This window comes from Aethalodelphis obliquidens, unplaced genomic scaffold (assembly GCF_003676395.1).
Source record: "Aethalodelphis obliquidens isolate GAN/ISIS:26980383/991018 unplaced genomic scaffold, ASM367639v1 scaffold107, whole genome shotgun sequence".
NCBI lineage: Eukaryota > Metazoa > Chordata > Mammalia > Artiodactyla > Delphinidae > Aethalodelphis > Aethalodelphis obliquidens.
Genome location: NW_020838051.1, coordinates 15892 through 87980, shown reverse-complemented (window position 1 = coordinate 87980; position 72089 = coordinate 15892).

The following is a 72089-nucleotide window of genomic DNA, read 5'->3' as shown; positions in this document are numbered from 1 at the left end:
AAATATTGTTTAAAAAATTTAAGAAGAAAGTCTCACATGCCAAATAACAGTTTGTTTCTGATTTGTATTTTTACAATTCTTTTGGATCATTTGGAAAAAACAATTGCTTTTCAGTGTTAATTATCTTGCTATTTATGGGAAGGAAACTGTGTCTTAAAATAATGAGGCCAAATGATTCTTTCATGTCAGAATTTTTTTTTTCTTTAAAAGAAGAAAGCTTCCCTTTGAAGAGCTGACTGACTGGTTACTTTATGACCTTCTTTGCAGTCTCCCGTGACTACTGATTTACATCAAAGCTTTGCTGACAATTCAGCATTTTCAGTCTGTTCTTTGGACTGAGTGGAAATGTCAGGTAGTTTAGTTTAGATTATTCACTACAAGGCATAGGAGATGACTTTTATTTAGGCTGAAAAGAGCTGCAAATTAGTACTATCCCGGAACCTTTCTGGAATGCCACTTTCATTTGAAATCCACAAGCCTAAATCATATGACACAAAATTTGAAACCTTTAAAGGAAGAGCAGACAATTTATTTTATTTGGGATATATGTATCTTCAAGTGCAGTGTTAATTACGTTGAACTTGCAAAAGGTGATTTATTGCCTTTAGTAGAATTTACCCTTTTAAAAATTAATTTTAAGATGTTTTGAAGATTTCAGCTTTATCTTTTCAGTTGGTTAGGACACTTAAATGCTCCTTAGTAAACTTTAGTCCTCTGGATGACAGGAAATATCCAGTCTAATGTAATCAAATCTATGTTTACATAGCAATAAATCTCCATTTAAAATTTTGCTAACGGCATGGTACTGTAAAGGATAACGTAATGCTGAGATGAAAAAGCTTTGATGTATTTAATATATGAAAATGAGTTTGCTATTAAGACTAAGTTATATCAAATCAACTATAGGCTTCCAATTTTTAAACATATTATTATTTTAGATAAATACACATCTTCCTTAAAATTGTGCTCAGATAATTAACTTTATTAGTATAATGCTTTTCTATATGATGAAAAGTAGGTTTTAATTTATTCTTAGCCAAAATATTTATAGATTCTAAATTTGTGGGGGGTGCCACCCATGATATTTTATTATATTTAACAAATTACTCAGAAGCCTCAATTTGCTGGAAAAATAGGAAAACAATTATAAAATTTAGAGAAGAAAATATAAATTATCCCTTATCACTACCCAGACACAATTTCTGTTAACATTTTGGTGTACCTACTGCTAGTATTTTAGTGCTAATATAGATTTATATTCACAAAATTGATGTCATGTTCCAGATATTCACAAGGAAACTATAGGCACACATACATACACAGAGAGTTTTTTAAACATTTATTTTCCTACTCGTATTAGTTTGCTAGGGCTGCCATAACTAAACACCATAGATTAGGTGGCTTAAACAACAGAAATTTATTTTCCCACAATTCTGGAGGCTATGAGTCCAAGATCAAGGCGTCAGCAGGGTTGGCCTTGTAGATAGCTGTCCTCTCCTTGCTTCTTTACATGCTCTTCCCTCTGTATGTGTCTGTGTCCAAATTTGCTCTTCTTATAAAGACATCAGTCATATTGGATTAGGACTCACCCTAAAGGCTTCATTTTAACTTTACCTGTTTAAAGATCCTATCTCAAAATATAGTCACGATCTGGGGTTCTGGGGATAAAGACTTAAGCACGTGAATTTGGAGGGAACACCATTCATCCCATAAACCTACTTAAAATTATACTATTTACATTTGCCCATGTCATTAAATATCCTAGTGTTATACAATCCAAATGTATGGAAATCCATAATAGATTCTTTATTCCCCAATTTCACATTTGAATTATCTTTAATTTCTACAAGTATAAATAAACATCTCTGTCTTAAATCTTTGCCCATATCTCTAACTATTTTCTCAGATAAATCCATACAAGTAAAATGACCAGTGGAATGGTAGCTATTGCTTCGGCTTCTGATATGTATTTCTACACTGCTCTCCAGAAGTGGCATCAAGGCATACATCAGGCAGCAGTACCTAAAAGGGCCTCTTCACCATTAACTTTGGTATCACTAAAGGACAATATCATTTTTATTTCATTCTTAACAGTTTCATCAGGGGAGAAAGGATTCTTACTGTTTTTGCTTTCATTACTTTTGTTAGTAATGTAGACTCTTCATATATTTATTGGTAGTTTGCATTTATATTTTTATAAATGCCTTGACAATGATTTTTTTGGATATGGCATCAAAAGCATAAGCAACAAAAGCAAAAATAAATAAGTGAGATTATTTCAAACTAAAAAGTTTCTGCACAGCTAAAGAAATAATCAACAAAATGAAAAGTCAACCAGCAGAATAGGAGAAAATATTTGCAACCATCTATCTGACAAAGGGTTAATATGCAAAATATAAAAAAAACTTCATAGTACTCAATAGCAAAATAAATAAACAATCCAATTTTAAAACAAATTGGCATAAAAACTGATTTGACACTTCCCAAAGTAGACATACAAATGGTCAACAGGTGCATGAAAAGATGCTCAGCATCAGGGAAACGAAGATCAAAGCAATGAGATATCTCTCACATCTGTTACAATGGCTACAGTCAAAAGGAGAAGATATAAGTGTCAGAGAGGATGTGGAGAAAAACGAACTCTTGTACACTGTTGGTAGGAATGTAAGTTGGTACAGCTATTATAGAAAAAAGTATGGAGTTTCCTCAAAAAATTAAAAATATAACTACCATATGATTCAGCAATCACACATCTGGGTATATATCCAAAATAATTGAAATCTGGTTCTCAGAGATATATTTGTGTTTCCATATCCATTGCACCATTATTCACAATAGCCAAGAAGTGGAAACTAGTTACATTTCCATTGACGGATAAATGGATAAACAAAAGGTGGTATATACATACAAAGTAATATTATTCAGCTATAAAAAAGAAGGAAATCCTTTCAGATGCTATAAAATGGATGAACCTTGAGGACAGTATGTTAATTGAAATAAGCTTATCACAGAAGGACAAATACTACATGATTCCACTTTTACAAAGTATGTAAAGTAGTCAAACTCATAGAAACAGAAAGTAGAATGGTGGTTGTCAGGGACTCAAGAAGGGAGTAAGGGGGAGTTGGTGTTCAATGGGTGCAGAGTTCCAGTCATGCAAGAGAAAAAATTCTAGAGATCTGCTGTACAACATTGTGCTTGTAGTTAACAATACTGTACTGTTATGGGTTTAGATAGTAGGTCTTATGTTATCTTCTTTACCACATTAAAAACAGAAGCAAAGGAAAAGTGTATACTTTGACAAAAACTGGGGGAATTTGTTGCCAGTGGACCAGCTTTGCAAGGAATGTTAAAAGACGTTTTTCAAAGAGACCATAAATGATATATGTCAGAAAGTCAGATCTACATAAAGAAAGAAAGAATGTTAGATAAGGAATAAATGAAGGCAAAGTAAAATGTATTGTTTTGGTTTTCTCAATTGATTTAATAGATAACAATTTGTTTAAAGTAATAATATCAACAATGTATTGGGTAATTATAACAAATGGATAAATAAAATGAATGACAGTGGTGCTATAAGAAATGGGAGGGAGGAATTGGGAATACTGTCTTATATGGTATCTGCACTACCCAAGGAGTGATATAGTATTATTTGAAAGTGGACTTAGATTAGTTTTAAATAGATGTTGCAAATTTTAGGAAAACAACTAAACAAATAAGAAAAAAGTATAATTGATATGCTGGGAGAAAAGAGAAAATGGAATCAGATAAAATGCTCAGTTAACCAGAGAAAGCAGAAAAAGAGGCGATGATAAAAGAGAAGCAAAATAAAAGTGCTGTGAATAGAAAACATTTACAAATATGGTATTAATCAAACTACATAAATAATAACTTTAGAAGTAAATGCCCTAAGTCCAGCAATTAAAATAGAGTGTCAGGGGCCTCCCTGCTGGCGCAGAGGTTAAGAATCCACCTGCCAATGCAGGGGACACGGGTTTGATCCATGGTCCAGGAAGATCCCACATGCCGTGGAGCAATTAAGCCCATGTGCCACAGCTACTGAAGCCCACGCACCTAGAGCCCGTGCTCCACAACAAAGAGAAGCCACAGCAATGAGAAGCCCGCGCACCGCAACAAAGAGTAGCCCCTACTTGCTGCAACTAGAGAAAGCCTGCGAGCAGCAATGAAGATACAATGCAGCCAAAAATTTTTAAAAATAATAATAAATAAAATAAAATTTAATAAATAAATAAATAAAAGAGAGTGTCAGAGTGGATAAAAGAAAATAAAGCTTAACTTTACGTTGTCTATAAGAGACCTACTTTAAATATAAAGACAAATAAAAATTAAAAGTATGGAGAAAGAGATATCATGCTAATACTAATCAAAAAAAGTTAGAGTGTCTGCATTAGTTTCAGACAAAGCAGACTTCAGAGCAAGAAAAATTATTACTCATAAAGAGGGGCATTATGTAATGATAAAGGGGTCAGTTTTCCAAGATGATATACAAATCCTTAACTTGTATTCACATAACAATAGAATATCAAATATGTGAGAAAAACTGCTCAAACTGCAAGGAAAAATAGCAAATCCTAACTTATTCTATAAGGCCAGCCTCACGCTAATACTAAAACCAAATAGAGACAAAACAAAAAAGGAAAATAACAGACCAACATTGCTCATGATATTAGATGCAAAAATCCTCAAAAAATATTAGCAAATTGAATCCAACAGTGTGTAAAATGAATCATATATCATGACCAAGGGTATTTATTTCAGGTTGGCAAGCCTGTTTCAACATTAGAAAATCAATTACTGAAATTCATTGCCTTAACAGGCTAAGGAAGAAAAATGTAATTATATAAGAATAGCAAACTAAGCAATAGGTGATAACTTCCTCAACTTGATAAAGAACGTCGACAAAAACCTACAGCTAATATCAGACAGAATAGTGAGAAACTAGACACTTTCCCCTAAGATCAGGAACAAGGCAAGTATATCCTTTCTTGTCACTCCTACTCAACATTGTATTGGAAGTCTTAGCTAATGTAATAAGACAATAAATGGAAACAAAATCTATGTAGATAGGGAAGGAAGAAATAAAATTGGCTTTGTTTGCACATAGCATGATTGTCTGTAGAGAAAAATCCCAAAGAATTGACCAAAAAATCTTAGAACTAATAAGTGACTATAGCAAGGTTGCAGATACAAGTTTAATATACAAAGTTCAATTACTTTCCTATGTACCAGCAATTAACAATTGAATTGGAAATTAAAAACATAATGCCATTATATTTGCACCAAAACCCTCTTAAATGCTTAAGTATACATTTATCAAAATATGTATAAGATCTGAGGAAAACTACCAAACTCTGATAGAAAAATTAAAGATCTAAATAAATGCAGAGATATTCCATGTTTATGTTTATGAAGACTCAATGTTGTTAAAATGATCAGTCCTTCCCAACTTGATCTGTAGATTTAATTCAGTCTCAGTCAAAATCCCACCAAGTTATTTTGTAGGTATCGACAAATTGATTCTAATGTTTATACAGAAATGCAAAAGACCCAGAATAGCTAACATGATACTCAAGAACAGTTGGAAGACTGACACTACCTGACTTCAAGACTTAATATAAAGCTACAATAATTATGACAGTGTGGTACTGGCAAAAGAATACACAAATAGATCAGTGGAACAGAACAGATAACCCTGAAACAGATCCCCACAAAAATAACGTACTGATTGTTAGCAAAAGAGCAAAGGCAATTCAATGGACAGAGGATAGTCTTTCAACAAATGGTACTGGAACAATTGGATATCTATATTAGAAAAACAGGATCTATACACAAACCTTACGCCTTTCACAAAAATTAACTCTAAGTGGATCATAGGCCTAAATGTTAAATGCAAACTAAAAAACTTCTATAAAAAAATATAGGAAAACATCTAGGTGACATTGTGTTTGGCTATAATTCTTTAGAAATAACATCAAAAGCATGACCCATTAAATAAATAAAATTGATAAATTGGAATTTATTGAAGTTAAAAACATCTCTGTGAAAGATACTGTTAAGACAATGAAAAGACAAGCCATAGGCTGGGGGGAAATATTTGTAAAGCTCATACCAGATAAATAATTTGTATCTAAAACATTCAAAGAACTCTTAAAACTTAACAAGAAAACAAGTAGCCCAATTTAAAACATGGGCAAAAGATCTTAACAGACATCTCACCAAGCAAGATATACAGATGGCAAATAAGCATATGAAAGGAAGCTCAATGTCATTTGTCACTAGAGAATTGCAAAATAAAACACCAATGGGATGCCAGTACGTCTATTAAAATGGCTTAGGTCTAAACAACCGACAATACCAAATGCTGGCAAGGATGTTGAGCTACAGGAATTCTCATTCGGAGCTGGTGGGAATGCAGAATGGTACAGCTGCTTTGGAAAACATTTGGGCAATTTCTTACAAGGTGAAACATGCAACAATATGATCCAGCAGTCATGTTCCTACGTATTTACCGACCTGAGATGAAAACTCATGTGCACACAAAAACCTGCATATAAATGTTTATAGTGACTTTATTCATAATTGCAAAACACTGGAAGCAACTAAGATGTCCTTCAGTAGGTGAATGAATGAACAAACTGTGGTACATCCATACTGTGGAATATTATTCAGTGCTTAAAAGAAAAACTGTCAAGCCATGAAAGATTGCTAAGTGAAAGAAGCCAATCCAAAAGGCTATATACTGTATGATTCCAACCATATGCCATTGTGGAAAAGGCAAAACTATAGAGACAGTAAAAAAAAAAAAAAAATCAGTGGTTGCCAGGCAGGGAGAGGGAAGAAAAGATGAATAGGAATAGGTAAAGAACAGGGCATTTTATTCCATATGATGTTGTAATGGTGGATACATGACATGCATTTGTCAGAAACCCACAGACCGGCACGAAACAAAGAGTGAATCTCAGTGTAAACTAAGGACTGTAGTTACTAATAACATATGAATATTGGTTCATTAATTGTAACAAATATACCACACTAATGCAAGATATTGATAATAGTTGATAGTGTCATGGGGGAAACTCTCTGTACTGTCACTCAGTTTTTTTATAACTTTAAAACAGTTCTAAGAATAAGTACGTTAATTAAAAAATCAAGAAGTCAGTGAGCTGTAAATTTACACTTACATTTGTGTGTTTTACTCTGTAATTTGTACTTCAAGCTAATGTAAAATTATTTAAAAATACACAAAAAATTTAAAAACACCAAAACACAATCAAAACATCTTGATTGAAACTCCTTTAGTAAAAGAAAAAAATTGCTTGAACCCAATATTGTAAAAAGTTGGGAATTCTAAAATATAGAGTTATCATTGGACAATAAAGCAAGGGCTGGAAAGCCCCAGGTACTGAACCAGAAGGTTTAGTATGTGCATATTGTGATATCCCTTTTTATAATTATTATTTAGGATTGTTATTCAAGAAAGACATGTACCAAATATTGCCAGACTATTCAGTGTCATCATGTAACATCAGAAATGCCCACTTCAGCTAAACTCTGTAAATTTATAGATGGTATACTTTTAGGACAATCTTCTTAAATTTTATTTGTTGTTTCCTGAAGTTTTGTTTATATAACCCTCAATTGCAAGGGGAATTAGAAACCTATATCTATTTTTTTTTCCCCCCATTTCCAAATGTCTGATGCCAAGGGCAAGACACGGTAGTAGTGGGCTTCATGGGTGTTTGCCTGAAAGCTCAAAGTGTTAGCTAATCCACTGGGTTATACTATTCCTTGGATTTCCTTTTGAAGGAAGAGATTAAACAAAACCACTGCTTTAATTAAGAGCAGACATAAAAGCAGGATTCAATGAGAATATGTGTGGTATGTATATGCACAGAATTAAGTAAAAGTTTCATCAGAAAATGCAAATAAAGGTGTTTTTAGGCATAGAAGTGGAACTAGGGAATATATCTAAACAGCAGCAGTTCTAGAAAGTGCTTTTCTAGCTCCCTTGGTACTGGACTTTATAAAACTCATATAATCATGATGCTGAGGGAATCCCCAGCTGAATCAGAGTACGTGTCTGCTTCTGCTTTTCATCTAGTCAGCCCAAATGAATGATTTTGTTCTGACAAGTGTTTTTCTCACAAGGGTCCTACAAACCTAGAATATATAAATACCAATGCTTTTAAATAGCTCCACCAGCTTACATACACAGAAAAGATGATATTATTAGAGTATTTATATAGATTAAAATGTCAACATTTTGAACTGCAATTAAGATTGTTCCAGCATTTCTTTTGTCAAGCTTTATTTTCAGGGGTTCAGAATTCAACATAATAATCATTCCCTGTATAAAACTTGGCTCACAAATTCACAGGATCCAAGGGTTTTATTTTAATCTTAAAATAAAGCAAATTTGAATTTTTAGAGAAACTGCCACAATGTAGCTCTCTTACTTTGACATGTTTTTGCCAAGAAAAAAAAAAAAAAAAGAAGCTTTTGATATTATTTTTCAGCCTAGTAGCTATTACAGTGGATTCCTTTTTCTTTAGTATATGTAATTAACTAAGCATCTTGGCCTTTTAAATTGCAATAATTTGTGTATATATTTTCATGAATTGCAATTTTTAAAAACTGCAGTGTAAAATTATTTATTACTTCAAAACAAAATCTATGCATCAAATATGCATGGGTCAAAGGACCAGAGATGTTTAATCTAAAGGACAACTGTTTTCCAAGGAATTTCAGATTCATCAGGCAGTGGACTTGCTCTGTACGGACACAGCTGGGATGTGTGATTTAAAGCCAGGCGAACACAGTTAAAACAGCAGAGGGAAAATATTCTTATAAGTAAATTTGTCCAGAGGGGTTTACCTTAGTGAGTAGTGAGTTCTGTGTCCTTAATTGTTTTATTAGAATGGTCTAAAATATCTCTTCCCAGAGATATTGGGAAGAAGACATTGGCGGTAAGTGAGATTCCCTCAAACTTTGAGATTCTAAGAATTTAAACCATGCTTCATATTTCTGTGGCACGTAAAGAATATTCGCAATATTAAAAGATATTGTCCCCCAAAATATGAGCCAGCCATTACTTTCAACCAGTTTCTTTTGACCAGTTTTCACTTGTCTGTGATGGGCTGGAGGGTGGGAAGGGAACTTTCAAGCTATCTATGGGGTATGAACTATCTGGACTAAAATGATGGGATATACCGGTAGCGTTAATATCTAAAATTGTAATTGCCTTGTGTAAGAGGCATGGGATAATTTATTTTTGAAACATATTGATATATTGCTTTTAAAGGCTCACACTAATTCATATCCCCATAGTGTATGAGTCCTTATTTCCACACAGTTTTCCAACACTAAGCATTATTACATTTTAAACCATTTAAAGTGATCCTTACTATTTTTTAAATTGAGGTGAAATTCACATAACATAAATTTGATCATTTTAAAGTGAACAATTCAGTGGCATTTTAGTACATTTTCAATGTTGCACTACTACCTTCTCTATCTAATTTCAAAATATTTTCATCATTCCAAAAGGAACCCCATACCCATTAAGCAGTTGCTTCCCATTCCCCATTCCCTACAGCCCCTGGCAACCATCAATTTGCTTTCTGTCTCTATAGATTTACCTATTCTGGATATTTCCTACCAGTGGAAATACAATATGTGACTTTTTCTGTCTGGCTTCTTTCACTTAGAATCGTGTTTTCTAGGTTCATCCACATAGTATTATGTATTAGTACTTCATTCCTTTTTAAGCCTGGAATATTAATTCCATTGTATGGATATATACTTTATATGTCTTTCAAAATGTGCGTGTTTTAAGAATCATTTTAATGTTGCCCCTTTTGGTACTTTATTACATAATCATTTCAGATAAATATAAATAATCATCTTTGGATGCCTTAAAAAATAAGCATGACTTTGACTTTATGATAGCCGCCATACTAAAGTGTAACCTTATGAGATCAGGCTTGTTTTTATCAACCTCATTAACAGCTTTCAATTTTATTTCTATGTTATTATTCCAATCACCTATGAAATTCAGTTTTGCACCAGGATATTTGTGCCTATAATGTCTAATCTTCGGTGGGTCAACAATCTATCTGGCATCCAAACAGTTTATTATCTAGTTTTATGGTCCTCCTGGGAAGCTGCAAGAACTAACAAAGCATCCCCAAGATTCCCAACACATTGGGTTAAGAACAAAAGGCTAAACCTGAACTTGATTTGTCATCTTTCGCTACTCTCAATAGGTTACTAATTCTCACTGTTATCACCCAGAGTCTCACACTTTTTCTAATCTGATCCAGTTCCCCCATACCATTTCTGCCCCAAAACTATTACGGTTACTCTGGGTCCCTAGATCTCTAATGAGCAAACTCCATTATATCCTCAACCTTCAACTCTGACTTCAACTGAAATCTGGCTGTCTTTCCAACACTACTTCTTCCATAAGTATATCAAAATAAAACTGGTTTTAGTCTGTGTTATTTGTTTCTCTCTCAGCTGAGTTATCTCACACCTAAGAAATGAAGTAAACGTTCCCCCTTGCTCCAAATTACTGTTTGCGATCATTTTCTTTTTCTTCCTTTGTAACCACAGATCTAATAATGCAGCCCACACTATTAGGTTACACCTGCCTTCCTTGCTTTCATCTACTTCACTAGCAGTCAACCCCCAACCCCGGCCCCCTGCCCCCACTCCTTGCCCCCACACAATGAAGATTTAGCTCCTGGTTCTCTCTGTTTCTCCACTGATGTCACTACTGTGGATGATTTCAATATGCAAGTGGATGTGATAGCCATGGAGATGTGCCACTCACATTCCCTTTTAAGAAATAACATACAGTTCAACTGTGAGGAATGAGGGTAGCTGACAACCTCCCACTGCAGCACCTCTAGAATCTGCTGTAGTATGTAACTTAAGGCCATATTCTTCCAGGGAAGTCCTCAGACAGTTACTAAGCATGGGGAGGGTACCAGGTCCCTGCCCTTTCTGGCCGTTGCCAAGCTCCTCTAATGATCCATCTTTGTTCCAGAGCTAACATTAGGTTAGCCAAAACAGTTTCAGATCTGCATCACAGTCGGTTCTCTGTGCTGTATGCTCCCTTCCCTCTTTCCTTTCAGAGGCATTAGATATGCTTCACAGTCTGAAGGCTTTCCCTGCGCAACCCTATTTTCTCTTTTCTCTTTTACAGGAACTGTCCTCCCCAGTAACCCACTTGGACTCCTAACTATATCAGTGTGTTCTTGGCAAAGGACCTGATTCGACTCAGTGGAGGTTCAATCCAAGCTCCCAGCCTTTCTTTTCTTTTACCTGTCACTTAGTGATCTTTACCGAAATCTTACCTTAGTGACCCAATCTCATGTGCACACCCTAAACTTTGGTATCACCAGTAAATCCAGCTTCACAGTATCAATTCCAAGCATCACACCCTCTAACCACAACCTCTTGTCCTTCCTAGTCATTTATTCTGACATTCTTATTCAAACAATTCTTTATTTTGTTCAAACCCCATCATCGTCTTTAAGAAACAGATCCAGAACAATTTTATTTTAATATTTTTAAACTGAAGTATAGTTGATTTACAATATCATGTAAGTTTCAGGTGTACAGCACAGCGATTCAGTTATATATGTGTATGTATATATACACACACATACACACACTTATACACACAGATATTCTTTTTCAGATTCTTTTCCCTTATAGATTATTACATATAGATTATTACATAATATTGAGTGTTGTTCCCTGCGCTATACACTAGGTCCTTGTTGGTTATCTACTTCATACGCAGTAGTGTGCATATGTTAATCCCGGCCTCCTAATTTATCCCTCCCCACCCCTTTCCCCTTTGGTAACCATAAGTTTGTTTTCTGTGTCTGTGAGTCTCTTTCTGTTTTGGAAGTAAGTTCATTTGTGTCTTTTTTTTCTTTTAGATTCCACAGATAAGCAATATCATATGATATTTGTCTTTGTCTGGCTTACTTCACTTAGTATGATAATCTCTAGTTGCATCCATGTTGCTGCAAATGGCATTATTTCGTTCTTTTTTATGGCTGAGTAATATTCCATTGTATATATATACTACATCTTCTTTATCCATTCATCTGTCGATGGACATTTAGGTTGCTTCTATGTCCTGGCTATCATACTCAGTGCTGCAGTGAACATTGGGGTGCATGCTGATTTAGGGGCATCTTTCCTAACTTCCAACCTCATGTTGGTGCAAGGCATTTTTCCCCATAACTTGGTAAGCTTTGAAAATTCTAGCCTTAGCCTTAAAACGAGTTTATAGATTCTGTAAAGCTCTTTCTCTGCCCCTTATCACCTCCATAACAACCAGCCCAGTGCTATGGCCCTATCTTTTAATTTCCTCTTTGTTTCTGGCACTTGGGGATTTTCCTTTCTTTCCTACAAGTTCAGCAATATCTTTTTGCTATTGTTATACTTTATCCAGGATTTCTAGGAGGTTATGGCACGGGAGGAGTTTTATGTTAATTCAGGTGGCCTTATGTCAGAACAAGAAATCCCCATTCACTCCTGAACTTACTCTACTCTTAGTTTCAAAATGTTACTTAAAATTCACTTTTCAAGGACAACCAGTCTTGTTCATATTGAAAAATGCAGGGGAGAATTATATATATCACCCTCTTATTAGACAATTTGGGGGCACCAAATGGATTTGACCCCATTCTCCTATTTAAAAAACCCTGTGGCTTTGATTATAAGATGTGCCTGATTTTCCTAATCTGTTATTCCTTCTTTTGCCATCTCCTTTGTTTATGCTTGAACTTCATGTTGGAGTGCGCCAGTGTCAGTACTCTGCCCTTCTCTGTTCCCCAACTTTATTACATCCTTATATGATGTGGACTGAATAATTGTTCCCAAATGTTCACTTCTCCTTTGCTGCTAAGAAGTTTATTTATTGCTGACCATTGATGTGTGACATGTAGTGCTTCCTCTGTGGGCAGAGTATGCTTTTTTTTATTCCATATGACTTGCATTGACTAAGGAAATGTGAAAAGGAGTGATGAATGTCAATTAAGAGTAGACACTTAAAGAGTGATTGTGTGTTTCCACAAATTTCTTCTTCATTTTCTCTCTGCTGTGAATCTGGGATTTCCCTTTATTAGCTGTTCTTCAGCCTAATTCCGAGAATCAAGAAAGCATATAGAGTAGGGCTGGACAAAGCCCAGCAGAGGCACAACTATTTCTCTTTCCACAAATAACATCTGCAGGAAATAGATAATGTTGTTGTGGTAAGCCATTGAAATGTTGGGATTGTTTGTGACTGCAGCATAATGTAATAGAAACTGAGTGCTACAAGAACCAGCTCAGCACTGAAAATTCATTTCTCCAGCTCTAAACTGCTGACTGAGCTGTAGTCTCATGCAAGTAACTCCTTAGTGATGTTTCCACTTATGTAGTAAAAATGAGATCAATGTTAGATACAGAAAATGAGCTGTTAAGTAAGAGCAAAAAATGAAAGTATTACTTGATAATTGGTCATGATTTTTTATGATCACAGGGGAGCTACTCTCTGGGAGCTCTCATGCATATTCATTAGCACACATTTAAGGAACTAAATATTTGCAGGTGTGGCCAGCATCCTTTGAATTCTGGAAAACATGACAGTCTCTCCACAGGTTTTCTTTTAGAAGGCCTAATACATTTACTAATTTCAATAAAGTAATTTTCTAAACAAAAATTAGTCATTTAGAAGTATGTGTTGATATTTTCAACTGCCATTGGTCCTTGCTCATAGAGGGACATTTTTAAACTATTTTTATGAACATTAACCCTATTTGGTAGATGTTATTAATATTACTTAGAGAAGTTAACACTAAAACTTGAATAAAATATATCATCATGATTTAAATGTACAGCAGGTCAAAATAATATGTCACATCTTGGTATATGTCACAAGTAGGCATGGGATTTGACCTCAAAACCAGCAATGAAGTCAGATTTAACTGTATTTGCATGAACCACTTGAATACATTTTATTCTAATTCCTTAACATTCAATTTATTTCTATTCACTCATAAAATAATTGAATTTTTATTCTCAAGTAATGTATATATACATCGAGTGAAACAAAAAATGAAATCTCTCTCTTTAAACAGAAAAGTGAATAATTCAGTCATTCCCTTGGGATAGAATATGAAAGGGAATAATGAAAAGCTAACTATTGAGAAGGAAAACACTTTTCTTCTTACAACATATAGGTAAATTCACTATCAATATACATTTAAAACACTGAGCGCTAGGAATTGGAGATTTACTTATTAAACTTATGATGGTATGAGCATTTAGTGTAATTTTACAAACCATAATGTAGCAATTATTCACTAATAATCTTAAAATCTTTTTCTCTCATGTATGAGTAAGTGTACACACAATTATTTTATTTCGAAAATGATTTCAAAATTTTGCAGAGATGTATGTAAAACGAGATTAAAATAAATCAGTGAGAAACTATGGAAGAAGGGAAGCTAAAGGCAGAACAATGAAAAGTCCAAGCATTCTGAACATTTTCTTTCTTTTTTTAAAAATTTCTTTTTATTGAAGTATAGTTGGTTTACAATGCTCTGCCAATCTCTCTGCTGTACAGCAAAGTGACTCAGTTATATACATATAGACATTCTTTTTTTAATATTCTTTTCCATTATGGTTTATCACAGGATATTAAACATAGTTCCCTGTGCTATAGTGTAGGACCTCGTTGTTTATCCATTTTAAATGTAATAGTTTGCATCTATCAATCCCAAACTCCCACTCCAACCCTCTCCCTCCCCCGAACATTTTCTTAAAGATCAAGTTAATGTCAGCCAAAACAATAGGAAAACATAATTAGTAATAAGTATTATAAGATAAAATAGTCTAGTTTATTTTTAAACAAATAGATATCTAAAAACAAGAGAGAAAACTTAAGTACTTTATTTTTTCAGTATTGATTCATGAGAGAAATGTCTTTGATAGGCCATTGTGATAATCACTACTGCTGCTCTTTGCTATCTGTTTCTCCTTTCCTTCTGGGTACATGGGAGCCTGAAGTTCCTTGACTGCTTAACTTTGAAGGGGACAATAGAGGTAGTTGTTATCAATGAGTTTTTAGTGTAGGTGACACGGGTTATTTCTGGGCTATAGTATTTAATTGTTGGTGAGAAATCCTATAGAGATCTCTGTCTCTTTGGCTCAGAGATCAGCAGCGTTTGAGATGGTGGACGTCCCATCTGTCTTAGTCTTTGAGTGACTACAGTGAGGAAAGCACCCTCCCTTCAACCATTTATGGACATGAAACATTAGGGAGAAATGCACCTTTGTTATTTTAAGCCACTGAGATTTTGGAAGTTGTTTCTTACTACAGTATAACCCAGCCCTATGCTAACTAGTCCAGTCCTTATAAGGATACCCTATGTAATGTAGTTACTTATCCTCAACAACTATCCTAAAAAGTGCAATAATTAAAAAAAAAAGGTTAGTGACATGAATAAAACCAAGAACAATACAATGATGATTCCCTGGAGGATCAAAACTCTTGTGGTCACTGCCCTTAATTGTATTATAATTTAATCCAAGAATTACATTTAAAGCAGTGCTATATAGTATATGCATAATTAAAGCTACAAATATGAGTAACATGTAAAATTAATTTTAATAACTTTTCTTTAGTCCAATATATAGGAAATATTATCATTTTACCATATAATCAATGTAAAATATTAATGATATGATATTTTACATTTTTTGGTACTAAGTCCTTGAAATCCAGTGGATTTCAAATGTGTCAGATGACACATATGACACATCTCAATTCAGACTGGCCACATTTCAAATGCTCAATTGCCACATGTGGCTAGTGGCTATAGGACTGGACAGTGCAGCTTTATAGGTTTTAGAATCTAATGAGAAAAATAATATGCACAGGCCTTCAGATACTCTTTTATAAATTGTATTTTTTTCATTTGTACTTTTAATAGAATATGACTAATAGAGATATTTAAGGTTATATTCTTTTGTAAGAACACAGGATGAAGATATCCTTTGCAAGTGAATTTAAACAAATCTCTCTACTTCATAAATGAGTAAAATGCATTTGTGACACCTTATACAAAAACTGAGTAAACTGGACACCTGCCTATGTATATAGCAACTCCACCTATGCAGCAATAATTGTCAGTAAGGTCAACATTTTCCTTGACACAACACACTGAGTCTTTTGCTCACACAGAAATAAATGGAAATTTAGTATACAAAAGTTCTAATGCATAAAGCATAATCAAAATAATTTTAGCTTGGAAAATATTTAATGCATACAAACCAGTCAACTTCTATGACTACAAAATATGAAAATATCCATCCATCATCTATCTAGTTTTAAGTATTGTAACATCTAATGGATATCCCAGGACAATCTGCTTGTAAATTATATGCCTAAATAAAATGATTTGACCTACCATGGAAAATTGCTAGATAAAAACAATGCTTGAGACTGTGTCAAAAGTGATTTTTGTTTTAGAATAGCTGGGCATAAGTCATTCTTTCTCATGATAATTATATGGCAAGCAAAGCAAAAAAACATGCATTATTCTATAGGAAAATATCCATTTTGCTGTTCACCTCAATGGATAGGAAATACAACTAGTACATTCAGAATAGTTTTCAATCAGTAACATAAACGTGAAAAAGAAGAGAGGGAGGCAGGATGTGCCACTGTTTTATTCCACTATGAATTATTACTAAGTCTGACAAGAGACTACTTCTCAATCATTTTGACTTTTGCAGAAATTGATATAAGCATAAGTTGCTGGGGGCCAATATTGAATTGGTACACTGTATCCTTTATAGAAAGTGAAAGGTCAAGAAAAGAAAGTGAAACATGACCATATTCACTGTCTAATAGATTTCTCCATGGGGTGGTAAAGAATAAAATAAAGATGAGTACTGAAATAACTTTGCCTAAGCCAAACTCATCCTCATGTAGAATATTAACCAAAGAATCCAAAGTGGACTGTCCCATTTAAAATTTGATTGGACTAAACTGAGTATTCTCTCATATAAAAATCAAAAATTGAGAAATTGGAAAAGATTGGGATTTTTCTTTTTTTATTGAAGTGTAGTCAATTTATAATATTGTGTTAGTTTCAGGTGTACAGCAAATTGATTCAGTTATATATATATATATATATATATATATATGTATATATTTTTTTCAGATTATTTTCCATTATAGGTTATTACAAGATACTGAATATAGTTCCCTGTGCTATACAGTAAATCCTTGTTGCTTTACCTATTTTATGTGTAGTAGTTTGTATCTGTTAATCCCATACTCCTAGTTTATCCCTCCTCCACTCCCTTTCCCCTTTGGTAACCATAAGTTTGTTTTCTATGTCTGTATTGTATATACATTCATTTGTATTATTTTTTAGATTCCACATATGACTGATATCATATATTTGACTTTCTCTGTCTGACTTGCTTTACTTAGTATGATATTCTCTAGGTCCATCCAAATTGCTGCAAATGTCAAATTTCATTCTTTTACATGGCTGATTAATATTCCATTGTTATGTATATAGCACATCTTCTTAATCCAATCATTTATTGATGGGCACTCAGGTTGTTTCCATGTCTTGGATATTGTAAATAGTGCTGCTATGAATATTGGGGTGTATGTATCTTTTCGAATTAGAGTTTTCATCTTTTCCGGATATATGCCCAGGAGTGAGATTGCTAGATCATGTGGTAGCTCAATTTTTTGTTTTTCAAAGAATCTTCAGACTGTTTTCCATAGTGGCTATAACAATTTACATTCCCACCAAAAGTATAGGAGGGTTCCCTTTTCTCCACACCCTCTCCAGCATTTATTGTTTGTAGATTTTTTGATGATGGCCATTCTGACTGGTGTGAGGTGATACCTCACTGTAGTTTTGATTTCCATTTCTCTAATAATTAGCAATGTTGAGCATCTTTTCACGTGCTTGTTGGCCATCTGTATGTCTTCTTTGGAGAAATGTCTATTTAAATCATCTGCCCATTTTTTGATTGCGTTGTTTTTTCGATATTGAATTGTATGAGCTGTTTGTTTATTTTGGATATTAACCCCTTGTCAATTGCATTGTTTGCAAATATTTTCTCCCATTCTGTAGGTAGTCTTTTCATTTTGTTGATGGTTTCCTTTGCTGTGCAAAAGCTTATAAGTTGGATTCGGTTCCATTTGTTTATTTTTGCTTTTATTTCTTTTGCCTTGGGAGACTGATCTAAGAAAACATTGCTATGATCTATGTCAAAGAATGTTTAGCCTATGTTCTCTTCTAAGGGTTTTATGGTGTCAAGTTTTATGTTTATATCTTTAAACCATTTTGAGTTTATTTTTGTATATGGTGCGAAGGAGTGTTCTAATTTCACCGATTTACATGTAGCTGTCCAGCTTTCCTAACACCACGTGTTGAAGAGATTGCCTTTTCTCTATTATATATTCTTGCCTCCTTTGTCATAGATTAATTGACTGTAGGTGTGGGAGTTTATTTCTGGGCTCTTTATCCTGCTCCATTGATCTATATATCTGTTCTTGTGCCAATACCATGGTGCTTTGATTACCGTAGCTTTGTAGTATTGTCTGAAGTCTGGAAGGGTTATGCTCCAGCTTTGTTCTTTTTCCTCAGGATTGCCTTGTCAATTCTGGGTCTTTTGTGGTTCAATATAAATCTTAGTGTCATTTGTTTATAGTATTATTTGTGAAAAATATTATGCATATTTTGATAGGGATCACATTAAATCTGTGGATTGCTTTGGGTAATATGGCCGTTTTAACAATATTAATTCTTCCAATCTAAGAGCATGGGATATCATTCCATTTCTTTGAATCACATTCAGTTTCCTTTATCAATGTTTTATAGTTCTCAGCATATAAATCTTTCACCTCCCTGGTTAAGTTTATTCCTAGGTATTTTTTTTTTGATGCAATTTTAAATGGGATTTTTTTTTCTTTTTTTTTTTTTTTTTTTTTTTTTGCTTTACAGTGAGTAATGCAATTTATTAAATGCATTTGTCAAGAGAATGGGAAACCTCAGTGGGTTGGCATAATTAGGAATGTCATCATTCCCATTAAATTTAAATTGGTGAATATCTTAGAGTTCTCCCATCATCTAGATGAGGAAGCTGTGACCTATAGAGATTAAATAACTTCCCATAAATTATCCTGTTAGTTAATAGCAGAACACAAACTATCAGGTAATCCATGAGCAAATCTTAATTAACCAATGTCCACTTTAGGATTTGTATGAGTCGGGATTCTGTTTAGTGCTGCCATAACAAAATAGCACAGACTGGATGATTTAAACAACAAAAATTGATTTCTTATTGTTCTGGAGGCTGGAAGCCCAAGATCAAGGTGTCACAGGTTCATTTTCTCCTTAAGTCTCTCTCTTTGGCTTGCAGATGGCCACCTTCCTGTTGTGTGTTCACATAGCCTTTTTCTCTGTGTGCATGTATCCTTAGTGTCTCTTCCTCTTCTTATAAGGAAATTAGTTGTATTGGATTAGATCCTCATGCATATGACCTCATTTAACCTTAATTGCCCCTTTAAAGTCCCTATCTCCAAAGATAGTTACATTGGGGTTTAGGACTTCTTAACTAAATCTTGAGGTGACACAGTGCAGTCCATATGAGGGTTCAAGTCTGTACTTTCTGAGGACATGTCCTTATGTTATTTTCATATTCTTGAGGCAAACTATACTCTTTACTAATGAATTGATTTTCTTGAAGTCTCCCCTCAGCTTCAGTTCTTACTGATAACTACATTTTCTATATTTTCATCATGTTCCCTAGTATAAGTTACAGAAAGAAAGAGACAGATGAAGATAAATTGGTCTAACCCATCTCTCAAAGGAAGAAAATACCATAGGTTTGAGAAGAAAAGAGATTGTCTTTTCAGAGTTCAAGTGCCTACTTTTGGTCCATTCAGCCATGACCAAGACAGTCCTTTTTTTCCCCTCTAGTTTTAATTTTTATTTTATATTGGAGTATGGTTGATTTACAATGTTGTGTTAGTTTCAGGTGTACAGCAAAGTGATTCAGTTATCCATATACATATATTCACTCTTTTTTAGATTCTTTTCCCATATAGGTCATTACAGAGTGTTGAGTAGAGTTCCCTGTGCTATACAATAGGTCCTTATTAGTTATCTATTTTTTATATAGTAGTGTGTATATGTCAATCCCAATCTCCCAATTTATCCCTCCCACCCCCTTTCCCCCCTGGTAACCTTAAGTTTGTTTTCTACATCTTCTTTATCCATTCCTCTGTCGGTGGACATTTAGGTTGCTTCCATATCTTGGCTATTGTAAATAGTGCTTCAATGAACATTGAGGTGCATGTATCTTTTTGAAGTATGGTTCTCTCTGGATATATGCCCAGGAGTGGGTTTGCTGGATCATATGATAGTTCTATTTTTAGTTTTTTAAGGAACCTCCATACTGTTCTCCATAGTGGCTGTACCAATTTATATTCCCACCAACAATGTAGGAGGGTTCCCTTTTCTCCACATCCTGTTCGGCATTAATTGTTTGTAGACTTTTTTTGTTTTTTTTTTTTTGCGGTACGTGGGCCTCTCACTTGTTGTGGCCTCTCCCATTGTGGAGCACAGGGTCTGGACTCGCAGGCTCAGAGGCCATGGCTCACAGGCCCAGCCGCTCCGCGGAATGTGGTATCTTCCCAGACCGGGGCACGAACCCGTGTCCCCTGCATCAGCAGGCAGACTCTCAACCACTGCGTCACCAGGGAAGCCCTCTGCCCATTTTTTGATTGGATTTTTTTTTTTTGATATAGAGCTGCATGAGCTGTTTGTATACTTTGGAGATTAATCCCTTGTCGTTACTTTCTCTTTCTGACATTTCACTGATAGTGTATAGAAATGCAACAGATTTCTGTATGTTAATCTTGTATCTTGCTACCTTTTTGAATTCATTTATTAGTTCTAGTGGTTTTGTGTGGAGTCTTTAGGGTTTTCTATATAGAGTATCATGCCATCTGCAAATAGTGACAGTTTTACCTCTTTGAAAAGATTGGGGTTTTTCATTCCAATTGATCGTAAAGAGGCAGGTCCCAAACGAGAAAATTTTTACCAAGTGTTTGTCTTAGACTTTTAAATGAGTTTATGTTCTGGTTATTTATTGCTGTGTAATAAATAACCTCAAAGTGCAGTGGAATTAAACAACTGTTCTATTTTGCTCAGGAATCTGCGTCAGGAATTGTGGAAGTACTTCCTGAGTGGGTCTTACTTGGGAATTCTCATCTGTCAGCTGGGGCTGCTGTCAACTGAAGTCTCAACTGGGCTGGACATCCAAAAGGGCTCATTCACAAGGTTTGTAGTTGTTGTTTTTCGGCTGAGATCTTTGAGCTAGTTGACTAGAGTACCTAAAGTGACCTCTCTAGCATGGTGGCCTCAAGGTAGTCATACTTTTTAAATTTTAATTAATTAATTAATTAATTTTTTTGCGGTACGCAGGCCTCTCACTGTTGTGGCCTCTCCCATTGCGGAGCACAGGCTCCGGACGCGCAGGCCCAGCGGCCACGGCTCACGGGCCCAGCCTCTCCACGGCATGTGGGATCTTCCCGGACCGGGACACGAACCTGCGTCCCCTGCATCGGCAGGCAGACTCTCAACCACTGCGCCACCAGGGAGGCCCAGTCATACTTTTTATAAGGTGCTGGCTTCTTAATGATCTAGTGTTGGAAGTCACACAGCATCAGATCTTCTGCACTCTGTCAAAGCATTTACAAGCTTGTCCAGATGAAAGAGGAAGGGAAATTGACCCCACCTCTCAATGAGAAGAGTATTTATAAACTGACCCAATTTAATATATAAAAGTATTGGAATGATCCAGTCAGAAGGAGATCTAGAATGGACAAAAGTCAGGATCATGTACTTCTTTGGCTAGTACATGGGACAGCACTTACCTCCTGGGTAGATATTGCAGAGGAATGAAAGGTCTAATTAAATAAGGCCTATTTAATCCTAGTTCTAAAATTTTTTCACTTTAAAATTATAATTCATGTACTTGTTTTGCTACTAGATTTTGTACAGTATAGTAGAAGACTTTATAGAATGAGACTTTAAAGTCTTCTTCACAAATGAATTCCAATATTCCTTTTTCATTATTTAAAAAATGAAGTTTAAAATGACACAGAACACCATGGAATATTTTTAAAGTAATTGAAGTTGAAAAGAAAACGTGCCCTGCTCTACTTCCTCAAACAGATGGTCAGTATTATAATTCAGTTTGTGTCAATAAGATTTATTTTCTATATTTAAATACATACACTGGGCTTCCTTGGTGGCGCAGTGGTTGAGAATCTGCCTGCCAATGCAAGGGACACGGGTTCGAGCCCTGGTCTGGGAGGATCCCGCATGCCGCGGAGCAACTGGGCCCGTGAGCCACAACTACTGAACCTGTGTGTCTGGAGCCTGTGCTCCGCAACAAGAGAGGCCGCGACAGCGAGAGGCCCGCGCACCGCGATGGAAGAGTGGCCCCCGGTTGCTGCAACTGGAGAAAGCCCTCGTGGAGAAATGAAGACCCAACACAGCCAAAAATAAAAAATAAATAAATACATACATACATACACCAACAGTGGTTATTATATGTTTTTTAAAATTTTAACAAATAGTGGGTGAGATGGATTAGTCTTTTATTTAGCTACTGTTATGACTGGGTATGTCAGGAAATATTTCTGAAGTATTTGGATTAATTGAAACGTTAATATGGATTTTAAATGATTATGTTTTAATATTTCTAGAGAATAAAACACATAACTTTGCTATGTCTTTATGCATTGTGTACACAAAGTTCCTTTGTGAACACATAGACTGTCAAAAGTTGTGTATATATGTTGTGTGCCAAAGTTCCTTCGTGTACACATATTATATACACAGTTGGGTACGTAGGTGCTGTCCGCCTTGGGGGTTGCTTGGGCTGATTCAATCAGCCGCTTGGATCACGTTACTCCTACTGTTAAATCAGTCCCCATAAATCAGGTGACTCCCATTTATTCGATCAGCACCTTTGTATCACCTGACTCCCACTGATTAAATTAGCCCCGTTAAATATCCTGACCCCCATTCAATCGATCTGCCTTCTTAATTCTCCTGAACCCCATTCTATCAATTGGCTTTCTTAATCTCCTGACCACCATTAAAACAATAAACACCCTTAAATCACATGATTGCCTTTGATACAAACAGACCCCTTAAATCATGGGACTACCAATGATTCAGTCAGACCCCTTGTACCACGTGACTCCCATTGATTCAGTCAGACCCCTAAATCACGTGACTCCCATTGATTAAATCAGCTCCCTTAAATATCGTGACCCCCGATAAATCAGTCGTCCTTCTTAAATCTCCTGACATTCATTAAACCAACCAAACACCTTAGGTTTCCTGACCTCCATTAAATCAATCTGCCTTCTTCAGTCTCCTGACACGCATTAAGGATGACTGTTTTAATTAGCGTCCACACATTTAAGAAGACAGACTGAATCAATGGGAGTGCATTCGTGCACCCCCAGGGGGACAGCTGGCAGGGGGTGCTGTCCCCCTTGGGGGGAGGTCGGTCGAAATTTCAATTATTCTGTAAGTACAGTGTTATAAACTCTAGATATTTTCGTACACATTTATTGAGAAGGCTCTTTTAAAAATATGCTCAAGAAAAATATCTATGTTCTTGTTCTGGTCCCTTTATGTTTTCTTCTATTTTTTTCCCATGTATAATGGCTGTGTATCAACAGAGGTTAATTGGAAATGTGTTCTGTGAATTCCCTTTGCTATTTATTTCCGGGCTGCCGTTGGCTTCGGTGAAAATGTGTGCCCTATTTAGAAGGCAGAAGTGAAGGTGTAGACATTTCTATGCTGTAAGGGCGAATAAAAGACAGGGCCTCCTGTAGAGGTTGTCACTGTTGTACCAGCTTACCGTGGTGGTGTGGGTGGGCAGCCAGGCATGCGCCTCTTTGAACTTCCACGTCCCTCTTTGAATTCTGAGCTAGGGTTTGGAACAGTTCTATGGTGAAGGGTCACAGCTGATCCTGCAGTCACCCACATTGTTAAAGATGGAGCTAATAAAAGACAGGAGCAGGATTCTGGTTTGTCTTCATTTTCTCTGGTTTGTCCTCACAGGTGTCAGTTTGCCCAAGTGTCCTTGTAAATTTCAGTTTACCTTTGTTGTCTCTCACTTCAAGTCCATCTTTCCTTCTTGACTGTTGGCCCTGCTGACTTCAGGCACAAAACCAGGTGCAGGAGCATGAGCTTTGTATAGAGTGTTCAACCAGCTTCCACAATAGCATAATATGTAAGACCAGAATAGATCCCTTATTCTATGTCACTCCTCATGGTTCTGTGTGTCTGATCAAGCCTTGACTCATGTGCTATCTGTGGTCACTGGCCTCTAAGATGGTCCCCATGGCCCCCACCTCCTGATTTTCACCTCTTGTGTAGTTCCCTTCCACATTGTTTCAGGGTTGGTCTGTAACAGAATAAAACGGAAATGACATTGTGTGCCTTTGGAATCTACAGGTCCTAGAAGGCCCTGTGGCTGCCTGCTTGCTTGTTCTGTCTCTCTCTCTTTCTGGAATTACTTGCTCTAGAAGGAAAGTAGGTGCCATATCATGAGCAATCCTATGGAGAGGCTCATATTTTGAGAAACTGAGGCCTCCTGACAACAGCCATGTGAGTGAGTTGGAAGCAGATCTTCCAGCCCCAGTCAAGGCTTAGGTAACTGAAGCTTTAGTCAACATCTTGATTGCAACCTGAGCCGTAAACACACAGCTAACTCACTCCTAAATTCTTGAATTTCAGAACCTGTGACCTAGTAAATATTTGTTGTTTTAAACCACTAAGTTTGGGGGATGTCTTATGTAGCAAAAGATAATAGTTACACTATTGAATTGTAGTTATTGAGACCAAAGTTTAAGTGAAAAATCCAAATATTTCTAAAACCGTAGAAATCTTGTCAGGCTTTTAAACAAATTACTTGTTTACTGAAAGAGCTCTCAGAAATATCATGAGATGATTTAAAAATAGACTTTCGCTCTAGATGATCATTAAGAAAATTCTTAAGACACTCTGGACACATAAGACACCATAAGATATGTTTTCTTAGTAAATAAATCATAGTTTTTGGAAAATAATTATTGGGTTGGCCAAAAAGCTTGTAACATCATAAGGAAAAACCCGAATGAACTTTTTGGCCAGCCCAATACTAAATGATAAAGTTTATTTAAAAACAACCATTTAAATTTTAATTTTTTTTATTGAAGTATAGCTGATTTACAATGTTGTATTAGTTTCTGGTATACAGCAAAGTGATTCAGTTATATATATATATATATATATATATATATACACACACATATATTCTTTTTCACATTCTTTTCTGTTATAGGTTATTATAAGATATTGAATATAGTTCCCTGTGCTCTACAGTAGATACTTGTTGTTTATCTATTTTATATATAGCAGTGTGTATCTGTTAATCCCAAACTCCTAATTTATCCCTCCCCACCCCTTTCCCCTTTGGTAACCATAAGTTTGTTTTCTATGTCTGTGAGTCTGTTTCTGAATAAAACAACCATTTAAGTTGCTTAGTAGTAGGATAAGCAAAATAAAATGAAAACATTAAAGAAAAAGAAACCCACCTCTAGGATCAAAATGCTTAAGAAAAACATGCAGGATTTTAGAGCTCTTACTTGGGTTTCATTATATTACATTAAAGTTACTTAAAATTGAGTAAAACACCATAATTAGCACTCTGGTGTCCATAGCCTATATCTCCTTTCAGGCTGTTTTATGCTATTATTAGAACTCAATGCCCAGTGCAACCTTTTTTTTCTTTTTTTTTTTTTAGCCCCTCACGCAAGCATGTGGGATCTTAGTTCCCTGACCAGGGATCAAACCCACGCCCCCTGCTTTGGAAGTGTGGAGTCTTAACCACTGGACTGTCAGGGAAGTCCCTGCAACTTCTAATTCTTCAGTTGTGTGGCTTTTTATTTAATGCCACAGGACACACCCCTAACAAAAAACCAGGAACTAGAAACAAAAAGTTGAATTAGCCTCTTACATCAGTGAAGAAATTTAAATAAAATGAGAATACGCTGCATCAGCTTCGTTACCATTCTGTTCATTGACTCCTCTAGTAAATTTTTGGGAAGACATGGTTTACAGGAAGGTGACTTTAGATATTTCAAATAAAATAAAGCTGGTCCACGATGCTGCAGAAGGGGACTACTCTCCTTTGGATACCTACCCTGAGTGTGGGCTCTCCCTAAGTCTGCTGCATTTCTTTCCTACTACCTATCTATGTTGTGTGTCTAAAGAATTAGATTATTTACAGGACATGTCAAAATCGAGTATGAGCAAAAGCTTCAAAAAACTGCAGACACAGTAATTTTATCTTTATTTACACTTAAACATATCTTTATTATTTTGCATAATAAAAACACTGGTATTCATTATATGAGGAGATTATAAATGGGAAGATTTAAGAGTCTCTCTCTCCCTTCCTCTTTACTGTGGAATCAATACTTGCAGTCTGGTAAATGTCCTTCACTTATTTCTCCATATTTGTACAAACAAATGAATATACACACACATCCAAGCAACACACCATACATATAGGTATCAAATAAGTGTGTGTGTGTGTGTGTGTGTGTGTGTGTGTGTGTGTTAGATGACTTTACCTCTACATGTATAAATTTGGAGATTCTGTCTTTTCAGCCAGAAAACAGGGATTATTTTGTTTTCATTAACAGCCATAAGCATTTTTGGAAGGATAGGACACTACCTGTTGTCTCTTGTGCTACATGGTGGAACTTGCTGAAAATGAGACAACAATTTCTGATTGCTACATGCCAGATTGCCATGTCAGCTGCTGCTTCTGTTACTGGTTTCTATAGAGTGGTTTTATAGTGGGCCTTGAGAAAATTGGTTTTGACATTGGTATTTTATAATGCATAGGAACCTAGTGACAACAGTTTATGGCAGATGCCCACAACTAGTGGAATGGGAGCTCTCAGAAATCTTTGAAGCCTCAGTGGGAAGCTCTCCACGTTGCCTCCTAATTTCACCAATGTCTTCCCTCTGTGGTATTTAGGTGCCTTATTCCACTCAGAGATGTCACCTCCAACAAGTTTTAGGTCTCTCTTTCTAAATTTGTTATCTATTAGTGCATAAAAAATTACCCCAACACTTAGTGTCTTAGAACATTTATGATCTCACAGTTCCTGTGCATCAGGAATCTAGGCACAGCTTAGCTGGATGAGTCAGCTCAGGGGTTCTCGCAGGCTGCGAATTGTCAGCTAGGGCTGTAATCATCTCAAGGCTCAAACAGGAAAGGATCTGTTTCCAAGCTTGCTCACAAGGCTGTTAGGGATCACTTCCTCTCTGGCTGTTGGTCACTGACCTCCCTCAGTTCCTTGCCTGTGGACCTCTCCATCAGGCAGCTCATAGCATGGTAGCTGGCTACATCAGAGCAAGAGAGAGTGAAGCAAGACAGAAGCCAGTCTTTTGTAACCTAATCTTGGAAGTGACATCCCATCACTTGTGCCATATTTTATTGTTAGAAACAAGTTGCTAGGTACAGCCCACACAAGGGGAAAGGATTACACAGGGAGTGGATACCAGGAGGTAGGGGCCATTTTAGAAGTCACCTACCGCACCATTTTTTCCGTGATCTCAAAGATGCTTTACTTCCTGGTGAAATGTTTGCAGGCCATTTGTGATTACAATTTTAAAAATACTTTTAATTAAAAGAACCTTTTTTCCTTCTTCTTTATGCATCTAATTGGATCTAAATCTAAAATCTTGCATTAATTAGAAGTTGGAAATTATTTGGAGCATGGGAAATTTAAATAATTCAACTTGTTAATTTACATTTTTTCAGATTTTTTTCATTTAATTTTCAAATTAAAAGTCACTGAGTTGATCAAATATCATTTTGTTATCATTTTTAGTGTTTTCATCAGCTGTAGTTACACACTCTTTTGCATTCCTGGCACCAGTCAGTGTGCTGCTCTCTCTCTCTCAATTGGTCAATCTCACTATTAGTTTGTAAGTTTCCTGAGTCTTTGCTAAGAACCAACTTTTGACTTTGTTCATCTGTTTTATGTGTGCTTTCTCTACCATTAATTATCTTTTAAAAATTTCCTTCTTGCACTTTTCTTTGGGTTTGTTTTGTTCTCATTTATTTAACTTCTAAAAATAGATGTTTAGCTCATTAACTTCTAAAAATGGATGTTAAGCTCATTAACTTTCAGCTTTAAAAAATGCCTCTTTCTTAATATGAATAGACAGTCAAAGATAACAAATATTTGAGGAGAGCTTCAAACAGGAGAGACAAAAATAAACTGAAAGTAGATAAAAATGATGTTGTAGGAAACAAGAACATGCAGGCAAGATAAGAAACTTCAAAAATAGAGTTAATATATTCAGAGGGAGGTGATTATTTTGTAATATATAGAATTATCAAGTAAATCAACTACACCTCAAATTAAAAAATATCAAATCACTATGCTGTGCACGAAGAACTAACATAGTGATGTAGGTCAATTATACTTCAAAAATAAACAAACAAACAAACTCATAGAAAAAGAGATTAGAGTTGTGGTTATCAGAGGAGGGGTAGGGAGGGGGAGAATTGGATGAAGGCAGTTAAAAGGTACAAACTTCCAGGTAAGATAAATAAGTATTAGGGATGTAGTGTACAACATGATTAATATAATTAACACTGCTGCATGTTATATATAAAAGTTAAGAGAGTAAATCCTAAGAGCTCTCATCACAAGGAAAAAAATTTTTACTTTTTCTTTTATTTCGTATCTATATGAGATGATGGATCTTCACTAAACTTACTGTGATAATCATTTCATGATAGATGTAAGTCAAATCATTATGCTGTACACCTTAAATGTATACAGAGTTGTGTGTCATATATCAACAAAACTGGACAAGAAAAAATTAAAATATAAATATATATTCGGAGAAGTAAGGGAAAATATTGATTAAATAACACTCATTGGAGATACTGTGTATTGTATATGGAACTGGAAAAAAACACATATGAAGAAGCATATGAAGAAAAAAGTTGTCTTAGATATTAAAAATATCAGCACCCAAATAGAAATTCAATAAAATAAAGTCAGTAAACTCTCCCCTAAGCAGGAAAAAAGTCAAAGAGGTGGAAAGTAGGAGAGAACGGGTACGAATATCAAAGGATCAGACTAGACTGGTCATATCTGATTTGTAAAAGTTACAGAAAGAAAGTGCAGAGGAGAAAACCACCAGCAAATATAAGAAACAAATGGCAGAGACAAATACCATATTTCACAGAAATTAGAGGCATAAATATTAATATTAATGGACCCATTGAGCCTAGAAGAGAGAATACTAAAGGTCACACTAGTATCACCATTACAAAATAATTTAATGCAAAGGATAAACGAAAAACCATAAAAGCTTTCGGGAAGAAAAACAAAAATAAGCAGAGGGCAACAACACAGAACTGATTGCTTACAAGTGTTAGAGATTATCATGACACAGAAATTCCCAACACTAACATCTGGAAGCTAGAAGACAACTTTGGGCATGACTTCAAAATTCTGAAAAAAAATTGATATCCAAGCTAGAATGTTATAATGTTTTAAACTGGCAAAGAAATGTGTTAGAAAAATAAAGACATTTTCCCACTTCTAGAAACAAATTACCCTCAAAAAAATGTACCACCTATGGAAACTCTCAGGAAAATACTGAGGGATGTAATCTACTAAAGGAAGACAACACACCAAGAAAGAGGGAAAAAACAAGTTCCAGAAGGCAGGAAACAAGAGATCTAACTCAGATGGAAAGCAAAGAGAAGTTCTAGAATGAAGGCAAAGGGAAATCTCAAAATGATTGTTGTGCAGTATACTAGTCAAGATCAAAGTGGGTGGGGTTCACCAATAAAGAAAAATCCAAAAAGAAAATAGAAATGTTGCATTAAACTGTGTAAACAATATTGCTGAAATACATTTTACGGAGCTTGTAGAATATTTGGGAAGAATTAACAATAGGTACATAAAAAAACAAAGCAAATAAAAATGAAAATACTTTTTCTTCAGGAAAATCAAGTTTTACAAGCAAGGATCTATTATCGTTAACCACTATTTGTCTTAGTATTGGAAAACCTTTGTAATGTCAAAGTAATATGAATATTGAGTTACCCCTGAATTATGATATGATTATTTGGAAACATGAAGGGAAGAAAATTGGAGGGAGGTAGGATGGTATAAAATATTAAATTCTCAATTCCCAGAATAAGAAAGCAGGATACAAGTTATTAAACTGATAAATCAAGATAAATCACAATACACATATTATTTAGAAAAATGGTGGTAAATAGATGAAGAGAATGCTAAGAATTGGAAAGGATTGCTCCTAGAGGCATGAGGTGTGAGGACAGGAAGAAGGTAGAACCAGCAGCTGCTCCTTGAACTATGTGCATACAACACATTTATAAAATAATAATTATCAAAGAAAAAAATAAGATGGAGGGGATGTTGATACCCCATCCCATGTTCCCTTGACCCACACATGAGTCCACTGGCAGCTGTGGTGTATGATTCCCACATACTCTGACAGCTCCCTATCTCAAGGGCTTGAGTGTCCCTTCTTCTCTAAGGGCTTTCTTGGTGGCAGGAGATAATGCTTTCTGCAAACAAGAGCAATGGGCAAGTGTGGAGTCCCTAATACGTCTGGTCCCAGCCCTCAAACAATGGATACTGTAGTGCATGGTTAAATGTTCCAGCCTTTTATCACCTGGAGAGAGGTGATTCTGAGGCATGTTTCTTGTGCTTTCTAAAGTGGTCCTCAGCAAATTGAGCCCTGATTGCCCACAGTAATTACCTACCCATTAACATATTCTGGTGGTTTTTCTCACTTTCTTACATATGCTTCCTCAGATCACCTCCCAAATAAACTACATGCACTCAAGGCCTTTCCTTGATACCTAATTTTGGGGGAACCCAAACTAAAACAGATGACTCGGAGATGTTTAGCAATAATACCTATTTATATGCCTCTCTTTTATTTTTTTTGTTATTATTTATTTTAATCTTGCTACTGCCTTGTAGCAATTAAAGAACTCTACTTCTGTAACTAACCATTAGAAAACTAAGGTCACTACAACCGTACATATCGTAAAGAAATTTATGACATGTAATCAAGAATTCCCAACCAGAATTCAAAGTTGAGCTTCAACATATATGGCGAATGTTTTGTCACCCACTCTACTTAAACTTCAGTGCACCTCCTAACAGCTGAGAGATGCATAATGGTATATATAGCCTACAACAATCTTGAGCATTTACAAAATAGCTTCCTTCCTTCCTTCCTTCCTTCCTTCCTTCCTTTCTATGCTTATCTGTTTGTGGTGGTTTTAAAATATGTCCACGAATTGAAGTTTTCCTTCCTTCTTTCTTTCATTCTCTCTCTCTCTTTCTTTCCTTCTTCCCTTCTTTCTTTCTTTCCTTCTTTCTTTCTTTCTTCCTTCCTTTCTTTCTTTCTTTCTTTCTTGTTATGCCGGGTCTTAGTTGCAGCAGGTGGGCTCCTTAGTTGCGGCAGGTGGTCTCCTTAGTTGCAGCTCACTAGCTCCTTTAGTTGTGGCACATGTGCTCCTTAGTTGTGGCCGGTGGGCTCCTTAGTTGTAGCTCCTGAGCTCCTTAGTTGCAGCTCCTGAGTTCCTTAGTTGCAGCTCAATGGCTCCTTTAGTTGCGGCATGTGTGCTCCTTAGGTGTGGCTTGCGAACTCTCAGTTGTGGCATGCATGTGGGATCTAGTTCCCTGACCAGGGATTGAACCCGCATCCCCTGCATTGGGAGGTGGATTCTTAACCACTGAGCCACCAGGGAAGTTCTGAACTTTTCTTATTAACTGGTTGGGTCTGTGTCTTTCCTCCTTGAATCTAGATTGACCTTAGTGATTTATTTATTATTCAGAAGGAATGATGCCGTGTGAATTCTGAGGTTAGATTAGCTGTCACCTGGTTCTCTTTTGCCTGGTTCTCTTGGAATGCTTGTTCTCTGTATGCCCTCTTCTGGGATGCTTCCTCTCAGAAAGTAGCCACCACACTATGAGAAACCAAAACCATTAAGAAAGACTGTATATAAATGTTTCAGTCAACATCACCAGCTGAGCCCCCAGACTTTTAGTAATACCAGCCTATGTGCCAGACATGCATGTGAAGGAGCTTCCAGATGACTATAGTTCGCAGCCATTAAGTCATCCCTAGTCTTTGAGTCTTGCCAGCTGAGGGCCCAGACATCATGGACCAGAGTCAAACCACCCCTACCCTGCTCTATTTAAATATCTAATCCACAGAATCTGTGCACATAATAAAATGGTTGCCTTACTCCAAAAAGCTTTAGGATGATTTGTTACACAACAACAGTAACTGAGAGACGTTAACTTATATTAAATAATCATTGAAAATGCATATTGTGGTATATGCCATTTAGCTAAGCAAAATTTTAAAGAGAAAGTTCTTTTATCGTTCCTATTCCAGACCACATTGCTAAAAAATTCTGGGTCAGTCCACATCCATTGTCCTTTTGGGGTCAAGAAAATCATGTCTTCTCCTTTAAACAGGGGAACAGAAAACCCCAGAATTAGAGAGGAGAGGGCATAGTGCACGTTGTTATTAAAAATGTCTGAGCTGAGAAAGAGCACATAATTAGTAATAAGGAAACCTGCGCCATATATAACAGAGGAAATAAATGCAGATCTTCCATTTGTGCAGAGTACTGGGTATTTACTGGAGCAAATTGCTGTTATGAAAGAGTGTTTTTTTTAATCACCATGGCATCCAATGTAATGTTCCAAAGGGATTAATTTGCTAGGAACTTAAATGCTTCGCCTAGATACAAGATCTTTTAAGATTATATATGCCAAATTGTGCTAAAATAATTGGGTAGCTGAGGACATCTGCTGCAATAAATTCAAATAGTGAATATTCAATTTAAATTAATACCAGACACTAGATCAAAAGGAATCTTTATATTTCTCCTGCTTTGCATGGTGAAGAGCCTGAAAATAGCTCATTTTAACTATTAAAAAAATTACTTGAGAAATAAACTTCAGTAGTCTAATCATGAGGTAATAACATGAAAAGTTATTTTATGAAGTAGGGCCACAATTTATATTAAAAGCACATATAAGGGCTTTGTGGTCAATTCTTAGATTGGGTTATATCATCTTAGAGCGGGCAAGGTCTACGTTTTAGGATTTGATCTTACTTTACTCAGTTATATGGGGAATAAACTTTTCCAATTGCTTCTTGTTTGCTTGCTTTATAGCTCTAGAAATACAGCAGATAGATGCCAATACCTCATTGTCTATACCAGGTTAAATACACATATGCAATCCAGTCATTAGTGCCTACTACTGCAAAAAGGATAGTCTATTTTCTTTGAAGAATTTTCTTGATTAAACTTAGTAAAAGCATCCGTTGAAGTCACTGCGTATCATAATTTATAAGGACCAGAAGCTTTCAAGAGCTAGTGTGCAATGAACTATTTTTAGAGAAAGCCTATTTTAACTCAGAGACGTTTACAATCTCATTATCTGATACAGCTCCAGAGTCTTCTTGAGACATCATCAAGTTTGATAGATGCCAGTACCTGTATCTGAAAAGGCATATTTATAACTTCAGTTTTCCCAAAGAAATATCCTTGAAGAGTCCCCCCCACCCAACCCATACCACCACCTTTTTCCTTCCTTAGGAGTTTCAATTGCTGGAGTGCTTAAGAAACAAAGAAGGCATAACTTGATGTTAATGGGAAATTCCAGCTCTGGCGCTTATTGTACTTGTTAACTGTGTTACCTGGGTAAAGGTAGCTGGCTCATCTGAACTCTAGCTGCTTCGTCTATTGAGTGGGGGAAAAAATAATACCTACTTTACATGACCGCTTGAAAACAAAATGAAATAAGTTTAGAACAACCACTGTAATTTGACACAGTGTTAAATTAGCTTCTATCCTTTACCAATATCTAACCCAGTGCCCCAAAACCATGACCACATCTGCAAAACTCTAGACAAGGACTAGATGTGGAGAGCTAGATTTGGAGAACAGCATTTTGAGCAGATTTAGGTAGTATTTTGTAACCAACTGGATGAGAAGATGAGAGAGAGAGAGAGTGGAATGGAACATGACTAATTGTCCAGCTGTGGGATCTAGAAATGAAATACATTTAGGTGTGAATCTTTAGTATCTCATAATAATCAATACATATTGAGTTTTTAAGGACTCTGTATGGTTTACCTTATTTTATATGAAGTAGGTAAAATTATTTCCCTCATTTTACAGAGGCTGTAATGGTTTGTAGTGGCTAGAGACGTTTAGGAGCATGCTCAGAAGATCTTGTAATTAAGGGAGCCAGACTTTGAACCAGGCAATCAGATTCCAGAATCCATACTTTTTATTTGTTTGTTTTGTTTTGTTTTGTTTTGTTTTTGCGGTACGCGGGCCTCTCACTGCTGTGGCCTCTCCCGTTGCGGAGCACAGGCTCCGGACGCGCAGGCTCAGCGGCCATGGCGCACGGGCCCAGCCGCTCCGCGGCATGTGGGATCTTCCCGGACCGGGGCACGAACCCGTGTCCCCTGCATCGGCAGGCGGACTCCCAACCATTGCGCCACCAGGGAAGCCCTGGCAGGCGGATTCTTAACCACTGTGCCACCAGGGAAGCCCCAGAATCCATACTTTTAACTACTCCCTAAACTAGTTATTAAATAGATTCTCAGAAGAATCTGGGGTTATAACCAGGGAGGGGAAGGAGAGAAATAGAGGTCGTAACTCATTATAAAATTCTGAGATGAGTTTCAAGAACAAAGGGAACTTCAAAGAGTCATCTGCCATGAGGAGGTCAGTTTGGAAGATCAGAGAAAAGGCAGCTCTGGAATTGGCTGTTACACAGTGACATCTAGAGAAGTTTTATTTTAATGGTGCACATAAATTGCTTTAGGTGGGCTTACATGTGTTTGGATATGAGGAAGAAGGGATAGTAAATATCAAGTACTTTCTTATGTTTAGTTTTGAAATAGAAGGATTGAGTTATTTGTAGTGAGGTGGATGGACCTAGAGTCTGTCATGCAGAGTGAAATAAGTCAGAAAGAGAAAAACAAATACTGTATGCTAATGCATATATATGGAATCTAAAAAAAATGGTACTGATGAACCTAGTGGCAGGGCAGGAATGGAGATGCAGATATAGAGAATGGACTTGAGGACACGGTGCGGGGGAGGGGGAAGCTGGGGAGAAGTGAGAGAAGCAACAACATATACACACTACCAAATGTAAAATAGCTAGTGGGAAGCAGCTGCATAGCACAGGGAGATCGGCTCGGTGCTTTGCCATGACCTAGAGGGGTGAGATAGGGAGGGTCGGGAGGAAGGCTCAAGAGGGAGGGGATATGGGGATATATGTATATGTATAGCTGATTCACTTTGTTGTACAACAGAAACTAACACAGAACTGTGAAGCAATTATAGTACAATAAAGATGTATAAGAAAAAAAGAAATAGAAGAAAATAAATCAAATGGTACATAGGAAGGTAGATTCGGATTTTCTTTTAATTACTTAATACCAAAATACTTATTGATCACTTACTATTTTTCTAGCACTATTCTAAGCACTAGGGTTATATTCATGAACACAATAGAAGGATGGGAGATACTTTGAGGTTCTTTGTAGGCCAGGAGAAGACGAGTCCATGGAAGAAAAATAAGCAAAGCATTTTGTCTTAAATAGCAAAAGTGACCTGCCTCTGGTAGCATCGCTTGTTCTATCACTGAACACAAAATCAGCTATAAAAACACTTTCATTTTTGTAAGACAAGAAACTGTCTTATGAGTTGCTGCTTCCTGTGGGCAGATGACTGTCTGTCATGAGAGACTAGGTAGTAACTCTGATCTCATGCAATTTATCAAGATTTCCACATTAGTATAAAGATGGTCTTTAATAAGTCTCTTACAGTGTGTGTTAAACATATATTCTTTGCTTTGTAATATTCAGCTTAGCCTTTAAGAAGGAGCAGAATATGCCATCCCAGATTGTGCCACTTTGGCACGTGGATTATTTCAAGCTGAAGACAATCAAGTCCCAGTCGATTCAGGAAGAGCTTTTTACCTCTCCCTTAACTGCCTAAAAAAATTTAGATAGGGGTTCTGTAACAGGGAGAGAGCTATTACCAAAAATAACTTTTTATATCAGAAGGACTTGTCTGCATAACATGGCAAACATTTGTTTACCAAACATTTGTTCTTCGCATCTTCCTGTGAATTGTCTTCCTCCCCTTTGGGACTCCAGCCCCTTACCCGCTTCTCCTTAGCTCAGAATGGCATATAAGCCTCAACTGCCTCGCTGCCAGAAAGTCTCATATGTGTGTATGGGGCTCCCATAAGTACAAACTTTGTTTTTCTCCTGTTAATCTGTCTTATGTCAGTTTAATTATTAGACCAAGCAAAGAACCTAGAAGGAATGAAGGGAAAAGGTTTTCACCCCTGCATCTTCCACATAACTGCTTTTTTGACTTTTTAAAACTGAAAACATTTCCTCAAATAGTTCACGTTGTAAAGTTAGTACTACCAGAAACAATTAGTACTACCAAACAAAAAATCACGTAATAAATTAGAAAACAAAAATTAAAAAATGGAAAACCTGATATCATCTATAAAATCAGGCATTGGCAGAATTAATAAAATCTCCAACCTTGGCCATAATGGACATACAATGTGTAATAGGCAAAGCTTTGGGTGAGACAGAAGTATCTGCTATTTTCAAAATAGTGTGGTTCTGGTAAAAAATTTTGAATATATAGTTTAGAGGCAGGTATTTAAAGATGTGGACTTGGAAACAGACTGAGGGAGGGTGATGAGGCAGAACAGTAAAGGGAAGTTTTCAGAATATGTGGGACTTCTCGTTATTTAGGAGTAAACTCTTAAAAGGAAGAGAGTCTAAGAGGATGTAGGGGTACAAGAAGCCCAGGTGTTAAAGTGATTAAATTCAAAAAGAGTCTAATCAGTAAGAACAGTATGTAATTTCATTATGAGATCAATGGGCCAGAGAAATATGCTTTAATTGGCAAATTTACTCATTCACATTCTGTGTAGCTCCAACATTCCATGATCACTTATTTCACTGGATATTGGGCCATTTCTTTTTTTTTGACATGTATTTTTTTTCTTTACACCCATTTAAATCTAATTGATTTTATTCTGTCTTCTGGAATGGGAAATTTATCATCTATCAGAGGAGAAGTGGTCATGATTATTAGTTCAAAGGACATATTTGAAATTTCTTTTAAGTATTTTATAAGGTACAACCCTAAAAATTGTGAAGAATGGCATGTAGTGCCATTAGTTATGGAGGATCTCAGGGCACCAAAAGAAAAAATAAGGTCAAATGAGGATTGTGTTCATTGCTTTCTAGTCTCCTCTTTAATTGTCTCCATCCTTCTTCCTTCTCACACTTCTTCTCCTTCCTTATGTGCTTTTTGTGGAAGCAATTGATTTGACCAGCAAAGAACTTGCTTATTTGTTTACTAAAAAACAAATAAGTAAAACAACACCAAAACAAACAAAAAACATTTTAGTAAAAAAATGTAAGTAAAGCAGAAAAGAAAAACAGATTCTAACACTCGCCAACTGAAGTAATTTGGTATCAAAGACAATTTACAGTCTGACAGGAATCATATTTTAAACCCTGATCAACTCTAATGCAATTCTTTGGCATAATTATGTGCCAAGAATCATAGATGGATATCACATACCTATATAATTTTCAATTATTAATTCTGTTCATATCCAAGTGTTATTATCAGTCACTTTTTATAACAAGAAATTTCTCACCTGATTTGATGCAAGCACAGTAATTTTTTGACCTTCCAATCAGAATATATAAGCACATATGAATTTATCCATTCAAAAGTAGGTCAGCAGGATTTCTCAATCCATTGTTCAAACCTTCATTTCTAAAAGTGGAAGTGAAATCTCCTGGGTCCATGTTAACAATTGATTATTGAAAGTAAGACTCTAGTTTTCATATATGCTTATGGTTCAAGACAGCATATATGGAAATATTTGAGTGTTTCGTACATCTTTTATTTTATATCTAGAAAGGCATTAAGACATAAGAAAAATATATTTTTAGTCTAGTTACTTTTTAATGTATTAAAATACATTATGCAAATAACATCTGTCTCAAATGGGTAGAGGAAGGCATCTTATTGGACACAGACAATAGTCTAATGTGACTAACAGCCTACAATCATCCTATTATTGGGGTGAACGCCTGCACTAGAACAGTATTTCTTCACCTTCATAACACCTAGCTGTCCTTTCTCCTAGTTGAGTTGCTAGTTTCTTGCCAGGTCAAAAGACAACATTTAATTGCAGCGATCCTGTTATTTAATTTCTCCTGATACTCTAAATTATAACAAACATTGTACAGAATGAAATCCTAAAGTCATGTCATTTTGAATACCAGGACCAAATGCCTGTGGTTTCTCAAAGGTATATGCTAGGGAAAGAGCAAACTCATATGGGACCCTTTTTATCTTGCAGACAGGACTTGAATATTTGGAAAGGTCAGCAATTCTGAGCAGAGAGTCTCATTCCAGTTAGTCTAGTTTCTGAGGCAGAAATCTACAGAGTGAAAAAGTGATCAAGTCCCTATTTATTCCCTGCTCTTTCTCGCTTGCCCTCTTATGACTGCAGGGTATTTAGAGAAACCCCCAGTCATAGTGAACCACAATGCCAACATGCAGGCCCACTGAGAAGAAAGGGTTCAACCCATGTGACACACCCCCTTGTCCTACTTGTGCCTCCTCTTTTTTGGGAATATTATTTTCTTTACCCGAACAAGGACGGTACAGAGTTGTACTGAATAAGTAAAAAATAATTGACTTCATTTTTTTTAACTTCCCTTAGAGGAATTTCAGACTGATTAGATGAAAGTCTCTGTAATTATTTTTAAGGCTGTTTTACATGATCTTTCCAAGATGATGAAAAAAATTAAGTCAAAGGAAGAAAAAGGACCAATCAATCCAAAATATTCAATGAAAAGTACTGGATAGAAAAGTAGATATACATTATTATAATGGGTACATTAATATGATATTTACAAATAGTAAATAGAAAAACATAAAAAAAGTGAGTTTTCCTGAATTGTGGCATTTTAAGTGCTTTATCTTCTTATGTTGTCTCTGTTTTCTAACAATGAGCATATGTTTTAACACATTCAGAAAAAAGTTTACACTTAAAAAAGTAGTCAGGGAGCTACTCAGCCTCAAGGGAGAATCATTTCAGATACTATATATGGAACATTTCCATTATAGGAGACCCCATGATTTCACACTTTCCATGTATAGAAAAAATATATTTTAATATTGTTTACTGATAGGAGGTATTCAAGTTTATATAAAAACAAAGAGGCCAGTTCTGCTGTTTTAATTCCCATCTTCATTTTCATGTTAGAAATATGCATAGGCACCTGGACAGTCAGCCAGTCCCTTATCTGCAATGATTACTTTAACAGTATCCCCCAAGGCTTATCATGTCATATTGTTTGACCTTCAGTTAACTAACTCCTGCTGATTTCTTTAGTGGTCTCCTAAGACAGGTTTCCCTTACTTATATAGAGTGTAATGGAGACACTCTTGTAGGCTTTCTTTTTTACTACGTCTCAAAAATCCCATTAACAGTGTCTCTATTGTAATACTCATCTAATTATAACATGCTCCTTGCTGAGCTCAGAGTGCAAGCATTCTAATAAAACTGTGGTCCCATACTAAGAAGTGGAAAGAAATAGCCGTCATTCTCACTTCAGCAGTAAATTTTAATAAATTAGAGTCTGCAGAATTTTAAATGCACTTGGCAAAGGTAAAGTGAAAGGGTAAGTCTACTACTGATTTGGGCATGACCTAGGGATACATAAATACCCTGTTTCAATTTTAACTGGATTCTGATTTACATGTCCTAACCAAACCGGTCAAATGCTATTTTCAGAAGAAATCCTGGGATCCTCTGCCTCTATGGCTCTGCACAGTCAATTCTCTTCTTCCTGAAGGCATTTTCCTTCTGTCATTGTTTGTCCAAATCCTATTTCTTCAAAGTTCTACACAAATATTGCTGTACTTTAATTTTACATAGCCAAAAACATTCTTTCTCTCTTTTGCCTCTGAACATAATAGAATTTTGTCTGCACTTGCTAAGGCAGGAAGGTCATTTTCCGTCTTGCATACATCTGTTTCTATGTCCATCTATGATAGAATCTTCAGGGTTGGTCATCTGATCAAACAGGGAGACTACATTTCCCATTCTCCTTTGCAGTTAGGTTTGGGGCAGATGACTGTGTTCTAGCTAGGGGAAGGTGGACAGGCTTGGTTCATAAAGTATCTCACATGATCCTACTCCCTCTCTCTTTGCTCTTTGGACTCCTGAGTACAGAATCCAATGAAGAATCTGAGGAGTCCTTTAAAAGTAATAGAGCCATAAGATGTGAGGACTGGGATCCCTGGGCCACCATATGGAAGGCTTCCTGCTGAAAACCTATTTCAACTGTGAAGTGAATAGGAAAACTTGATTGTATTATGATAGATTTTGGGAATATTGTTGTTAACAACAGCTAGCACTAATGATCTTGATTAATGCAATATGTTATGCCCTCCTTATAGGATGACTTAGCTATGGTTGCTATATCAAAGTTTCCCAGAGCCATGTTTCTAGCCTTGACCTTTTCCCTGAGCATTAGATTTGTATTTCTTACTGTCTGCTGTACATCTTCCCATGGGTGTCCCACAGACCTCTCAAACATAGCATTTACCAAATAGAAACTAAGATTATCAACTCTGTTAGTTTCCTGGGACAGCTGTAATAAAGCACCACAAACTGGGTGGTTTAAAACAATGGAAATTTACTGGTAAGAAAGAATCCTTCTTGCCTGTTTTTATTTTCTAGTGGTGGCTGTTAACCTTGGCACTCCTTAGCTTGCAGCTGCATCATTCCAGTCTCTGCCTCTGTCATCACATGGTCTTCTCCCTGTGTATCTCTGTCTTTACATTGTGCTTTCCTCTTTTTATAAGGACATGAGTGATATCGGAGTAGGGCTCACCCTAATGACCTCATCATAATTTGATTATATCTGCAAGACTATTTCCAAATAAGGTCACTTCCACAGGTACCAGGGGTTAGGATTTCAACATATTTTTGGTGATCACAATTCAACTCATAACATTAACCCACAATTCAGCTTAACAGAATCACTAGCATCTTGTCACTTGGTACTGGAACGTAAAAGTTATTCAGTATTTCTAGCTCTTTCTTATACTTCTTTGGTATATCATGTCAGTATAGTATAAGATTTCTCCCTTCAAATTCCCTTCCTATATGTTCTGTCACTGGTATAGATTTAGTCTCACTGGTTTTTTTTTTTCTTGCTGGAGACAAATTCCATTCTCTTTCTCTACACTTTTTGCAGAAATCTTCCTAATCATGTAACAGTTCTGTTCAAAAAATTAATGGCTCCAATTATACTTCCTCTCACCAGTAGCTTCCAAACTTGCACACTGTCTTTTCACGATGATATCCATCATGGCCATGCTTTAGTTTTTTATTTTGTTTTGTTTATCCTTATTTAGAGTGCCTGTGATGGAGATGACTTATGAGTATCTCAGGTGATAGATAGTATACAGATAGTTAAGCGGGTGAAGCCATAGATTATCCAAAGATATTGTAGATTCAAAGTAATAATAGTGCTTTTATAAATGTTCAGTGTTTGCAAAGAACTCTGATATGCATTATCTCTTTTGAGAGTCACAATTCACAACCATCCTATAAGGTAAGCTAATAATCAAATTATTTGATTAAGAAACTGGTATTGAGAAGTCTAATTTACTAGTTCAAGGAAGCCCAGGTATTTATTAGCACAGATAGATTTCATCTCCAAATACTTGTACTACAAATTTCATTCATTTCACCACAGCAAGCTTGCCTAAGAGGACACAGGGCGTATATTTGAAGATCTCTTTGAGTTTAAACACTAGCATAGGAAAATAAGGCATTAGAGGACAATGGCCGAGAGGAGTCTGACATTTAGAAGGGTCATCAGTGAAGAGTAATGTTAGGAGAGCAAGGGAGGAAAATGATCCATGTAGAAAAAAAGATAAATAGTAATGTATTACAGAAGTATCATATACGAATTTATGTTGAAATTCACAACAAGAACTGGACAAAAACATAATCAATTAATGAAACAATAAAATTTGAAATTAGTTGACCATAGTGAGTTGACATCAAGGTCTAAATTATGGCTTGGAAGTAAGTCGATGAACAAACCAAAAACACTGTCTAAGAGATGTTGTGTTTTATAAATACAGTGGGTGGTCAGCATTATTAAGATGTCCAAGAAATAATAATTGATGTCATAGTGTTATTAGGAAAATAAAAGACATCTTGAAAATCTAGATCAAACTAGAGTTATACCGTTAGTTTAATTCTTAGGTCCACCACTGAGTGATGTTGGCTAAAATAGTTTACCTTTCTTAGATTTTTTGTTTGTTTTGTTTTTATTTTAATAAGCTACTTCTAAATTATAAAAATTTTGGATTTCCATAGTGATTTTTAGATTTTATAGCTATATACATATATTAAGCAAAACATTTGTTATTTAAAATCCTTATAGAAGAGAATAAATTTTATTTGATGCTCTTAAAACTCTTTTCAGCACTCTGCTTCCTTTTTCCATTAAATAATTTTTATAAAACAATGCTTGATGATATGAAATTTCTTATGAACAAAACTAATAAATGAGATGGTAGAGTAGAACTTCAGCATATAATTGGATTGGGAGTTAGATTTCATCTGGATAGATTTTACAGCATATTTAAAGTTCTGGGAGTTGACCCATAATTGCGGAAGATTGAGGAATGAATGGCAAGAATAGATTTCTGTGTTTAAGAACCTAATATTAAATGAAAAACGATTAAAGGAAAAACTGGCTGGAAAATAAATTTCTGTTCTAGGGATATTTGAGCATATTGTGGTTATGGGAAAATGTCTGTGACATAAGAACAATTAAAGGCACTAAGGAGGAAGGATTACTGATGAACCAAGTCTTGTAAGAAGCTGTCAGAAATAGGGGGCCAGGTATTTGTTGGACCAAACTGACACTAAGAAAGGAGATTCCTTCTAGAAGTCTGGGAATGGTCTCTTCTATCTGCCATTAGTCACTGATCTTAAGTCCCATTCTATTACTTAAGGCTTGGGTTTTTCTTGAAATATTTGTCTTTATAAAAGTCCTCTGCCGATGCAGAGGACACGGGTTTGTGCCCCGGTCCGGGAAGATCCCATATGCCGCGGAACGGCTGGGCCCGTGAGCCATGGCCGCTGAGCTTGTGCGTCCGGAGCCTGTGCTCCGCGATGGGAGAGGCCACAACAGTGAGAGGCCCGCGTACCGCAAAAAAAAAAAAAAAAAAAAAAAAAGTTATACCACTCATCTAATATCTATAAAAGGGAATCACTATTAGCAAATCCTTTGATTAGTATTTTATTTTTAGTTCTACCATGATAATCTGGTTTCAGTAATACAAAATGCTATGATACAACTGTCAGCCTCTGGAAATATTGAATCAGGCTGACTTCTTGAGCCAATGAAAAAATGGAGACCTTGAAATAATAGAGTGGTTAAGATATTAGCATGGCTTCTACTCCTGCTACTTACTAGACATGGATCTTGAAAGTATTACTTAAACTAAATGTCAGTTTATAGTTATAATCTATAACTTGGAGAAATTTCAAACTCATAGGGCTCTAACAGAAAAATATTACCATGGAAACTGGCTTCCAAGAAGCATTATATTACAGCTATGATTTCTGTTATTATTTTAATATTCTTTCTTAGCTGATGTACATGATTGTAGATGAAAGGTTCAAACAAGGATGATTTCATTCTTTTTACATGTGTTTCATTTTGTTTACATGGAAGCAAAATATTTAAAAAGATTTAAATAGTTATTAAAACTGTACTGTGATACTATGTTCAGAGATATAATGTAATAATAACACAAACAACAATTCAATTTTATATTCACATGGTACATGTTCTTAGAGCTTTATAAAAAGCCCCTGTAAATGAAATTAATCTCTTCACATTTTAATTATTTGGTCTCAGGGTATATAATTTTTGGTATCATCATTCCTTCAGGTAAAAGTAAAATAAAATGCTTAAGTCTACCAGTCAAGTAGATAACAGGAGATAACCTATTCCAAACGGTTTGGATTTCCTATTTGCATGCAGAAAGTAGTAGTTCGTTAACACCTGAACAATTTAAAAACTGGGTCAGAAATAAGGGCTGCAAAAATCTCAAAAGATTCAGATGATATCTCTGAGGTCCTGATTAAATTTGAATAAAACATTTTCCTAAGAACTAATGTTCTAATACACGAAGCACTAAATGATTTGTGATCTCCAGACCTTTTACACATTAGTCCGGTAGCATGTCGTTTTTAAATTTATCCTTTTTACCTTTCTTTAAGCAACAAAAAATCTGAAACTGGACTCTAGTTTAAAAAAAAGAGAGTGGGTATTTATGTCAAGGTAGAATTTAAAGAGCAGAGCAATTGCTCAGTACAAGAATATAAGAATATTGTTATGGAGACAAGTCTTGATGAGGCAAAATTATTTTCCAAGTCATGACTCTCAGAAACTGTCACATAAACAAATTAGCTGAATTTAAAAAATTAATCACAAGTAAAAGAAGCAGCCAAAAGAAGCATGACGGGGGAATATATGCTAATCTATGCACCGTGATTTTTTCCTATAAGTGAAAATTGAAATGAATTGTAAAAGCCAATGAAGCAGCAAAAAGATGGTTGACTATAAATCCCAGCCAATGTCCTAGATATGTCATTCTCCGTGAAAGGCATGCTTTCTGATGTTGCATTTTCCATTAGCAAATGGGGCAGTGGAACACCAATGTATGTGCTTGCCTGGCTCATTTTGCATGTCACCATTTATAACTTTCCACTGCCCTGAGGCATTGTGGCACCTGCCTCCCAAATGAGGAATATGCAACACTAATAGTTTTTTGATAACACCCTGGTAATTACATGACCCTTGAAGGGCTTTTTTTCAAAATTCAAACCTCACCTTCCCTCGCTTGAGTGTGAATCTAATCTCATTCCTGGCTTGGAACCTGGTTATTAACTTTCCTTTCCTTGACAGATATGGTGGGTGATGGTAGAACAACAAGTCAGAGAGGAAGGTCAAAAAGAAGGAAGTTGGAACCAATAGATTTACTACAAGTAGCCTAAAGAAAAAAACTTAAAGGATGCTTACCTCTTGGAAAATTGACAGTCACCAAAGAGGGCCTCTACACAGTGACTTAATTTTTATTCTAAATGAAAAAGCGGTATCTTTTGAATTAAAGGGATTATATTAAGAACAGAAAAAAAAAATGCTGGATTTCATATGTGGACATATATGTATTTAAACTCGAGTAAAATAGGTTCTGACCTTTCAGTAGCATTTGTTTAACTAAGTGGAAATTCCCTTGTAGTTTTTTTTTTAATTTTTATTTTATTTATTTTATTATACAGCAGATTCTTATTAGTTATCCATTTTATACATATTAGTGTATATATGTCAATCCTAATCTCCCAATTCATCACACAATCACCACCCCCCCTCTGGCTTTCCCTCCTTGGTGTCCATACGTTTGTTCTCTACATCTGTGTCTCAATTTCTGCCCTCCAAACTGGTTCATCTCTACCATTTTTCAACGTTCCACATATATGTGTTAATATATGATATTTGTTTTTCTCTTTCTGACTGACTTCACTCTGTATGACAGTCTCTAGATCCATCCACGTCTCAACAAATGACACAATTTCGTTCCTTTTTATAGCTGAGTAATATTCCATTGTATATATATATGTACCACATCTTCTTTATCCATTCATCTGTCAATGGGCATTTAGGTTGTTTCCATGACATGGCTACTGTAAATAGTGCTGCATTGAACATTGGGGTGCACGTGCCCTTTTGAATTATGGTTTTCTCTGAGTGTGTGACCAGTAGTGGGATTGCTGGGTGATATGGTAGTTCTATTTTTAGTTTTTTAAGGAAGCGCCATACTGTTCTCCATCGTGGCTGTATCAATTTACATTCCCACCAACAGTGCAAGAGGGTTCCCTTTTCTCAACACCCTTTCCAGCACTTATTGTTTGTAGATTTTCTGATGATGCTAATTCTAACCAGTGTGAGGTGATACCTCATTGTAGTTTTGATTTGCTTTTCTCTAATAATTAGTGATGTTGAGCATCTTTTCATGTGCTTGTTGGCCATCTGTATGTCTTCTTTGGAGAATTGTCTATTTAGGTCTTCTGCCCATTTTTAGATTGGGTTGTTGGTTTTTTTAATACTGAGCAGCATGAGCTGTTTATATATTTTGGAGATTGATCCTGAGTATGCTGATTCATATGCAAATATTTTTCCCATTCTGAGGGTTGTGTTTTCGTCTTGTTCGTAGTTTCCTGTGCTTAGCAAAAGCTTTTAAGTTTCCTTAGGTCCCATTTGTATATTTTTGTTTGTATTTCCATGACTCTAGGAGGTGGATTACAAAAGATCTTGCTGTGATTTATGTCAAAGGATGTTCTTCCTATGTTTTCCTCTAAGAGTTTTATAGTGTCCAGACTTATGTTTAGGTCTCTGTTCCATTTTGAGTTTATTTTTGTGTACGGTGTTTGGGAGTGTTCTAATTTCATTCTTTTACATGTCACTGTCCAGTTTTCCCAGCACCACTTATTGAAGAGTCCATTGTGTATGCTTGCCCCCTTTGTCATAGATTAGTTGACCATAGGTGTGTGGGTTTATCTCTGGGCTTTCTATCCTGCTCCATTGATCTATATTTCTGTTTTTGTGCCAGTACCATATTGTCTTGATAACTGTAGCTTTGTAGTATACTCTGAAGTCAGGAAGTCTGATTCCTGCAGCTCCATTTTGTTTCCCTCAAGACTGCTTTGGCTATTTGGGGTCTTCTGTGTCTCCATACAAATTTTAAGATTTTTTTGTTCTAGTTCTGTAAAAAATGCCATTGGTAATTTGATAGGGATTGCATTGAATCTGTAGATTACTTTGGGTAGTATAGTCATTTTCACAATATTGATTCTTCGAATCCAAGGACATACTATATCTCTCCATCTGTTTGTATCATCTTTAATTTGTTTCATCAGTGTCTTATAGTTTCCTACATACAGGTTTTTGTCTCCCTCGGTAGGTTTATTCCTAGTTATTTTATTCTTCTTGTTGCAGTGATAAATGGGAGTGTTTCCTTAATTTCTCTTTCAGATTTTTCATCATTAGTGTATAGCAATGCAAGAGACTTCTGTGCATTAATTTTGTATCCTGCAACTTTACCAAATTCATTGATTAGCTCTAGTAGTTTTCTGGTGGCATCTCTAGGATTGTCCATGTATAGTATCATGTCATCTGCGAACAGTGACAGTTTTACTCCTTCTTTTCCAATTTGTATTCCTTTTCTTTCTTGAGATGTTAGTCAAGTGATTTCACGAAGAAATGCAAATCATAATCATGACAAATACAGTGAAGGAGAGGGTCATGGTTTAGAACTGTGCTATCCAATATGGTAGCCACTAGCTATATACGATTTATTAAATTTAAATTTGAATTTAGTAAATATAAATAAAATTTTAAAATCAGTTCCTCAATCACAGTAGCCACACTCCAAATCCTCAGTAGCTACAAGTGGCTATTGACTACCATATTGGACAGCAAAATATAGACCATTTCTATCATTGCAGAAAGTTCTATTGGACAGTGCTGAATAATATATAAAACAGGATCAGGGAAACTTTCCTTTAGGAAGTAACAGTTGAATTGAGAACTGAAAGATGAGCAAGAATTAACTAGGTAAAAAGGAATTTTGGAAAAACTGGAAAGTGTTTTCTTTCTCACAAAACATTAGAAACTTCTAGTTTCTTAGATTTGTCATTAAGATTGCAAAAAAATAAAATAAAATCATTACCTGAAAATGTGCAATTTGATTTCAGAGGTTAAAACTTTGTAAACATGGTAAAAATAACACTCATATAACAGTTAGATGAGCTGTAAAAGAACAACAGTTTTAATATTTACTGATAAAAAGACTGGGGACCTAAGATGTGTTACCCTGTTCTCTAGTTCTAATAGGTCAAGTTCAAACAGCGGCAGAGTTAGAAAATATGATGTAGTCATTGATTCCACTTCTTGTAATAGTCTTAAATTATTTGGACAACTCTAAACATTTTTTAAAAGTATAAATTTACATATATTTATGAACATGTATAATCATCCTATCATATTTATTGTTCAACTAAATGAATGACAGAGGTTATTCAGTTGTAATTATGCCTGAATTCATCAAAGATCTGAATGTTAATGGTTGAAAAAGCAGACATAATGTTTTACATGTCTATTTACAGTTTCAGCCATAGTTTAATTTCTTCTGTTGAAAGGTCATGAATAATATGCACCATTATTATTCTTGCTCCATCTATTTGCTGAGTTAAGTGTGAATGTGATTATCACAGTGGTTCAATCTGCTGCTTAAGGTACGGGATCACTTTCAATTTTTATAGTTTTACCTTCGTTTGCTTGAGGTTTACACAATAGGATATAGTGATTTGCCCTGTGATGAATCACGCTGTCTGTTTACAAACATATTTTTAAATAATTTGATTAAATAAGAGATGTAAAATTGCTACTCGTGTCTGTCGTAATATTGAGAAAGTTATTACTTTTACTCAGCTAACCAATAACCTCTTTTTCTACAGTATCTTATAGAGTACTACATAATTTATTCTATTAATGTATAAAAATAATACAATAAGTTAAATTCACTTCATTGTGCTTTTGTATCAAGATTCAATGTAGATTAAATCCATCTAGAGAGATTGTTACAGAAGAGAAAGCCTAAGTAAACTTCTTCAAATAGGAAAACTGGACTATGTGACAGACACACTGTTATGGATACTACAACAGAAGCAATAATCAAAAGAAACAATAAGTCTTATTTTTTTTTTTTTGCGGGGGGTTCACGGGCCTCTCACCGTTGTGGCCTCTCCCGTTGCGGAGCACAGGCTCCGGACGCGCAGGCCCAGCGGCCATGGCTCACGGGCCCAACCGCTCCGCGGCATGTGGGATCCTCCCAGACCGGGGCACGAACCCGTGTCCCCTGCATCGGCAGGCGGACTCTCAACCACTGCGCCACCAGGGAAGCCCACAATAAGTCTTTAGTGCTTATTAATTACCTACTTCCATAGAGCTTAAATTCTATTGTGGAAAAGAGACAGTAAAGAAAATAAATAAGTAAAACATTATCTGTTGTTAGATGGTGCTAGTATTATGGAGAAACATAAGCCAAGGGAGAGGAACAAGGAGTATTAAGGAGGGTTTGCTGTTTTTAAAAGGGGGGCCAAGAAAGGCCTTATTTAAAGAGTGATATTTGAATAAAAATGAGAAGTAGGTGAGGAAGAAAGTGAGGCATGTGCATATCCAGAACAAAGCAATACAGGCAGATGCAACAGCAGATGCTAAGGTCATGAATTGAGCTGGTGTTTAGAGTCAAGGAATCACGAAGAGAACAGGTGCCTGAAGAAGAGTGATCAGAGTGGAGATAATAGAAGATGAGGTCAGAGACTTGAAGAGGGAAAAATTCATGACATTTGTTGGCCATTATAATATAGCTTTAGTTTCTACTCTGGTAGAGGGTGCTGGAGAGTTTTGAACAGAGAAGTGATCTGATCTGATCTATTTTTCATGTTCATTCTGGATGTTGTGTTGAGAATAGACTAGAGTAAGGAAAAGTTAGACATAGGATAGTTAGGAAACTATTGCAGTGGTCCAGGTCAGAAATGCTGATGCCTTGGCCTTAGCAATGAAAATGAAGAGAATTAATGAGATTCTGTATATGTTTTGCACTTATATTCCTTAAAGTTTGTTAACAGATTGCATGAAGGACGTGAAAAAAGAGAGGAGTCGAACCTGACTCCAAGGTTTTCAGCCTAAATAACTAGAAAGATGGAATTGCCAATAATTGGCTTGAGGAAGACTGAGGAACAGGTTTGTGAGGCAAGGTGAAGAGCTGAATTCTATTCATTTTAAGTACAAAATGTCTCTTAACCATCCAAGTGGAGATGCTGAGTAATCAGTTGAATATAAGAGAGTAACTCAGAGAAGGGGACAAACCTGGCGTTATAAATCATGAAATCGTTGATTCAGAGATTGCTTTAATGCTTCCTGACACCAAAGTTGAACGGTTAGAAAGGGAAGAGGTCTAACGATAGCCCTAAATTAGAAGTCATGGACATGAGAAGGAAATACCAAAAATGACTGAGATGACACAGCCAATGAGTGTGGGTAGGGTTTCCTGCACTCATGTTTTTAAAAACCAAACTCATAGAAATAGAGAGTAGAATGGTGGTTGCCAGGGGCTGGGGGATGGGGGAAATGGGGAGAGTTTGGTGAAATGGTACAAGTTTTCAGTTACAAGAGGAATAAGTTCTGAGGATCTAAAGTACAGCATAGTTAATGGTACTGTATTGTATACTTGAAAGTTGCTAAGAGAGTAGGTCTAAATGTTCTGATCACACACACACACAAAGTAGTCATGTGAGATGATGGATGTGTTAAATAAACTTACTGTGATAATAATTTCGCAATATATACATGGATCAAGTCATCACGTTGTACATCTTAAACTTATGCAGTGTTATATGTCAATCGTATCTCGATAAAGCTGGGGGGGGGAAGTGTTTCAATGAGGAGAGCGTGAACATTTGTCAAATACTGCTGATATATTAAGAAAGATCAGCATGCCAGATTTAGCAGTGTGTAGATCATCAATGACCCAGTGAAAGTAGTTTTGGAAGCATGGTGGTTGAAAAACCTGATTGAGAGTTGGGTTTAAGAGCCATCAGGAAGAAAAACAACGGAGGTAATGAGCATATGCACAACTCTTTCAAGAACTGTGATACATAAAGGGAAAGAGAGAAATGGAGTGGCATCTAGAGGAATAAACTGGAACAAAAGCAATTTTTTAAGATGAAATAAATATCAGCATATTTGTGGGATCAATAGAACAAACCAGCTGAAAGGGGAAAATGATGATGCAGGAGACAATGACAAGAATTGCGGGAATAATGGCCTTGAGTAAGTCATCTATGAGGAACCTTGCCCTGGGTGTACAGGTTGTCCCGTGTTGGGAACATGGAAATGCCATTCAAAATAATAGGAAGGAAGATTGAAGGTAGGTGCAAAGATATAGGTAGGCGAGTGGATGTTGTGGAGTTAGCTTGTGAATATTCTTCAAGATAGGCTTTATTTTCTCAGTGAAGTAAAAAAAACGACCGTGAACTAAGAGAGGGAATGGAGTTGAGGGGCGAGGTATTGGATTCAGGGAAGGTATGAAATGATTGTTAGGAGAGTGAGAATAAATGGACTAGGGGAAAATGGTATGATTTCTGGGATATATTACGGGCACACCTGACCAGTCACTGTGGTGGTGTCTTTTTCTTAAATTATATTCAACTACTCGAAAATAAATGCAAAATTGTGGGAGAGTTAGATTTAACCAGAACTGTGGTTTTGTGAGGTGTACAGGCTGAACTGTGTCCCTCCAATATTCATATGTTGTGGTCCTAAAGCCCATTATCACGGAATGTGACTGCCTCTGGAAACAGATTTTTAAAGAGGTAATTAAGGTAAAATGAGGTCATATGTGTGGGCCCTAATCCAATATGACTGGTGTCTTTATAAAAATAGTAGATTAGGACAATGCACAGACAAAAGATTGTGTGAAGAAAGAGGAAGAAGATGCCTATGTACAAGCCAGGAGAGAGACCTCAGAAGAAATCAACTCAGTGGACACCTTGACCTCAGATTTCAAGCATCTAGAACTGTGAGGAAGTAAATTTGTTGTTTAAGCTTCCCAGTCTGTGGTATTTGTTACAGCAGGCCAAGCAAAATAATACATTTGATCAGAGGTTTAACCTATCATTCTACTTACCTCCCAGCAAGGTGTGCAAGTTTTGGTTGGTCCACATCATTTACAAAACTTGACTTTGTCGATCTTATTCATTTTAGCTATTGTGATGCATGTGTAGTGGGTCTCGTCGTGTTAATATTTTCCTGATGCCTAAAGATGCTGAGCACTTTTTGATAATGATGGTTGACCTTTAATATTCCTTTCTCAGTGAAGTTCCTGCTCAAGTCTATTGCCTACTTTTGTTGGGCCCTTTGCTGTTTTATCTTTGACTTGTAGGAATCCTTTGGATTTATTGTGCATACAAATCTTTTGTCACATATATGCATTGTGAATATTTCCTCCCACTATGTAAATGGCCTACCTATTTTCTTAATGATGCCTTTCAATGAACAGAAATTTTAAAATGTTAAGAATTTAGTATTTATCTATTATTTTTAGTGCTTCCTGGGTTCCACCTAAGAAGTTGATGACCTCAAGTTTATGGATATATTCTCTGTTTTCTTATAGAAATGTTATACTTTTTAAAATATTACATGTAGATCTATCATCCATCTTGAACTAATTTATGTGTGTGGTGACTGGTAGATGTTTATATTCATTTTAATCCCTACTTTTATATAGTTGCTTCAGCATCATTTGTTGAAAAAATGTTTTTTCTCCATCACATTGCTTTAGTGCCTTTGTCAAAAATCAGTTTACTGTTTAAACATGGCTTTATTTCTTTGGCCCCTATTGCATTCCATTGATCTATGTATCTATCTTTTTGCCAATACCATAGTCTTGATTACTATAGCTTTATATTAAGTTTTATAGTTTTCCTTTTCAAGAATATTTTGACCATTATAGATCCTTTGACTTTCCATATACATTTTAGAATCAACCTGTGAATTCCTATTTTAAAGAGGCTGCTAGGATTTTGATTTGGATTGCACTGAAATTATAGAGCAATTTAGAAACAGCTCACATTTTAACAACATTGAGTATTCCATTCCATGAACATGTTTTATCTCTCAATTATTAAAGGTCTTTCAAAATTTCTCTTATCAGTGCTTTGTTTATTTTAGTGTAGAAGCCTTAGGCATAAATTGTTAAATTTATCTCTTAATATTTTATTTTTGACACACTTGTAAGTGGTAATATTTTAACTTTCATTTAATTGTGCATTTTTGTATATTGACCTGGTACATTCTGTGACTTTGCTAAATTCACTTATTTGTTCTGATGGATTGACTGATGATGGATAGGTAGGTAGGTAGGTAGATAGATAGGTAGGTAGATGATAGATAGATTTAGATTGCTCTAGTTTTTGTGCATATGTAATCATGTTGAATAAGACACTTCTGCTTCTTCTTCTCCAGTCCTCATGCATTTTTATTTCTTTACCTTGATTTGTTGAACTGTCTAGGACCTCCAATGTAAAGGTGAAGAGAGAAGTGGGAGTCTCCTTGCTTCATTCCTGATCTTAAGGATACAGCTTTCCCTCCTTCAGCATTGGGTATGCTGGCTGTCTGTCATTCATAGATGCCCCTTATGGGGTGGAGGATCAACTTTGTTCTTAGATTGCTGAGAATTTTTATAATAAATTATTTTTACATTTTTGTCCAATGCTTTACTGAAACTATTGAGATAATTATATGATATTTTGGTTATCTTTTTAGCATTAATATGGTAAATTACATTGCTTGATTTTGGAATGATAAGTAAACCTTGCTTCCTGGGATAAAGCTTACTTTTTCACTTGGTATTAACCTATGTATTTCAGAATTATTTCTGCTAATATTTATAGATATTTGTGGATGTTCATGAGGTCTAGTTGTCTATAATTATCTTTGCTCATGATTTTCTTGTCTGGTTTTGGTATCAGAGTTATGCTGGCTTCATAAAACGAGTTGGGGAATGTTTGTTCCTCTATTTTCTGGAATAATTTGTTCAGAATTGGTATTTCTTCCTCAAATACTTGGTAGACAATTTATTTTGCAAATTTGTTCTAATATAAGCATGTAAAGCTTCACATTTTATTTTAAGCATTGCTTTATGGCATTCTACAAATTTTAATATGTTCAGTTTATTTTTATTTAGTTCAAAATATTTTCTAATTTCACTTGTGATTTCCTGTTTTACCCATGCATTATACAGAAGTGTGTAATTCCTAAATATTTCTAAATACCTGGTAATTTTCCTGGTATCTTTTGCTATTGATTTCCAATTTAATTCATGTAGTCAGAGAACAGACCCTGTACTCTTTTAATCCTTTTCAAAATGTATTGAGGCTTCTTATGACCCAGAATATAGTCTCTATTGGTGAACATGCCATGGGTACCTGAAAAGAATATGCATTCTGTGGATGTTTTGTGTTATGGTTATAAAAAATGTTAATTGGATAAAGTTGAATATTAGTATAGTTCAAATATTTTATATGTACTACTTTTCTGTCTCCTTGTTCTGTAAATTACTGAGAAAAAATGTTGAAAACTACAACTTTAACTGTTGATTTGTCTATTTATCCTTTTAGTTCTGTTAGTGTTTACTTCACGTATGCCTAGATTTATCAATAGGCTATGTACATTTAGGATTGCTATGTATTTTAAATGAATTCACCATTTTATAACTGTCGTTAACTCTAGTAATATTCCTTATCCTGAAGCCTACTTTGATATTAATATAGATTTTCCAACATTCTTATTTTTATGATTTGTATGTTTTGTCTTTGTCATCATTTTATTTTTATCCTATCTATATCTTTACATTAAAGGTTCACCTGCATGTTTTGTAAATAGCATAGAGTTGTCTTATTGTTTAAAATTTCTGCCTTTTAACTGGAATTTTTAGCCCAAGTACATTTAACTTCATAGTTGATAAGCTTGGGTTTCAGTCTATCATCTTGCAATTTATTTTCTATTTGACCTATACGTTCTGTGTTACTTTTGCTCCTTTCCTAACTATTTTTGTATTGCATATTTTCTTATGTTTCATTTTATTTCTAATATCACTTATTATTTAAATAACTTTTTTCTTTTTAAAACTATTCCACTATAGTTTATAATGTGCATCTTTAAATTATAGTATACAACATATCAATGTTATATAACTTTGTATATAAGGACATGACACCAGTATACTTCTACTTGTCTCTCTCCAGCCCTTTATGCTATTGTTGATATACACTTTATTTATTTATGGTATGTGTGTATACACAAAAACATATATACTTGATATCTATCTGTCTACTATCATCTGTCAGATCTTTTTTCTCTCTGTGCTCTAATTTGGATAGTTTCCACTGCCCTGTCTTCAGTTCACAGATATTTTCTTCCATACTGCTCTTTCCTAATCTGCTGCTGAGTCTTTACCATTAATTATTCATTTCAGATATTATATCTTTCAGTTATAGAATTCCTCAATTGTTCCTTTTCATAATTTCCATTTTCTATAAGATTCTCATTATGTTTATATTTTTCTTTAAATTAATAAATGTATTTATAACAGATTTTTAAATGTCATTTACTGCTAATCCCATTTCTGCATGTTTCTATTGCCTAATTCTTGCCTAGATATAGGTCACAAATTTCTTCTTCTTTTCCTGACCTAGAATATTCTAAGTTATACATGTACAGCTTGGTATTCAGTCAAAGATTCAAGCAGATCCCTAATGCAGATGTTTGGAGCTCATTCTCTTTGTAAAGTCTTCTTTTTTGATACACTGCCCCACAAGTTCCAGCTACTTCGGAAGCTCTGGACAATCTTGGTCTCCCCAACTCAGCAAGAGATCTTTATGCTCCTTTTGGGATCCAACCCTGTGCCACGATCTAGAAAGTGTTTCCAGACATAAATCCAATCGCTTTGTTTGCCTTCTCTCAGGTATATCAGTCCTGCCCTGCTTGTTATCCAAGGTCTGTAAATAGTTGTTTCATACGCTTTGTCTAGTTTTATAGTTTTTTACATTAGAAGGGCTATTCCAGTACCAGTTATTCCACCAATGACTGGATGCAGAAATCTGTTATTTTTCATTCAGTTTTTAAATCAATTCATTAATTCATTATCTCCCTGAACAGATATTTATAAACAGCAGATGCTGACAGTAGTACACACTGGTTGATAAGACACTGTCCCTGCCTTGAAGGAGCTCTCAGTTTATTGGAGTAGAGACTGATAAAATAATTTCAATGCAATGTGATCAGCATAAAAAGGGAAGATTTAAAAGTGCTATTAGATAAAAGCACAAGTATTTATTATACACTTCATCCAGACCAAGTTCAAGTTTTATGGTGCTCTCTAAAATCATGGATCTCAACCATGGCTGGAACATTGGAAGCCCTGGGAAGCTCTAAAAAATACTGATGCCTGGGTCCTACCCCAGATTTCTTGATTTAGTTGGTCTGGGGTGTGGCCTGGGCTTCGGACTTTTAAAACTCTCCTGTTAATATTTGCTTTGAAGCCAAAGTTGAGAATGTTAATCTATGGTGATTTTTATCAGATAGATCTTATGAATGTGTGGATTGGTAAAAACTACTAATGGTGTTCTACAAAAATGTATACTGTGTTTTCTGTCGCCAGTGTCTCAAAATGGTTGTTTCATATATTTTTCCAGTATTATAGTTTCACCCTTTTTTGGTTAAATTATATTGATTAAACAAATTGGCAGTGCATCTATTCATCTAACAAATACTTATTGTGTCATCTTTTTATATTCACTGTGCTAAGTGCTATAGCTTTAACATTGTGGTAAGTTGACCATAGCAAAGGGTAATATGCTACTTGACATTACCTTGACAGTGAAGTTTTCTCATAAGACTGATGTTTCAGAAGTCTGTTGGTCCATGTACATGTACATTCTTGTTAAGGTACAAATACTCTCCACATGTGTTATCTACAGACCATTCAGTATGTCAATAGTAAATCTTTCTAATCTTGAGCCTCTTAGACCCCTGGGTACAGCAATGACTAGAGAAAATCTGTGAGATATTTTCATTCTCTATTTCTCTACAGGCCTAAAATCACTTTCTCAGGAATACTTGTAAATGAAAATAGAGAGTAAAACACCAATTAGCTCTATCTTTTTCCTGTGTCGAATGCCCATCTTCTGATAGATGCTTAAATAATTTAAACTGAAAAAATTATTTCTGGTGAGTTTAATACTTAAATCACTTAGCAGGCTTGTATTCATTTTTAGTAAAAATATAGTGATGCTGAAAAGGCTTAATCTTTCCACCAATGTATTCAAATCCAAAGTTCAACCCTGACAAAGAGCACATGCATTAGGACTGAGAACAATTTAAAATGAATATATATTGTCAATTTCATATTTAGAGCTCTAAGAACCAGATTTTCCCAAGGAGCACTTTAACACTATTTGTTTTTGTCTTTAAAGAGCCAGATAGTAAATATGTTATCTTTTAAAAATTTTTTATTTTTAAAAATTTATTTATTTTTTATTGAAGTATAGTTGATTTAAAATATTGTTAGTTTCAGTGTAGAGCACAGTGATTCAGTTATATATGTGTATATATATGTGTGTGTGTGTGTGTGTGTGTGTGTGTGTGTGTGTGTGTGTGTGTGTGTATTCCTTTTCAGATTCTTTTCCCTTATAGTTTATTACAAAATATTGATTATAGTTCTCTGTGCTATACAGTAGGTCCTTGTTGGTTCTCTTTTTTTTTTTTTTTTTTTTGGGGTACACAGGCCTCTCACTGTTGTGGCCTCTCCCATCGCAGAGCACAGGCTCCGGACGCGCTGGCTCAGCGGCCGTGGCTCACGGGCCCAGCCGCTCCGCGGCATGTGGGATCCTCCCGGACCGGGGCACAAACCCGTGTCCCCTGCATCGGCAGGCGGACTCTCAACCACTGCACCACCAGGGAAGCCCTGGTTATCTGTTTTATATATAGTAGTGTGTATATGTTAATCTCAACCTAATTTATCCCTCCCCCCACCCCTTTTCTCCTTTGGTAACCATAAGTTTGTTTTCTATGTCTGTGAGTCTCTTTCTGCTTTGTAAATAAGTTCATTGTATCATTTTTTTAGATTCCACATATAAGCAATATCATATGATATTTGTCTTTGTCTGGCTTAGTTCACTTAGTATGATAATCTCTAGGTCCATCCATTAACGCTATTAAAGTGATTAAAACCAAGTCCTTTTTATGGCATTTGAAATTAAAACTCGTTTTTTAAATTGAAATGTAATTGATATAGTACATTAGTTTCAGGTGTACAACACAATGATTCAATATGCGTCTGTACTGTGAAATGATCACCACAGGAAGTCTCGTTAACATCCATCTAGTTTTTTGATGATAGCAAGGAGAAGAGGTAGGACTGGAACAAAAAAATCGGTCATTTCATATGGATTCTTACTCAGAATTACAGGCAATTAGTAGGTTGCAGGGGACAATATTTATAGCAATATTTTACTTCCAGGGTTGCCTTACTCTCTATAATTAGAGTGTAAGATGACAGTTGGTGAGTTTCATAGGAAAACATAGCACTTTTTACCCCAAGAACTATCTCAATCTCTTCAACTAGACTCTAAGCTTTAGTGAGAACAAAGTGTGTCTGCTTTGCTTGCTAGTGGATTTCCAGAGCTGGGGGCTGCAATAACTGGATTTGTATGAATTGTAAAGTGTGGTAAAAAGGACCCTTACTGGAAAGTCAAGATACTCCATTGCCCAAACCTTAAATGGTGCCCTAACATCACTGGACTTCAGACACGAGAAGAAAATGAGAGATTAAATATTTTTTAAAGTTTTCTTCAGCTCTAACATCTGTAACCTTAAACTGATAAACGCCTCAAAATCCTAACTTATAAATTGTGATTCTGCTGCAGATAATGTAGTGTAATGGGAGTAGCAGGGCACTTGGAGTTACTTATTCTTAGCAGTGTGGTCTCAGAGATGGCATCAACCTTCTCTGTCCTGCACTTTCTGCTCACATACAGTAAAACTAAAAGCAACCTCCAATTTGTTGTTATGATTAAATTAACACTGTGCTACACAGAAACATAGTAGTTACTCAGTAAATGGTAGCTATTATAACTTGAACATTTTTTATAAATAATAATATAAACTTTGTGGAGGTTGGAGCCATATCTATCCCATTTTGCAAATATCCCCAGTACTTGACCCCGTGCCTCATATATAATGGTCATTAATTAAATATATGTTGAAATAAAATTAATGATACTATTAATTATGGAGGAATTGGACTGAAGCCCAAACTCCTTATCTTGGCCTTATAATTCTGTAGCAATCTAGCTTTCAATCAACATTTATCCAGCTATTTTTGTGTACATATTTTTGAATCATCATGTGTAATTTGTTTTACCTGGATTATTTTCCTCTCTCTAGCCCCTTCTCCCACCTGAACGAAGGAACTGAGGCTTTTTTCTGAGTTACCATTTCAGCTTCCTTTTCCTCTGTCCTGGCTGTGGAATGCTGACTACCTGACTCTTGGATAGATGAGGACTTCTTCCTTTGCATTTTGATACCAGGTACCTATTTCTGTGACATGGTAAGTCCTCAATATACATTTTTTTATATTGACTTAGATTTTGAGTGGATAAAGTGAGCAGAATGAATAAAATACATAGTAATTACATTTCAGGTACACGTTTAGGACAAGAAATGCAACAATTTGTTATTTCCTCGCTGTAAAAGGAAACCAGAGGATAAATCAATGTTGGAAATACATTTGTCATGTAACAAAACAGACTGCAAAATGGTTATTTCACCCCACCCCACCCCGCTAGCCCTACTCACTCCCACGCGTCCTTTTTCAGATGTATCACACTGCTCACTATTATCTTATCTGAAAAGAACCCTTTCATGACTTTTCTGCTTAACTGACATAATCATAAACGAGTGAGGTTGCCAAGCAGAGGTTGGTAGAGGTTGGTTCAGAGGATTAGAATTGAGTTAATATATCTTTATCGTATGATGGATTCAAAATTTAAATTATCCAGAGACGTGGACTTACATTTTGTATCAAACCACACCATTATGCTTTTGTTGGAATTGGTTTTTGAATTCACTATTAATTGCTCCAAGTTCCCACAAATGTAACAACATGTGAAGGACACAAAAGTAGAAAAATCTATTTTTAATGTTCATTTTGTTCTTTTCTACAATGCTGTAGAAAAGAAAGCAAATGCTAATTATCTTGTTTACAATCATCTAATTATTGGCAGGGGAGGGACTAAAAACCTCCCCCTAGCAATGTCTCTCTAGATGTAAAATAAACACCACGATTAAGAAAAAAATGCAGCAACTCAAAAGAATGAGGTTTTCCTAATTTGACCATTCCAGGTGCTTAAAATTGTCTTCCAAAATGAACTAGTACTTTAATGAATAGCCCAAATCAAACGAGAAAAGTTACTGAGAATTCTAATTCCTAGTGTCCAGAGGGAACAAACAGATAACTAAGCTCTCCTGTCATTTACTAAACCTCACATTAAAAAATTCTGCTAGTAGAGGCTGTTTAACAATTTTAGTCTCTTTTTGCCTCCAGCAACAGAGTTCATGTAACAAAAGTACCTATGGAGAACTAGTCTTTTAGACATATCAATGCAACACTGAAATAATGTTATAAAGCGATGGCCATGATAGCTGAGAGCTATTGCCCATTTTTCCCTATGTCAAGCCCCATTTGAAGTGTTGTACATACATTACCTAAGTTAAATCTTGGAGGAACAAAATGAAACAAAACATGAAGTAAGTGCTACGATTTTCCTCTTTTATAGATAATAGTGAATAAATGTGAGGCTTTGTGAGTTGATGAACCTTTGTTTTTCAATTGAAGTATATTTGATTTACAATGTTGTATTAGTTTCAGGTGTACAGCAAAGTGACTCAGTTATACATACACACACACATATATATACATAATCTTTTTCAGATTCTTTTCCTTTATAGGTTATTACAAAATATTGAATATAGTTCCCTGTGCTATACAGTGGGTCCTTGTTGGTTATCTATTTTATATATAGTAGTGTGTCTCTTTTAATTCCAAACTCCTAATTTGTCCCCCCCCCCACCTTTTGGTAACCATAAGTTTGTTTTCTATGTCTGTGAGTCTATTTCTTTTCTGAAATCAGTTTATTTGTATCATTTTTTAAGATTTCATATATAACCGGTGTCATATGATATTTGTCTTTCTCTGTGATGAAACTTGACCAATGTCACACAACATCTACTTCAACACAAGCCCAATCAATCTAACTCTAGGACCCACTTTGTTTACTATTGATCTCACCACTAAGGTCACTTGGTGAATAGGGAAACACTGTCACAAGAAGAGATGATGAGAGAAAGCAAAACACCATACCACTAATTTGAAATAAGAAGGAAAAAGACTTCTCCTTTTTTTGAAACTCAAGCATGAAGGTAATTAAAGTGTCACACTTCCTTCATTGCCTGATAGAGGTGACACCTGTGTAATTGTTGGAATTTTTCTAACTTCAAATGCTGTCTCAAGTGGCTGATTTAATATCCTGAAAATGTGCTTTATTTCCTCAAGTTATGGAATTTAGTTGTCAAAATATTGTGTGTAAAAACACCTTGCAGATTTCTCCTTTACCTGCTTCTCCCTCCCTAACCAAAATATGAATAAGGTTTTATTTGTTTTGTTTTGGCTGACTTGTTTTGTTTTGAGTTCTTTTGTTTGTTTCATTTTTGTTTTGTTTTCCACAGGAGAAAGTAGATCTTGCACTATGTGACACAAGAACCACAGATACACACATATATACATATTCACAGTTTGGGAGCCCCTATATACCATTATAGCACAATGTAGGCCGTAAAGGGGCATTCATTGTAGAATCCTATTAAGAACTAATCTTGAGGGGCTCAAAAGAAGACCAGCAATAATGATTACCTCTTAGTGTCATGAATGATTTTCCTGGCTCCATTCCACACACGTGGCAACAAAAGCTTTGCTTTCATCATGAAAGGCTTGAAAGAAGAGAATTTGGGTTGTGTCCAGAGGAAGTAAATCTGTTTTGCTCTACGCAGAGCAGTTAAAAATCGGATAAAATAGAGTAGTCACCCAACTGTTTAAAAGTCTGAAATAAAACAAAAAGCACTGTCGCCCCAAATAGACTGAAAACAGCGTCATTTCAGCTATCTTTTGGCCTCATTTGCCTTACAGTTAACAAATCTACCTGGAATCTACTTGCACTGTCCCAAATTGAAATCTGTTGTATTTTAAAGGTAGAACTGAACAAGATATATGTTATAATAATAGAAGAAATCGGTTCCAGGATAAAACATTAGTAGAGCTCAAAACTCATTACTAACCATATCCTATTCGCAGTGATGTGCAAATGTAGGGCCTTTTGAGGAACAGCTGAAGGCAAGGTTAAGGTAATTAAGACTGTGCCACACACAGTGACCCCTAGCAGGTTTAACAGTGACAGTACCATTACATAGCATGCTGTCCCATTCTTCCTTTGAACCCTGAGTCACCGGCTGGAGATAACTCCTGGTCTGCTTGACAAACAGGGATTAAAAGGGGAAAACGGTGGCATGTATTATGTATGCAAGTAGAAAATTTTCATCTATTTTTTAAAGTAAATGGAAACTGGATGAGACAGTAGGACAATATTCAAAGAGTCCTATGAAACTGTAACTCAAATATATATTGTTAAAGGCAAGGAATGACTTCATTTATTTATTCAAGTGAAAAATAAATATTAAACAATCTATATACACACAGAATTTTTTTAAGTTAACTGTGTATATTCTTTCTAATTGGAAAAAAAGTAAAATAAGTTTTGGGCCACTATGTGACTTTGAAAGTTTTACCTAAGTTTTAATGCTCATCTGAATAATATCTTTAAAATGATTAAAAATAGTGTGTCTTGAGACCAAGAAGAAACGTATCTCATCTGTGCAAAATTAATTTTCAAAATACAGTTTAAGAAGATGGTAAAATCCTAGATTGTGAAAATTAGCAGTCGTTTCCTCTACAGGGGACAAAAATACACATATATTCTTATTGTCCAAATTTTGCAGACGTTCTCAATCCTGAGTCATTTCTTTATAGCACTGTGTTCCTGTTTTGTTCCTCTTTCAACTTCAGCACACAGAGAGAAGCCCAGAACACACACTCTGGAGAAAACATTAACTACTTTCTTTTTTGATGAACAACAATAAAAAGCAAATCCTGGCACCTGTGAAGAGAAAATGAAAGTTTGTTTAAAACAAACTTGGGTTTTATTGTTTCCCCCAATATGTCAGACCCATGATACAAACTCACGGCTTGGAATCTGCTATTTGAAAGAAGCAGTTGGCTGTGGAGAGAGCCAAAGATGCAACTTTATAACCAGCAACGGTTTGAATTATTCATAAGGAAAATGCTTTTTTTTTTTTTTAGAGATAAATCAGCCACCCAACTGCTAAAGTGAATTAAATTAAACTAAACTGGTCAACAAAAATAGGACAGTAAAGATTCCAAAGAATGAGCATAGCAAAATATCCTTGGACTCAGCACTTTGCTGGAGTGGGAAGGGAGGGTGGAAAATCTTGTACAAAATCTTTGTTTTAAAAGACAATATGAATGTTTGGGTTGGAATTTTCTTTGCAGCGCTATTGCTTGTGAATATTACCCTGTTAAATGTGTGTTCCCTAAATATTGCCAAGTGAGATTTCCCATTCCTAAAGCAAATGCTGAAAAATGTCATCTTCAGTGGGTGAGCCCATTTATGTCTTGAATGCAATATCTCACATTCTTTGGATGTGTTGATAAAGCCCTAGGTACTTGTCTATGAAGGTTAGAAGAAACATAATAAATATTTATGATTCCCTGACAACTTGGCTTTGGAACAACATTTTGATAGCGTTTTTGATAATTGAGAAGATTTTTAAAGCCTGTTTTCACAAATCTTTCAATGCCTTCATTTTTTAAACCAGAGCAAGCAGATATCCATCTGTAAATACGAAATAATCCCCAAAGTCTCGTCGGTATAATTTGTCATACAAAAGATTTTAAAATTCAAAATATGTAAAATACATGTGGGTATACATGCATACATACATTTCTATACATTTTATATTTATATACATACATTTTAAGTAACAGCTCATCCCAACATTTCCTTTGTGTTATATCTCTAAAATGCACAAGCATATAAACTCATTGCTGGGCTTCCCTGGTGGCACAGTGGTTAAGAATCCGCCTGCCAATGCAGGGGACACGGGTTCGAGCCCTGGTCCGGGAAGCTCCCACATGCCGAGGAGCAACTAAGCCCATGTGCCACCACTACTGAGCCTGCGCTCTAGAGCCCACGAGCCACAACTACGGAAGCCTGCGTGCCTAGAGCCCATGCTCCGCAACCAGAAAAGCCAACGCAATGAGAAGCCCATGCACCGCAAAGAAGAGTAGCCCCCGCTCGCAACTAGAGAAAGCATGCACGCAGCAAGGAAGACCCAACGCAGCCAAAAATAAATAAATTAACTAAACAAACTCATTGCTGTTGATGAGAAAAAAAACTGAAAATACTTGACCCGATTTATTGCTCCTCTATGAATATTTATATTAATCTGAAATGCTCTCAATGAATGTTGCATTTTCAACTAAGTCTGCTCTGAAAACAATGCATTGAATAATCTTAGTCTGGAATGAGCAAGACCAGTAAAGAGAATAAATATTGATGAGGTTGATGACAGAATAGATTTGTGAGGAATGGAGTCTAGACTGAAGATTGAGGCTTTGGCAACAACACCTAGAGTAATGCAATGTCAGAGAGAGTGAAGTGTCACCAATATTATTGCCAAATAAAGCCACGAGGAAAGAGCACTTTCGGAGTGGCACCTGTATGTGAGTCTACCGGAAGCCGATAATTAGAAGGTTGTAAGGATTGTGTGATCGATCAATATGGACCAGTGAAATGTCAATCTCTTTTTTGGAACATTACATTGGCCTAAGGGTTAAAGTTCGATGGTACTGTCAGTGCATCAACCAATCAGTAATATTTTCAGGGACTCCATTATCTACTTAATACAGTGATGATTGTTTTTACCGAGGGTTGCTGTCAGAAAATAACTCAACACTTCCCGCAGAAATAAACAAACAAGAATGATTGATCTGATCCTATTCTGCATTAGAGTAGTTCCCATAAAGACAGATGAGTGGCCAGGGTAAGTTCTTTGGACTTGATCCTGGAAGCCTGAGGGGTGAGAGGAATTGACACTTTGTAAATAGGGCTCGCCTCTGCTCCTGGTAAACCGAGTAAGGGCTCAGGCCAACCTACATTGTTATTCTTTTGTCCCTACCTTTTCATACACTTCAGGTGGATGTTTCTCAGGACATTTAAAGTACAGTCACAAGAGATGGCCAGGCTGAACCAGCTCACTGCAGATTAACCCAGAAAGTACCCAATGATTGGAGGAATTCTTTGCGGTATCAATCCCACCACAACCCCGGCTCAGCTCAGTTCCTTCTAGCTGTACATTGGGGTAGAAGACAGGCCTCTTGGCTTTTATTTGGCTCAGGGTGAACTTTCCAAGGTGCTTTTCCAACAAGCACTTCAAGGATTCTGCAGTTAGATTTCAGCATTTCCTCTTGACAGTGTCTGAACTTAGCAGGAGAGCTTGGCTCAAACACACATTCATTTATATAATATATATCCTTGCAAAGTTCAGAGTACATACGCCAACCAGATTTCCAAAACAGTTAATTCAGGATTCTTAAGCAAATATGCTGTAATGAAGAGATGACTAGGTTTGAATAAAGAGGGACTAACCCCTAGTAAGTTATATTCTTGGATATCCCATCCAATAAAGCCTATCCAATCTCTGGTTGTGGAAGGTTCTGCAGATTTTAGGATAATCTGAGGGTGGATCTTATTTTCTAGAAATTATGGTCTACTGGTTTTGAGTGGCACATAGCAGGCACACAACTATTATTTGTTGTATAAACCCATTTAAATGAAAATCTATTCACCTAACATCCAAATATGTATTTGCCCTTTTAAAATGTACCTCTTGGTTAATATTTAGTCATTTGCCATATAATCCGTAATCACTGACTATAAAGAGACCAAGTTAGATGTAAGTAATTGCCTGCTCACCTACTCGTTAAATTAATTCATCAAATATTTATTAAGTACTAACCATGTACTAGGCACTACTGTGGGCATTTGTAATACATAAGTGAATAAAGCAGATCCATTTCTCTAACAATATTCTACATATTTTTCAAATAGTCTGAAAGTAAATGGGTCATCAGCAAATGGCTTTGATTCACATTTTTATAACTGATCCTATTTTTAACCATGTTTTAGCTGGGTAAAATTCTGTACCTCATGATAGCTAAGTTGCTTTGAATATTACTATGTCAATAATAAAAATAGAACCATAGGATAAGTACGTAATGTGTTTGTATTCGGCAGTATACACTAAAGTTTACAGTCAGAGGTTGACTGTTGACAAGTTAAAAGCATTTTGAATTGCCCCAGGTAGAGAAAAATTATTAAATGAAGCAGAGTTGTTACACTGATTTTATTTCAACTTTCTATTTGATAAGTGTTCTGAATACAGATTAATAGGTGTACTTTATTTGCTCAATGTTTATTGTTCTGCCTGACTTAATAAGAGAACTAAATTGTTAAATGTATTACAATGTGAAAGTGCTATGAAAATAATTTTATTTTTGGGTGCTCTAAGTACTGCTATGTCGCTTTTCCTGAACCCTGAAAAATAGTTAATTTAGTACAATTTAATGATTTCCAAATATATTTTTCTATGATTATCTATGCTTGTGACTTATAAACATGACCTTGTTTTTATATATGCAAACGTCCTGGTAATAACTTTCATTAATCCTGGCTTTTCACCCACATTTTTTGAAACACTGAGTATTGGATTGATCTCTGGCTACATTTTGCAGGAAAAAATAAGCACATAAACACACATAACAAGACATCTGAAATACAGTTTTTTAAATGGCATTTGAAGAATATAATATTTTTATATTTCAATTCTTTATTGACTGGATTTCAATTAGAGTTCTGAGAGCTCACAAGAAATGTCTACTAATGATTTTTTTCTAGCTAGATAAACTTATATTGCTCACATCTGCTGAAAACCAGTATAATATTTGCCTATTTGAAAAAACACTTTGATTCATACAACAATTTAGTTCACATAATTAAGAGAAGCAATGTATTAATAAATGGTCTACTGAGTCAAAGTTTTAAGTAGTTTGGTATCTTTAAATGAGAGATTTATGTATGTTTTAGTATCTTGACTGAAAACAACTGGCATTTTTCAGTTAATCTAAGAGATATAGTTTGGCATCTCACTTGTTCATCTTAATCGAATTTGGAAACAACTTTTCCTACAAAAACTTTTCTTCACATTAGTGTACTTGTCCATCTTCTTAAAATTTCTTTTCACAAGTTGACCTTTCTTTATCATATTAAGTCTTATGGTTCACTATTGTTGTGATACTCTTTTCATGTCATCTACATTAGAAGATTAAATATTTTGTATCAATAACATGCAATAAAATGAAAGAGATTCACATTCTGGCTAACATTCCTTTTTTCAAGCTTACAAATTGACTGCCAAGAATTGGTTGTGAAACTTCACAAAAAACCCTGCCAAAATCAACTATGTTCCATGGGGACGATCAAATGTAGTGAACTAATGAGAACTTCCAAACCATAGTAATATTATAAAGGAAACAAATAAAATTGTAATATGATTGTAAATTTGTAATATAATCTTGGACAATGAAAATTAGAACCCAGGGGTTAATGAGGCCAACATCAAGGTCTCAGCAAGTCCAAAACACATAGACAATTATTCTCTTTCATGTGGACACTTATAATCTTGAAACAGAAGAATAATTCAAAGATGTAGGTTAACATGTCTCAAGAGGAAATTGGGGTTATATATGAATCCCTTCAGTGCAACTTTTCACCAGAAACTATTTGTTCAAAAACTGAATTATTTAGCAACTATGAATTGATACCTATTAAGTGTTCAGTGTGGCCCTAAAGAATGTCACAGTCTAATGGGGGAGGTAAGGGGTAGACAGACACACAAAAATTTTTTAAAATATGATAATTACTGTGCTAGGGAATATACTCAGTATGTAATGGTAGCTTAGATGATACCTGCTTCAGGAAATCCAGAAAGGCTGTGGAGTGAAGATGATACTTGTGCTGAGAAGTACTCCAGGTAGAATAAGTTCATGTGGATATTCCAGAAGTAAAGGAGAGCATAAGCAAAAGAGTGAAGGTTGTATCTTACGTGTGTATGCATAGGTATGTGTGTGTGGAACATAACGTGTATGGTGATAAGGCAGGAAAAATATGCAGGAGGAGATCATTAAAACTTCATGAGGCCTAAGAGTTTTGATTTTAATTTGGTAGGCAAACAGGGCTCATTGAAGCATTTTAAGATGGAAGCAACATGACTGAATTTGTGTTTTCAAAAGATTATTCTGTTGGTTTAGTGGTCCCAAGAGAGATACTGCAAAACAAATCACCCCCAAACGTAGTAACTTGACAAAATCAATAGTGATTTATTATCTCTCACAGGTTCTGGGCTTCAGGAATTGAAGAGTAGCTTGACACAGTGGTTCTGACTCAGGGTCCTCATGTAGTTGTGGTCAGGATGTTGGTTGGTGCTGAATTCATCTGAAGGCTTGAGATACACTTTTTTTTTTTTTTTTTGCGGTACACGGGCCTCTCACCATTGTGGCTTCTCCCACTGCGGAGCACAGGCTCCAGACACGCAGGCCTAGCGGCCATGGCTCACGGGCCCAGCCGCTCCGCGGCACGTGGGATCCTCCCGCACTGGGGCACGAACCCGTGTCCCCTGCATCGGCAGGCGGACTCCCAACCACTGCGCCACCAGGGAAACCCCGAGATACACTTTTAAGGTGACTCACATGACTGGCAGGTTTTTTCTGGCTGTTGACTGGGGGGCCTCAGTTTCTCTCTAGGTAGGCCTCAATGGGGCTGTGTGAGTGTCCTCCCAGCATGATGGCTACAGACCAAGGGACCAAGGAGAAAGCTGCAATGCTTTCTAAATGTCACACACTATCACTTACACCATATTCTATTGGTCAGAAAAAATAAAATCCACAAGAGCATGTGTAAAAGAGATGATGATCATCAGAGGCTATCTTGGACACTAGTTACTAGATAAAAGGTCCAACTACCAAGGCAACTAAACCAGATATAAGATAACTATGAGAATGAAAACAAATAATGACCATCTGAGTTATAATCATAACAGAGAGGATGAAGAGAAGGGACCTATTTAAGAGATATTTAGAAAGTAGAGTTCATAAACATGACTGGATGTGGAAGGTACGAAAGAGCCCCAGATGACTGTCAGGTTTTATGTTTGGGTGATTAAGAAAGATATGGGGTCAGAAACCATGATAAAGGAGAATGAGCAAGCTTCAGTAAGATAGAAAGGGGGTACTTTATGTTCCAAGTTGATTATATATTATATATATAAATTGATTATATATATATATAAAATATTTTTTTTCTAAGATGGTTATATCCATGTGGATATAATCATCATCATCATAGATGGCATTCATCACAGATGGCAGGTACTCTTCTAAGTTCTTTACATATTCACGCATTAACTCATTTAATCCTCACAACAAATGTTTGTGGTAGGAAATGTCATTGTCCCCATATTACAGATGAAGCAAAGAGAGATCAAGTAATTAGTCCAAAATTCTACACCAAGTATGTTAATTCACATTAGCACTAGCGATCAAAACTGCCTTTAGTTCTGTCTCACTCCCCTAATTTCATGATTCTTCATCCCTATCTAACCATCTCCTCTATCTGAAAAATCCGATAAAATCACTCTTATTAAGTAGTTTGAGCCTTATTATGCTATGTTTATTGGAGATTCAGCAATATGAATTAGAAAACTTAATTCCAATAAATAAGTTTCCATAGAATTTCAGTTACTGGAGAGAAAAGGCATTGGATTTGGTATGTTACAAGGTAGTATATCAAATTTTACTATAATATATCTGGTTCACCTATACTTAAGGTAATGTTATTAACATGGATTAAGAAAGAATAATTGGGAATTTGTGAATGGAAATTTTGTTAGTATTTCTATTGTCACACCTTATCACATAATTATATTGTACAAGGTATTTTGTCTTTTGGGAAGGCCATTCAATTTCATAAGCATATGAAGTGTTTGAATTCCTAAAGCACAGAAATGTCAGGCATGCTACATATCAGAGCAGTAAAACCTTATCAATAATTCAAGCAAAGGATAAGATTCACTCATACTAATAAATTCTTACCCTTTTCATAATGATTTGAAAATTCATAGCAGATTTGTGCAACAATCACCCTTTCTTTTTGTGAGGGTTTATTATATCTATAATTTAACCTTTATCTTGACTGTATCTACCTTCAGTCCTCCCCCAAACAGCTTTAAAGTAGGAATTATGATGATGACTTTACAGATGAAGAATTTACTACTGAACAGAAATAAGCAACTTGTCCAAAGTTACATGTTCAAACTAGCAGAAGAGACATTTGAAAGCAGGTCTACTAGAATCTGAAATTTTGTGATGCTCCTCTGAATTAACATGAGACTACTACTTTTGTTTTACAGTCATGGAACCTCAAGAATGGAAGAAGCAAGAAATTCCAAAATAATTTTGGCTTCATTGAAGAAATAAACATTGATCCAATTATGTAAAAGATAACATAATTTAATTTCCTTAGGCTCAAGTGTTTCAAATTAGAATATGAGGAATGTATAAATTCATTGAACAACCTATGTGTAACAAAGTGCCGAGGAAAAACTCAGAAGGTATCTAATAATCAGTACTCATCTGTGGCTGAGAGTTTAAGCTCACAGAAACTCCGTTAACCATCTACATTTTATCTCTACTTATTCCAACCTATAAAAGATGATGCTCAGTTCTCCTCAGTCAGATTCATTTTTTCTTCACTTTCTTTATTGTTTGCTGTATTTGATTTTTGGTGGTACGTTAATATTCTTAGTTATAACTCCTCCTCTAGCATTCATTCTTTTAACTGCAATCTGACCTCAATTAAGACTCCATATCAGCTCAGCAAAAAGGACCCGAGCATGTGTTTTCTCTTGAGAAAACTATGCAATAGTCGCCAAACTTGAAGTAAAAGATGGAAGATGTAGCATTCATCTTTTGTTGGCCCAAGCCTCTCCTAATTAAAGCTAATGGTTGTTACTAGTCAGAAAATAAAAATGTCATGTACTTAATATTTAATATTCTGCTCATGGGAGACTTGTTATATGAGAATTTATTTACAAACAAAAAATAAAGAGGTGAAAAAAAGAAGATAAAAGGTGGTGGTATAATGAAGAATCCAGGGCTGCCATGAACAGTTGTACAAGATATGCCTCACCCAAAAGTATTTGGCGTTGAGGCAAGTGAGGCTGAAATCCAGTTAGACTTTAGCTTTAGAGCCTATGCTTCCACCTGAGAAAATGGGCATTTTTCTAAATTTCACGAAGATGCTGAAACTGTGGATAAGCATTAGTTAAAACCATTTCACATGTAACCAGCTGTCACTAATCAAGGTCATTTTAATTGCTGCTACAAAAAACCTGTGTGTCCTCCAAGCAGATCCTGGCCTAATAAGATATTTGACCAAGTTGTTTTCTAGGAACTTGGAGTCAGCTAGTCTAGTTCCAGCTGAGCTTGTTAAGAGTGGCTGTGACCACCAACCCTCCAACTGGGCATGCACCAGTGTCCGTTGGGTGACCTTTGGCATATGCAAGGGCCTGTAGCTTAGTTACGCCTGCGCAGAACGAGGATCGTCACACCTTTTTCCAATCACTACTCCCCATGCTCCCCATGCCTCAGACCATCCTGCTGCTTTATTTGCTATCCCTGTAGCTTAGTTACGCCTGCGCAGAACGAGGATATCACACCTTTTTCCA